Genomic DNA, 71,445 nt, shown 5'->3' on the forward strand with positions numbered 1-71,445 from the left:
GTGAGGGTGAAGGAGGAGGAGGAGAGAAGAGAGATAGTTAGATAATTATGAAAGAGGTGCTATTGTTAGAGGAGGAGGAAGAGGAGAGAAGAGGGGTAGTTAGAGGGAGGTATTGTTAGAGTGGGATGATGAAAGAAGAGATACGGGTACTTGGAGGAGGGAGAGGGAGGGAGGAAGGGGCATTTTTATTGGAGGAGTAAGAGGGGGAGGAGGAAGTAAAAGATGATGATGAGGAAGAGGAAGGTAAATATCGCCCAAGCGTTGACCTCAGCAGAGGACAGACGGGGCTGAGCAGCGGCGGAGAGCCAGCCAGCCGCGCCTTGGGCAGGAAAGGAGGGACGCCATCGACCTCGCCCCCTCCCCCAAACCTTAGAATCATCCCCTTACACGTTTTTTGTCCTCATATTCTCTATCTTATTTTGTTGTTCTTGATGTTTATAGGCGTTTGCGATACTGCGATGCGATGTGTATTACGTTTGCATAATAACATCGCTTATCGTCCCCCTTACATTTTTTTTTCTCCTCGTATTCTTTATCTTTTTGTTGTTGTTGTTGTCTATAGGCGTTTACGATACTGTGAAGCGATGTGTATAACGTTTGCATAATAATTGTATGACTCGCTTATCGTCCCCCTTACATATTTTTTTATCCTCGTATACATACTTTTTGAACAGTATAGATTATAGACATTTATGATGCTGTGATGTGTATAACGTTTTCACAATATTATGTTAATGGTATGACTTCCTTATAATAGTATCCTTCATATTAGTCACACAGGGATTGATCAGTTTTTATTAACACTGGATCTGCTTATTAAATGATGCAAGATATGATGTGATGGGAAGATTTTTTTTAATTTTTTTTTATTGCTTTATCATGATGAAAGGCCAAAAAGAATATACCTCCCTAATTAAATAATGCAATGTTGGCAGAAGCTATCATGGACATCATCAACTAGTATTCCCCCAAGCCAAGCACTTCGCCCGTCCCTCTGCCCTCCTAGTATGGTAAAAGTGTACAGGCAGTCTTCTAGGGTGAGTGTGGTTCAGGGGTGTCAGGTGACCATACTTAACCCGGTAGCAGCGACGGGCCAAATTTATGCCATGATATAAACCCCCCAAAATAAATGATGCATAATCTGATCACAAATGCTTTGATATATATTATGAAATTGTTTGTGTGAGGGGTGATTTTTTCTCATTTTTCTCGCTTAGAGGAACCATTAAGAAACATGATCCCCGCTGCTACCGGGTTAAGTTAGGAATACTTCTGAAGCATGAGATTACTGCCACCATTTTTTTTTCCTGGTGATGATGAGTCATGAGCAGAGTTCCATTTGTTGTCTTTTCTTTTTATATCTTATTTTATCATCTTCCATTCTGATCCGAAATATTTGTTCTTAAATTTCTAACATTAACTAAGTGGACAGTTGAAAATGTGCCTATTCTTTTATTAATTCAACTAAAGCATAAATTAGATACCCATTAGGAACTCAGCATTTACCTTTTAATATTAAAGTAGTACTATGAATTATGTTACAGGATGAGTGATAGAATAATGATCTCATTAAATTCTGCAAGTGACAAAGTGCACCTTGAGGGAGCTCTGAAGAGATGATAATAGTAAGCCATTCACTTGTCCAACTATTACAGACTAATGTCCTTACTTGACATTCTCAGTGGAGGCATTTGCAAAGGTTATATGTAACAAATATACTTTATTTTTTATCACGTATAATCAACCATTCAGGAACCGACAACATTATCACATGATCCCATAAATTTGGTGCAACTGAATTCACTATTTATTTTTGGATAAAGTTCTCTGCTTCTCTGCAAACTCCACAATCTTTTCATCAATGGCAAGACCTTTCCTCTTCCTCACCGCGTTGATATATTTCCGTGCGATGTTGGCACTGTCGGACTTCTCCCCCCAGTGCATGAGCTCCTCAGTGGTCTGTGGCTCCCAGAAGGGATCAATGTCCAGCACCTCCCAATGTGAGAACACCAGCTGGGGCATGGCCTCTCCTGACGTCTGTGGAAGAAAAAGTCTGAGCATGAGTCTGAGGATGTATGATGTATATGTACTCATTGGTCAAGTCCTCCAGAGCTGAGAAGTGATGTTAAGAAGGAACACAGCCTAAAACTAAAGCTGCCAAATGGAAAATAAACTATGTGATGCTGGTGCATAAAATATAAGGCAAACAATGTTGGTGACAATTAGGAGCTAATCTAACACCAACAGGACATACCTCATCCTAGCAATAATAAGTGCATGTACTTCCACTGAGAATGAATCAATTGAGTATCATAAAAATCAAGCCTCACAAAGATTTAACTTGCCCGAGGAACACATTACTTACAGACTTTCTCAGTTCGTTGGCAAAGTTCATGCTCTCCACCACAGGGAGGTAGGCGGTGACATTCCAGGAGGTGGAGCCCTCAGTGATGTCCCCGTCCACCACCCGGCCCTGCCTCTTACCAATGACGCTGTACATCTTGCCCACCACCTCGGAGGTGACGCTGATGACACACGAGTACATGGCACACATCAGGCGCTGGCACTGCTGCTCAAAGGCCTTTCTGAGTGTGTCCTTGGAGAGGGAGATGACCTGCCCCGAGGAAATATTTTGCACCCTGGCTTGTTCTTCACCAGGATCTGTGTTGGTGCTGGGGGCCAGACTCCAGTCCTCCACCACAAAGCACACCCCCATCAAGGGCTCCTCACACAGCGGCCCCGCCTTGGTGGCCATCTGGAACCCTGTGACAAAGCTTGTGTCGTAAAGGGCCAGTGGAGTGTCCAGAGTTGTGGACTTTTCCCAAACTGAGTGTCTTGGGTATGTTGGGATGCGGTTCAGCAGGATGTTGGGGCCACATCCTCCAGGACCAAAACTCCAAATTTCGTTAATGGCATTTTTCCACTCATCTCCAGCCTCCTTGAATGCCTTGCCAAGGAGGGCCTTCAGCTTGGCTATGGCTACCACAGCTTCCCGGTTCAGCTTCTCCCTGTCCTCCAAGGCAGTGACAAGTTCCTGCAAATGGAGGGCCTCTGCCTTCTCTCCGTCCATCCTGGAGGAGGAGAGGTCCTGCAGGTCTGAGGTGTCTGCTGTCTTGACCCCTCCTGCCAGGGACACCAGCCTCAGCACCTCCTCATGCTCCTGCAGGACCTGGGTGACAGGGCCTGGCAGGGGCACTGCTCGGACCCTTAGTCTCCCAAGCCGGCCATTTACCTCTACCACTCCCATAGGGTCACTGTTGTCTGTCTGTACAAACAATGAGAGGATGAAGAATTATTAAAACTCAGTTATTTGCATTGTCACATAATCATCACAAAACCTGCTGCCAAGCTTACAAACTATTTGAAATCAATCCACTTGTGTCTATACTGCATTCACATCACATCATCATTAACACCATTTCTCACATTGCAAGAGAAACAGAAGGATAAAAAGAAACAATAATTGTGTCATTAATAACAAGAGGGAGCATAAGACCAGCAAGAAAATCACCAACACCACCATCATCACAACTGAGGGAAAGACTCACTAACCTTCCTGGTGTTGACATTCTCGCCCTCAATGGCCTCGTTGAGCCTGTCCACGGTGGGCCGAGGAATGATAGTCTCCCTGAAGGGCACTATGGGGTCGGAGCTCCGGATGGGCACGCCGGCGTACCTCTCCTGAAGGTCATCAAGGCAGCGCTGGAGGTGGATCTCCCCGGCCGTCACAATCACATACTCGCCGGTGCTTTGTAGAGCCACCTGGAAAAGAGAAAAGTCAAGTGTAAGAGGATTACTGTAAGTTCAAGAATGCTAACCTTTTTACCCCTAGTGTTATAAAAAATTCAATGTTCAAGAACACTAATAATTTCAAATGAAAGTTAATATTCAAAAGCCCTCTGCAAATGGAAGAGAAAATACTTCTGAAGACTGTGGAAAAATAATAATAAACCAAAATACAACACATTCAGAAACAAACAAATCTGATGTGGCAATAAGATATCTGGGGCAATGTTGATACCCACCTGGACACAAGGATCAGCCTGGTTAAGCAGCCTGAGGCCAGCACGCAGCTTAGGCAAGTCCCGGGGATCATGGGGCTCCACCGCCACCCTGAGGATGGGTGTGGCTCCCAGAGTGAGCTCAGTGAAGGCCGGCATGGCTGGGGTGGAGGACAGGGTGGCACTCTTGATGACGCAGTCCTCCAGCCCTGTGATGCCCACCACCGTGCCCGCCGCCGCACACTCCAGGCTCTCCAGTTCCCTCCCCAGCATGAGGTACAGGCCCGACACCTACAGGGACAAAGTGAACAATGGAATGGGCACAGAAAATTCATATAGCATCATAAGGTGGAGTATAAAAATAAAGGCAGACTAAATAAGACTACGAGTAACCCTTAAATACACAATCCACGGACTCTTCATTAATTACTGCTGCGCATGTGTCAAAATACTAAAATTATCAAACATTAGTGGCAGTGCTGAGACCCTGTAATGTTCATACACCTGACCAGGCTGCTGCATCATCTAGTACTAACCTCACAGGTGTGGATGTGCTTGAAGTTTGTGAGCTCTTCTTCGTGAATCTCCTTGTTGTTACTCAGCAGACCCAGGACGGTGCTGGGGTCATGCTTGGGGCCCAGGACATACACCTGCACACACACAAAAGAGGCAGATCAAGCAGGGAAGTGACAAGGTTTCATAATTGGTGAACATGATGTCTGTTGAGGTGGTTTAGTGGTTGAGAAAAGGATAAAAAGTTGTTGATGGCCAAAAGTAAAACCACACACCAAGGATGAGAAAACATACTGAACACCATAAAAAGAATGTGCTGCCTCTCCTACCCACCTTCTGCCCTACTGTTAAGGTGCCGCTAAACACCCGAGCGAAGGCCACAAACACCTCCTCCTCCAGCCACTTCTGCTTCTCCTCCTCAGCTTTCCTCTTCTCCTGCATAAGTTCCTCGTGCTTCCTCTTCATCTCGGCCACCTCCTCCTCAGACAGTTGAAGTTCTGCGTCATTATTTCCTTGATTGCTGGCCTCCTCCTTCCTCCGTCGTATCTCCTCCCTGCGAGCGGCCAGGTCCTGATCTGTCATCAGTCCTTGACCTCCACCCCCTGTGAACCCTGTCCGTCCTGATCGATCTTCCGGTAAATTTTTCCTCTGAACACCAAACATCTTTGACACGTACACAATGAGAGGCGCCGATTCACTCCTGCTGCAGTTGATGAATGCCTGCTTCAGCTCCTGGGTCTGTGGGGGCAGCGCGTCAAACCTGTGGGTCGCGGAACACATGAGCTTCACTGCACGCTCCTCAGAGATGTTTGAGGCAGTTGGGAGGTGATCTACCACCATCTCCAACACCGCAGAGGCGAGGGGCAGCCACCCACTCATCAGGCAGTTGAGCTTCTGTCGCAGGTCTGTTGACTTGGACACGGCGACCGGCATCTTGACTCCCAAAGCCTCAGACAACTTCTCTATTTCTGTCTTGTCCTTCTGGACCATGACTGTGTTGTAGACCTTGTACAGGTTCTCCAGGATGAGGGTGACAAACAGAGGGCTCTTACGCTTGTCCCTTGCACCACTCATGATCCTCTTCTGCCCAGCCTTGGTGGTGATGTAGTTGTCGCCCCACAAGGTCTTGTTCAGCACCTCTTTGTTCATCCCCAGCTTGGTGGAGAACTGGCTGGCAAAATGGTGGATGCTGGAAGGGAACAAGATATCAAATAAAACATGGATCCTTCCTAGCAACTCAAATCGTGCTGGTTACAAAAATTTCTTGAAATAATACTAATGGTGAGGAAATATTGATGCAAAGTGCAATCTCCACACACTCACAGTCTAGTGAAACAAAAACAACATTGCCACTGTATCCGCTATCTGGTGAACAAGTCACCTCAATAAGTCAGTGATCAAAAAAAGAATTATATGTACAGTGAAATTTAGATTGCCCAAAATTTTGCCCAGGAAATCAGAAATCAGAGTCCAGGAAATTAAGGATCTACTCAGTTATTCCAATCATTTTTTTAAATCTTACCATCACATTTCAACCTTGACAAGCAATAATGAGTGAGAGACTGTGACCCACCTGAAGCCCCAGCCATCATAGGCGCTGGCCATCACCACGTTGCCTCGCTCCGGGGAGAAGTAGAGGTCAGAGTCATCAACCGTCTCTATCCCCCAGTCAGCAAAGTTGACCTGAGTCTCCGTCGTCATGGATTCAGACACCCGCCGCTCCCTCTCAGACACCCGCCTCTCCCTATCCACCTGCTTCTGTCTCTCCATTTCCTCCGCACTCTTTCCCAGCAGTGTTGTGTTGTACAGCTCACCCATGTAAGCATTGACCTGGAAAATGTAAAGTGATGGGAAAGGAATGGAAAATTGGTCAACAACTGCAGGAAGACAGTAGTGACTAACCCATAAGCTACAACAGTCTCCCATGGGGTCATTCCTGAGTGACTGACATACACCCACATATAGCTCAGACCTGCTACCCAAAGTGGGTCAGATTGTAGATCAGGGCATCCCTTGACAACCCCTTCTCACCATCTCTTAAGTCAGACATATGGCAGTTAAGATGGAGGCTAGAAAGTTGAGTTTTGATGGGAAAGACACACAGGAAAATAAGAGTTTGGAAAAAAAGTCACACTCAGAGGGTTAAAAGGAATGAAAGATTGGTGAACAGTACCATCAAAGAAGAGTCATCACTTATATTGCACCAGAACAGAACGAGGTGGCAACTGACCTGCTCCAGAACCTGTGCAATGTGATAGTAGCAGTCAAGGGGACTCAGTTTGGTCTCCAGGATGAGGCGGTCTATCTTGTTGAGCACCAAGACAGGACGAATATCCTCAAGCCACGCCTGCCTCAGCACCACCTGCAGCACCATCACAGGATTCAAGTAATTATATTATGTCTCCTACTAAGTGAGCATCATGACTGAACATATGTTAAGTTTACTATGTTTCACCAGTGCATGATTTATTGACAGGTACTATATGTTTACTATCAATTGAGCACCATTACTTGAGAGGTTTACCATATTTTTCTCTAGCATTACTGGGTATATATCAACTCATCACCCCAAGATATATATTGACAGGGTATATGTTCACCAATACTTGGTCACCATTACTGGTCATTCATTAGTTTACTCTATGTTTTGTTCAGCCCTACTGGAAATATGTCTACTCTCTGCCACCAAAGAAAACAGCAGCCCTAATAACTGCTAGCCATTTATATAAGTAAATGGAGCTATTTATCTCACCTTGGTCTGGGCACACACACCCTCCACCACATCCACCACAACAATGGCACCATCGCACAGCCGCACTGCAGTCGACACCTCAGAGGAGAAATCCACATGGCCCGGGGAGTCAATGAGGTTTATGAGGTAGTCATTGTCTGAGCGGCTGTAGGCCAAGGATACGCAGGAGCTCTTCATGGTGATACCACGCTCTATCTCTTCCTTGCGGCTGTGGGGACGAGTTTCTTTTAATATTGGCCAAGAAGAGTAGACGAGTACTGGTCAATAGACTGGACGAGTATTGGAAAGGGATTGAGCGTACTGAGAGGAAATGCTGGAACGGGGAGAGTTGGAGTATAATGACCAGATAAACTCTGAAAAGAGTACAAATAAATATGAGCAAGTTTCCTTCCATAAGTATGAAAATACAAAAGCCCTGCCACGCCCACCTGTCCATGTATCTGATGCGCCCGGCCAGCCGCTGGTTGATCAGACCATTTGAGGCCACAAGAGCGTCAGCCAGCGAGGTCTTGCCGTGGTCCACGTGTGCCATGATGCACAGGTTGCGGATGTTGGCCGGGTTGCCCATGAGCCGGGGCACCTTCTGGGCACCACCGGCACCGTCTCTGCCCACCACCATACTGCCAAGAAAACAGCAACACACCCAAGACATGAGAGTATTCATGAGTGGTGCCACCTTCACACACCACTGTTCCATCACCAGACAGACAGAACGCCAGCTAGCACATTGGACCCTGAAGACCTTTTTGTTAAGAAAAAGACCTGCCTAATTATAATCTATATTTGGAAGATCCTTGATGGGCTAGTACTAAATATGGGCTTGGTAATACTTTATAAGAAGTCCGACTCCCCCTTCGCCACTCCAGCCCCCCCTACCCCCCAAGACAAGCCTGGGGAACCGGGGTTTCGGGGGGGGGGGAGCCAAACTCACTGAAAAATGGGCTTCCAAAATTTCCCTAGAAAAATCCCTAAATGAAGGAAAATTCCCTAGTCTCGAGAGTAAGCAAAGTCCCAACTTTATAACCTAACAGCCCCCCTCGCCCCCCTGCTAACAAAGGGGGGTTGGACCCCCTTACATGTATGATGCGCCGGAAAATCATGTTTTTTTTCTGGGTGGGAGCATATTTAAACTACTCTAACCAAACTTTACGACCCCCCTCCTAACCAAGGGGGCTGCGCCGATCTCCCCCCCCCCCTGCTTCCAAAATTTCCCTAGAAAAATCCCTAAATTAAGGAAAATTCCCTACATGGGGGGGCCCAGCCCCCCTTGGTTAGGAGGGGGGTCGAGGGGGGCGAAGCCCCCTTGTTAGCAGGTCATAAAGTTCGGTTGGAGTAGTTTAAATATGCTCCTCACCAAAAAAAAAAAAAAAAAATTCCGGCGCATCATACATGTGGGGGGTCCAGAGGGGGGCACAGCCCCCCTTGGTTAGCAGGGGGGCGAGAGGGGCTGTTAGGTTATAAAGTTAGTACTTTCCTTACTTTTGAGACTAGGGAATTTTCCTTCATTTAGGGATTTTTCTAGAGAAATTTTGGAACCCCATTTATTAGTGATTTTGGCATCCCCCCCAAACCCCAGTTCCCCACAGTTCCCCAGGCTTGTCTTGGGGGGTAGGGGGGGCTAGAGTGGCGAAGGGGGAGGCGGACTTCTTATAAAGTATTACCGTGGGCTTAAAGGAAAACAAGAGCCTCAGACAAAGTAGACTGAGCAACACGCAAAGGACACAGGCCTCGTCACAAGCCCTGGCAACTACATATAATTCATCAGAGCTTTACCCAAAACAGTGTGTATTTCTTCAACTGCATCCCATGATACTCAGAAGACATTACAAACACTACAAATTGCTTACCTAGTGATTTCTTAAAAGGCAAGGGAGCTTGTGCTCATAAAAAGGTGCCTCTTCTCCAGGTATTCAACATGCTGGTCATAATTACTTTTGAGAGTTAATGCTGGTACTATTGATGACCCCTTCCGGCAGATTATTCCAGGGGTTCACAACTCTTGAGAAAAACATCTGGATAAGTGGCTCCTTGACCTACCACACCACCCACTAAAACCAAATTACAGGGCTCCCAAGCACAACATACTGCCCCCAGTCACCCAGGAAGACAGAAAAGAGGAAATACCAGTAATAAAGCTAGCGGAGGCCCACCTTACCTCTAATACTAACATGAAATTCATGACAGGTGTGGCACGGGACTTTCACGTGCTAATTATATATTACACTTAAATACCTGAACTCTGCTGTCTCTGTATACTTCTAAGAGGGGCACAGTTGCCTTTTCTTTCATTTAATGCACCTCAATGTTCCTAAAATCATCAGTAACGCGTTTAATACCTGTCTTTCCCGTCCTCCGGCGTGGTTGCGGCCCCGTAAAAACAACGTGACGCAATTTTATGTTGTGAGAGAGTTCGGCTTCGGCCCTCTCTCTCTCTCTCTCTCTCTCTCTCTCTCTGAATGTAGCTATAGTGTTTTGATTGCCTGTTTGTCTGTTTTAATAATACAAGTAACCTCAGACAATTTATTATAATAGGATAATGAAGAAAACCTCTTTTTGTCTGGATCTGGATCTGGATCTGGATCTGAATAATGCGCAGGGCACCCATACGGTGCATAACACGCATATTTGTAATACTTTTTGCAACAATAAACTTCAATCAATCAATCAATCAACTCAGCACGTGTCAATTTATCATGAATTTTTCTTGTAGTGGATGTGGTACATAGTTATCTATTATGTTTGTATAAATAATGCAAGATTGATTGATAGTTTATTGTTGCAGGTAAACAACAAGGGAGAACAGTCAGACAGTTCATAGTTGGATAATGGAGAAAACTTACAGTAGCACCTTGAATTTTATAGGTAGAGTGAACATTGTAATCTTTTATTTATTCATTTATGTTATGGTGGTGGTAGTTATGTATTTTATGTATTCTTTTAATAATGCACGAGAAGAAAAGCTGTAGGCACGTGTTATGTACCGTACTTTAAAACTAATTTCTGATGATTTTATGGCTACATCGAACATTGCAGCTTCATTTTTATATTTCTGTTGTGAGTGTGGTAGTCATTTATATTTTGTTACCGTTTTTCTGAGTAAACTTCATATGTGGACAAAAACGAGAACAAAACACGTCATAAACAATAGAGGGGAACAGGTGCCATGTATTGTTATTTGACACTTGACACTCTGGGGCCTTAACTAGACATGTGAGGGACTAAATATCTCTTTAATCAACCCATAGCACATAATAACACCCATTTTGCCCTTCAAACCGACCCCAAGTGCCGTGTGTAAAGCCATATGGAGTCAACTGTCAATCTCACCATACACAATAGAGGAGAACAGGTGCCATGTATTGTTATTCGAGCCTGGCATTGACACTGATCTGGGGCTTTAAAAGAGACACGTAAGGACAAAATCTCTCTCCATAGCACATAATAACACCCATTTTTACCCTTCAAACAGACCCCAAGTGCCGTGTGTAAAGCCATATGGGGTCAACTGTCAATCTCACCATTTGGATCATCAAGGAATATAGTGACGTTGCATGACTCGTGTTTGTGTGGAGAATATAATGAAGGGGTAATGAAGGGGTGAAGGAGGGCTTCTGAGGAGGTGTATTTTAGGGTTGTTTAGTGTAGTGCCTCGTCCCCTGCAGCCGCCAATGTCTCCTATATCACGTGTGGAGGTGAGTGACCCTGACCCAGTTCATGTGACGTGCAACAGGTCAAGACTTTTCCTTCCTGCAGTTTCTCTCTCTCTCTCTCTCTCTCTCTCTCTCTCTCTCTCTCTCTCTCTCTCTCTCTCTCTCTCTCTCTTCTTATGCCCCCATCTCTCTCTCTCCTTCCTCCCTCTCTTCTTATGCCCCCATCTCTCTCTCTCTCTCTCTCTCTCTCTCTCTCTCTCTCTCTCTCTCTCTCTCTCTCTCTCTCTCTGTGACCTCGCTTCCTGCCATGTTTTGTCCCTTGTGACCACACCTCACTGCTGCTTCCTTCCTTCCTTCCTTGATGAGGTGCCAGACTCTCTCCAGGGTGTGCCTTAGTGTTCCCTTGGTCTTGTGTGGTGTGTGTGTCTGTCTGTCATTGGAGCTAAATTTTAGGGTGGGACATGAACATTATTTGCTGTTAGTCTATCTCTTGAGTAATGCCTGTGATAGAGACTGGTTTTATTATTTACAGTATGTATTATTTATGGACAATACCTTTTTTCTGATAGGTTTTGGCAGTGGTAGGCACGGCTCCGCTTACAGCTGATTAGCGAAACTAACTTTTTAGTTAGCTGATTAGCATTTTTGCTAACTCTGGAAACAGTTAGCGGACCAATTGCCTTCTGCTAAATGTAGTTCTTCCTCCGCTAACTTTAAGTCTACTAAAAAATTCATACAGGTTTGTTGTTGCCCGTTGTGGGCAGACACAGCACCAGTTGAGCCACATGGCACAATAATTCCAGGGCTTCCACTTCTGGGTAAATTACGCCATAACCCTTCACTCCAGCAACGCCAACGTCAGCGTCCGCCGGCATCACCATATGGAAAGGGTTAGTCCTCTTCTAAACCTCTTAATCCTCTTCCATTTCCTCTTAATCCTCTTTTAAACCTCTTAAGAGGAAATGGAAGAGGAATTGAGAGGTTTAGAAGAGGATTAATCCTCTTCCATTTCCTTTTGACCCTTTCCATATTGTGACGCCGACGTCTGATGGAAAGGGTTAAAGTAGGGTAATTGGACAATTATTAGGGAAACTTCGGTATTTTGCGGTAATGCATCTTCCATTTCCAACACTTTGAACCCGGGATTTAATAACAAGAATTTGATATTTTTCACCTAACAGGAAATAAACATAAAATAATAAAGATAAAAGTGTCATTTATGGAAATAAGAAAAATGCGTAAATTTGCGGGAAATCTTGGGTAAAATATATGGATTTAGGATAAACTGGAGGCTTTTTGTTTTCTTTTCTTCTAATTTTGATTTGTTTATTTGTGTAAACCTTTATCATCATCTGATTTTGACATGCTATACCTTTCTGGAAAGCTCTATGTCTAAGCTACAACATTTTGAAATTTCAGGTTTCCAGATCTGTTTTTAAAGGGTTTTGAGCCAAAATACCAAACCGAAGCTAAATCCATATAAAAAGTTAGCGGTTAGCGTTAACTTCCACTGATTTCTTTTACTTTTAATTTAGTGGATTACCAGTTAGTGAAGCTATCTTTTCGGCTAGCGGTGCCCACCACTGGGTTTTGGTATGTGTCTTGAATATTATAATTATTATTATTATGTTAATATTGAATTATTCTTGTGATAGACTGGTTTCTGGATAATTATTTTTCTGATAGGTTTTGATGTGCTTTTAATTAATCTGACATGATTTCCAAGATAAACCTACTTATTAAGTTATTAACAATTTTTAAACCAACCAAGACTGCCTTCCTATTTTGATCTGCTGAGGGATAGCAACCTATTGCCGTTAAATTAGTAACACATTGCCGTTGAGCTTATAACTTATTTCTGCCAAATTAATATTCTATCTACTAAATTTTTAACATCACTGCTGCATTTGTAACTTTACCCCACCAATTTTACGGGTTTGGCTTGAATTGACTCAGCACAGTGATGGCTGCCTGCCCGTAAACCTATTTTTCATAATCATCCATAGGAAATATGATGCCTCTTAAGTGATAAAGAAATATTAGAATTGCATCCAGTAGTAATGAAGGTGGTGAATGAAGAGGGTTTCATTCATTAGTGATAGTTGAATTGAAAACAGAATATTAAAACGAGTGCACTCTAAGTAACAATAATATCCTTGATAATGATGAAGATGGTCAAACAGTCTAGTTTTTCATGGTAAAAGCATATAATTTTACAGATGTTTCCAATTTATTGATGTATCCATTCTCTCTCTCTCTCTCTCTCTCTCTCTCTCTCTCTCTCTCTCTCTCTCTCTCTCTCTCTCTTTTTTTTTTTTTTTGCCGTGTCCATTTACTTATAGCAGTCATGTCCTGTTCCTCCAATCCCTTCAGTGTCAAATTTTCTTTCTTGCAATCTATCTATCTCCTTAACCTTCCGCTGTTCCTTCTCATTGTATAACCTCAGTCTAACACTCTTCTGCCGATGTAGTCCTCATTTCTCCTCATCACATGTCTTTAACACTGCCCTCTCTCCTTCTGGATCTTTCTTTACACTTCTTACCACCTGAACTGTTCCCCTGATCCATTTTTCTCTGATTCTGTCCAATTTTGCCATTCAATAATTTTTAACTGAACAGTAAAATAAAGCTTTGTGCAGATTGATGTTAACTGCTGTCGGAGTGTTATTGCGTTAATGAATGAGTGGAGCGAGGTGTCTGTTGGTGTTATCTATTTGGCACAGAACTTGTTGTCTTGAGGAACTGATAATAATCATAGACAAATATCCTGTCCCAAGTGGTCTGGAGATATGCAAATACGTATAATATAAAGTTAATATATATATATGACTTCCTTTATGTATTATTCAGCCAGGAAATTTATCCAAAAGTACCCATCATGACTGAATAAGAGGTTAAATATTTTCTTAGTACAGATTCTTGTGTAAATTGGTATAGCTTTTTCTATAAATTTATTGTTCAGTAGTTTACATCTTAGTCAGGATATATATGACCAAATGTAGCTACGGTATCATGATTTTAGTTCTAGGTAAGTGATTATTTGTGGGTCAAGCCAGCCCAGCTAAGAGCCATTCCCAAGCCAGGATAGATGAGGAGAGTTGCCAGTCAGGAATGGCATCCAAGGCAATAAAACTACTGCTCCAACAAAAGTGATGACAAGAAAAATCTTTGATCATCTAACCTCTTAAAAAGGGAACAGTTAACATAAAATATTAAAATGATGATATGAGTTAAATTCCTAAGATATCCTCTATGTGCTTATGGGTGTGGGTGTAACTGCAGGTATAGATGTGGGTGTATGTGTAGCCCTGGATGTTGGGTGTGTGTGGGTATGGATAAGGATGTAGTATATCAGTGTAGGTATGGAGATGGATGGTGCTTGTTGATCTGGGTATAGATGTAAATATGGGTGCTGAATGCATGGATCTGGTTTATGGGAGCAAGTCGATAGATCCTGCCGGGAGGTACTCGGGTTGGGAAGGGGGCCTGCATGGAGACTCCCCCGGAGAGACCCCCGGGCATGGCGTCGTAGGGTGGGCGAGGCGACGCGCCCCCCGACGTATGCCCCCTTTGATTGACTGATGGCACATTACTTCCTCCCTCCCCTTCCAGTGCTTTAAAACCAATACAGACGTAGCATTATGGTTTAATATATTTCAAAGGCGCTCCTTTGTGATCTCTTCTTGAAAAAAAAATGGTGAGTGCGTTTGCTACTGGTGTGGGGTCAACGACCCCTCCGTCTCTTCCCATTGTACACTGTATTTTCTTCTTCATTGCAAAAATAAAGCTGGGAGCATACGCTACAGCTACGCGTGGCAGCGGTGCTCATCTCCGTACCTTTGGCCCTTTGAACCTGTGGAGGGAAGAACCCATTAACCTGACACGGGGCCACTGTAACAGCCAGGTTACCACAGTTCACATTCCCCATGTTTCCCCAAGTACCCATTTATCGATCATCCCGTAAGGAAGGATGAATGGATTCGTAGTTAGGGAGTGAGAACACTATTTTTTCCTGGGATAAAAATCTAGTTTGTCATTTATTATAAATGGAGAAGACCGTATTCACGTGTACGCATGCTTTGATATGCTGATTACACGTGATGAACGGTAGGTTTCTTCGTCAGTAACCCAAACATCAATGAGCTGTGTAACGCAGTAACGCAGAACATTGAATGCGTACATGCAACAGTGAATGAAGTAAAGCAACACAGCGTGAGAACACTGGTCCTTGGCGGGGCTGAACTGCTGACCCCGTAAGTGCGTCTTCTCAACAAGTAACGCATTACGGCCACTCAGTCTGTCGTCACACCGTCCCAATGCGAACACACGATTTTTTTTCCATGACGTCTCATTGTGAAGAAAGCAATACTGATTCAGACACTAACACAAGCAAACGGGTCGTTCTGTGATGTACAGCGTAGGAAGCTCGAGCAGTGAATTAAGTTAATAATAATTATTATAACTATAATACTGGGAACGATTACGACGGCGAAGACGCTTTAGTCTCAGAGCTGAAAAGATTACAGGGAACATATTTGTGTATTAGACTAAAAAATCGTATTGTGATGAAGGATAGTCACTGCAGGGATGGTGTTGTTGTGTTATATTTACTTGAGAAACGCCTGATAGTTAGGTTAGGTTACAATGATAAAATGGGTCGTGACAAGGATTATAATGAAGGTGACCACGAGACCAGGAGATGGTGAAACAAATAGAACATAATTACAAAGCTTCTGACGGGGTTTCTAATGTGAAGCTATCTGCTTCAGTGACACTTTCGTTTGAAGATGCTATATAGTGCACAAAATATGCTGATTAAACGAACATGAAAAAGTTCATCGGCCATTTTATATATTTAAATGAAACTGGACGGTGCAGAAACCCTCCAATATATCCATGCCTTGCGCTTCTTACGTTAAAGATAAATAGCACGGAACTATTAATATCCAATAACGCTTTACAAAGACAACTATTATAAGACTGCACTGTGCCATCTCAAGGCCTTCTAGAAGCTTGAAGGTCTTGACTATACTGTACCCAGGATGTCGTATGGTCGAATGGATCCTGACTGTCCCGTATAATGATTTCCCCTATATGACGCTCAGTGAATCAATAACCATGGGTGCAGGTAGGTATAGATGTGGGCGTCTGCATGGCTGTGGACGTAGGTAAGGCTTGGTGTGGGTGTAGTGGTGTAGGTAAGGGTGTGGTTGTGGTAAGCGTGACATGCACCGGTTAACGAATTCCTGCTTGGTCATTTGAGAAGAATAGAGAGAGTCCTTGCAGGTCTCGCGTCATGCGCTGGGCGGGGACAGAAAACGGATGTAAAGACGTCATGGGGTACAGAGTGGAAAAGGAAAATGTTGCGGCTCTTCACCGGGATTCGAACCGTGGCTGTGTAGAGTAAAGAAAGCTGGCAGTCTGTGAAGTATTTTGGTGCAGCCTCACATCGTCTGGCTGTCTAGCTGAGGCGCCGAAGGGATGGAGGGAGAGGAATTAAAGGAGAGGGGAGCTGAAGAAGATTGAAACGCCTTGCCATTATTCGATCAAGAAGCAGAAGGAACTATCTAGAAGTCTCATTATGCACAGATGGAAGGCATTATACAAGTCTTTAGGAGTGGGTAGAGATCGGGTGTTAGATTTCTTTATACATTTATCTGTTAATCTTTCCGCCTGTTGAATTGATGAGGCAAACACTCGTGGCATACTTTCGTGTAGTTAGAAATTCCGTTAATCCAGCAATTAAAAATATTCCAATTAAAGTTTTTACTGATGCATGCTGCTGCCGTCGCCGTCAAGCGTTGCACACGGCACGCTCGTTTATTCTTCGGCTGGCTTAGAAGAGGCGACGTGTGAACAATCCTGATAAATTCCAATCCTTGACCCCTTGCATCACCCCCTCAAAAATTACCACTGAAATATCTATCTACCGGCATTTTTCTGTACATTGCGGGTGATTTCAGTAGATTAAATGAAGCGAGAGTCTTAAAAAGTTAAATCTGGTCAGTGTGCTAGTGTGGCAGCAGCGGTGCACACGGCCCGCTAGTGAGGCAAGAAGGTCCCCGCCGCGGCCGCCTCGCCTGCTGTTGCCGTCCACTGCTGTCTCACGCTCAACCGCCGCCGTTTTCTTCGAGGTCCTCCGTAGTTCCCCATCCCCGATACTCTCGTTTTCTCTCCGCGAATACGAGTTTTGAAGGAGGAACCTGTGTATTTGTAAGTAGCTTATTCTTTGGTTTTCCCTCCTTTATAATAGTAAGTAGCATAGTTTTTCCTCTCCCCGAACACAATCGAAAAGAGGAACTTGTGTATTTATTTGTAAGTAGCACATTTTTCCCCCTCGCCGAAGTAGCATAATCATTTTCCTTGCGCTCACCTCATGTTTCATCGCCTTATGTCTTGTTCTTTGAAGCTTGGACTCGTTTTGTATATATATTTTCGGTGACTGGATATTTAGCCTTTTAGCTTCGTGTCATCACTAGAAAGGGAAATAGATGCGAGCGATTGTATTTCTATGAAGACCAAAGTGAAAATACCTTCCAGTTTTCACACACACACACACACACACACACACACACACACACACACACACTATTCATCCACTAGCACATATCGCAATAACAGTACATACTTTTAACCAACCAAAGATAGCCATTTAGTAGTTAGTATTCCTAATTATAATCATTCCACCAGATGGGTATGAAATGCACGTATACTAGCTCTTACCTCCTAACTTTCAAGATCACGGTTATCACACGTAACTAATAATCTGCTCCTGCTCACAGATAACTGCTGATACGTGGGTATGAGGAGGTCCTTAACGTGATATGGGCTATTACACTACTGCTTGACAGATTGGGTAGTTGAGAGAGAGAGAGAGAGAGAGAGAGAGAGATTACATACATATATACATCATATTTTTTTGAGTTTGCCTCTAAACTAAAAACTGGTTGTATGTATATTTTTTTAATCATCCTGTCTAAGGCTGTCTTGTATAGGATCAGTGTGTGGTGAGCATTTATTTATTGTTTTCCTTCTTCTATGTTGTCTTAGGTAGCTACTTGGTCTCCCTCCTCCCATAAAACATACATATCACATACATTCATACATACACTTGCACATGCATACGAATAACACATGCAAATTGATCTCCAAGTAGCTACACCCTTCCCCATTCATACACTAGAACTAACAAATGTATAATATCCTTGAGCCTTATCAGTTATCTGTCATTGTTTAGTCTTGTCACGGGAGAGTTAATAATATGACCAAAATAAGTCTGTTACGTACGACCTTTCTTTGCTCTTTACTGATCTTTTGTCACCCCTGCCCTCTCTTTAGGATGCATGGTTTTCTCATTCTCTCTCTCTCTCTCTCTCTCTCTCTCTCTCTCTCTCTCTCTCTCTCTCTCTCTCTCTCTCTCTCTCTCTCTCTCTCTCTTGTATTTCCTGTAGTTATTGTGCCCTCGTCTATTCCAAGATTTTCCTGATATTTATCTTATTACTACTTTACCACTACTACTACTACTACTACTACTACTACTACTACTACTACTACTACTACTACTATACATATCCCAAGAATGCCGTGGTCAGTAAATTAATTGCAGAGGCTAATAGGATAATGAAACACACACACACCCACACACACACGAGTTTAGGTTCACATGTCCTTTGTGTGTGTGCGTGTGTATGACTGTGTGCACTCAGCATCATGTGAACTGGGACATTGATATCATGGCCGTTAACGCCTATATAAGCTGGTGGTGATTGTGTGCAGTTTATTGGGTGAATATCGTATCATAAAACGTAAAAGGAAGCTTCGTTACGTACTCTTAAGCTGTTTTCTTAAGAACGGTAACACACACACACACACACACACACACACACACACACTTGGGCATTATAGATGTGGCCACGTTTTATCCTATACTGAACCGTGAAGTCATGCCTGTTGAATACGTATATGCTTAGGAATATTTGTGTGGTACAATCGCTTCAATAGACGAGGCATAAGGACCGTGTATGCTATTAACCACGTAAATTAGGTATAACTTTCTTTCGGTAATAGATAAGTTGCTTTCGGTAACAGGTTTTATGTACTCTTGCTTATCTTTCGCTTATCATGTATTTGCTTCTTACCTTGCCGCCCTCGCTCTTTAATCACACCCTGTTGTCATGGTAGCAGTGGTCCCAGCTTTCCATTAATACTGCGAGCTTATACTGTGCAGGCGTAGGAGGCGGCTTGGAAAAATGTTACAGGCAAGATCCACAACCCAACAGAGCACCATTGTAACCACCCAAACCTAACCATGTTCTAAATAATCATCAGCATTTCTATTCTTCACACGATTCTAAAAAAAGATTTCCTATATGGTTTTCCCGAATTCCTTACTTTCCAAACGAACACTAAGCACTATAGAAGGAACATTTGTGTTTTGTGTTTAGTTTGTGATCTTACTAAGCCATCAAGAACTGTGGAACTGGCCTTATATATTAGCCTACTTCTGTTTAATTCTTTTTTAGCCTAGCCTCCTTCACTCATCTCTTAAGGTTATCAGTGGCCCCAGCTTGCTATTAACACTGCAAGCTTATCCTGTACAGGCGTAAGAAGAGGCCCGGGGAAATACGATGCTTAGAGGCGATTAGGACATTCTTTCTTGGTAGTATGACGAAGAGATGGATGAGTCACGAGATGCCCAAATGCGTGATGTTGCAATCCGCCTGTTACGTCTGCACAGTGTCATGTTTGAGTTATGATAAGACGCGTAATATATAAAAGATTGCTCGATTTTTTTTTTTTTTTTCGTGGTCATTTAAGGACTGTGTGTGATGTTGCTTTTTTTTTCTTTTTATTGCATTTTGATCCTTTTGGTTGTCTAGATTTCGTAAAATGGTTATGCTTCATTTTTCTTCATTCTTCTTCTTCGGGTTTCGTAATAGCCTTCTTGTGATAGTGACGATGTTCTTTGCGTGATAAGTAATTCTTTGTTTGTTTTTAATCTCATTGCCAGAATATTCTCATGAACATCCTCCTTCCTTCAATCCTTCCTTCTTTGTCTTCGATTTTTGTATCACATTGCCAGAACCTCTTGCTCACTCCCCCTTCCTTCCCTTCCTCCTATCCTTCCTTATTTGTCTTCGTTTTTTATCATAGTGCCAGAACCTCCTCGATCTTGCTTGCCCCTCCCTCTCTCTCCCTTCCTTCCCTCCCTCCTTCTATCCTTTATTCTTTGTCGTCGTTTTTTCATCACATTGCCAGATCCTCCTCGATCGATCTTCCTTCCATCTCCTTTTCTCCCCCTTCCTTCCCACCCTCCTTCTATCCTTCCTTATTTGTCTTCGTTTTTTATCATAGTGCCAGAACCTCCTCGATCGATCTTCCTTCCATCTCCTTCTCTCCCCCTTCCTTCCCTTCCTCCTTCTATCCTTTATTCTTTGTCTTCGTTTTTATCACAATGCCAGAACCTCCTCGATCATTCTTGCCCCACCTTCTCTCCTTCCTTCCCTCCCTCCTTCTATCCTTCCTTATTTGTCTTCGTTTTTATCATAGTGCCAGAACCTCCTCGATCTTGCTTGCCCCCCCTCCTCTCCCCCTTCTATCTTTTATTCGTCGTTTTTTCATCACTGCCAGAACCTCCTCGATCATTCCTGCCCCACCTTCTCTCCCTCCTTCCCTCCCTCTTTCTGTCCTTCCTCCTCCACCCCCCCACACTCATCCCTCATCCAGACATCTCACGTACTCACTATTTCTGTACGTTCACTAAGACAGATAAGGACAGATACGTGATAATCAGTCTTATCTTCATACTCCTCAGATAGCTTCCCATCTCTTTCTCTTTCCACCCCCGGTCAGTCTACCCGAGCATTCCATCCGGGAGATTTAGATCTGTGGAAGTTTCTGAATGGATTAGCCGATTTTCTGTTCGTTCATTGTGACTCGTCGATCGTGATTCTGAGATAGGTGAGGTAGCTAAGTATATGTGTGTTTTGTTATCAGTTATTATGTCTGTGGTGTCAGCTTTGTTATCGTAATGAAGTGCTGAGCCGGGACTTTTCGTTATGTTTAGTTTTGTGAATGACGGATGAGTACGGTATAGTTAACCTAGGCTATACCTATGAGTAAGGAATGTTTGAAGATTCGTGTGTGTGTGTGTCTGTGTGTGTGTGTGTGGGGGGGGGGGGGGTTCAAGAGGGATCCCTGTATAAGCCTTGCTAAATCTTCTCGTCAGACTTTAACAAACTCTGAATGGTTTCATAAGACCAGCGAAGGAGAAATGGGGTTGGCCAGCTCGGGTGTGGGACCGTATACTTGTTGATGTGTTAGCTTTTGTGTGTGTGTGTGAGGTAGAATGAAATCATATTTGCGTGGAATTAGTATTTTTTGTATTGCTGAAATCGTGGTTGCATTACTGTTGTTGGTTGCTGTTGCTTTTGTTATATTGTTATTATTTTTATCTTTCTTATTATCATTATTTTCAGCGTTTGAATATGTGATTATTCCTAGAACGATAGCAAAGTAGATTTATTCATTGTAGCCATCGTGAAAGTTAACCAGAAGAGGAAGAAACGTCTACGTAAATTCTACCTTGCGTGTAACCTTGCATGAACCCCCTTCCAGTCACCTAGTGCCTCCTCAAGGTCAAGGCGCAATCTTAGCTTAGAGATCAAGGCCAAAGGTTGGTCTGTTACTAGAAGGAACACACACTCACTCCGTTGCTCTATTACACTCACTTATTCTCTTACTGATTTATTTTTACTCTGGTCAGTGCAGATTACAAGCCTACTCGTAACAGTGACGTGTGGAAATATACTTTTTTTCTCTCTGACGTCAAATATAGTTCATTGATTACGCACGTATATTTTGGTTGATAGCCTTCATAATTTTCATTCTTTATCATCATTTCTTCTTTTTCTACTAATACTACTAATACTACCAATACTACTGCTATTACTACAGTGTGTGTGTTTGTGGCGATTAGTAATGGAACACTTGAGGACAGATTGATATGGAGATTTATTTGGCGTCCCTCTCTCTCTCTCTCTCTCTCTCTCTCTCATATTCGTTCATCAAGGTCATCCAGCATAATAACAAACGGTCATTTTAATAAGACGTAGAATGAAGTGCCCAGAAAATCTCCAGTACGAAGCTAGCTACAGGTGGCGGGTGGACCTGCATGTGCTATTTGGGCTGACAGACAGACAGACAGACGGAGGTGCAGTCACATGTGGATGCAGGGCTGTCAGTCTTGTTGTCTTGTTGGTGTACGTGTCATTGTTCGCTTCAAAATGTGTGTACGATATGCTTCACTAGTGGATGTGAAATGTATTGAGCTTCTCTTAGCGAAACGAGTGAAAATAATACAATCCGCCGTCATTTGCGTCACCATGGGAAAAGAGGGGAGTTTATACACATACTACCCTAAAACACGGTTATATTATTTGCGTCACCACTGAAATAGGGGTTCATATACTTATTGTTTTAGATGCTACGTGGTGTAGTGATTAGCACGTTTAGCTACGAATTCAAGTTCGAATCCATCGCTTCATCCTCCCTTTCGGGCAGTGTGTATGTCCAAAACTTTACATTTAAAAAGGTAAACATCTGTTTGGGGTTAAGTGCCTCCGTCGCGTGCTGAACTAACACCTGGGGGCCGTGTACCCGCACCTGTTCCTTTGTAGCCCTCAACACCTGTCGCCCCTGCCAGCTGTGTACGCCTGTCACATTTAGTGGCAATAACTCAGTGCGGCGCAGGGGTGGGAGGCAATAAGTACCCATGTTTGCAAGCTTTGCTGTAGAGCTTCGTCTGGTGAAACGAAAAAAAAAGTCATGGGTAAGAGGGCTGGGAAAAGTAGGTTGTAGTTACCACGTGTGTGTGTGTGTGTGTGTGCACGCGCAAAAGATTATCAACATGTAAGTCATGTACAGAAACTTGAGCTGCATTCATGTCTTATTAACTTTGTTTATGATGTGCTGTTTTCTTTTTACTTGTTTATGAATGTAAAATATGAAATTAACACTAAATTCTGAAGCAGACAAATACATATTTCTGTAGCCTTCCTTTAGATATGAAGTATTCTTGCCATGAGTTGGATTTGATATCTATTTGGCATTTGCATCACCATAGGGAAGACCACATCCTCCCTTAATAATGCACAGCACTTTACAGAAACCAACTACATCTTGGTTGAGTAGTTTTCCTCTATAACTGTTATTTAATACTTGATTTCATTCTTATTTCTCCATACTTAGACAGCTTAGCAATCTCTTTCTTTATGGGCAGCAGGAGGTGTTTGTAAGTCTATCAGAAGTGGCTGTTGGGACAGAACAACTTTTTGTACCATTTCTTATTATGTATGATGGAGTTTGTCATATACCTCTCCCTAATGAGACATTTAAGTAATCTTCAACCCATTTACAGGTAGTAGGTGTTGGTAGACCATCAGGAAGTGTTTATAGAGTAAGCAGCAGAGAAGAGAACAGTCTCCCCTGCACTGCCATTACCCAACACGACCACCACCACCACTAGCAGCTGATGCCCCTGGGGAGTGCCAGGCCTGGATGATGAGTTGCCTCCCACTGCACCCACCTGGATAGAGACACTTGAAATGCTTATCTTGCTGTCTCTTGCCTCCTAGTGACAGATAGTGATGTGCTTCATCCTCCGGAGACAATCCATTCATCCTTGGGCAAAGCAGTGACCCAACAGTGCTTTCAGAAATACAGTTAATCAATACACAGTCAAAATGGCAAGTGTTACCTCTGTTATCAGCATTGAGGGCATGACATGCCAGTCATGCGTCAAGAACATTGAAGGGGTCATAGTCACCTTGCCGGGGGTACATTCCGTCAAGGTGGACCTGGAGGGCAAGTGCGGCACAGTGATCCACAACCCCAAAGTGGTCCTCGGGGCACAGCTAGCAGACAGGATCGACGATATGGGGTTCGAGGCGAGGTTACGGGAGCAGAGCGAGACCCACGTGGAGGTTGAGGGGAGTGGTGGTCTTCCCAATGGCGAAGTAAGGGTGGAAAACCTGTTGGGAGAGTCCGTCAACTGTGCCTGTGGAGACCAGCTGGTGCAGATCTCAGTGAAAGGTGAGGCTGAGGCTGTGTGTCCTTGGGAAAGAGAGATTGGTGCGATTGGAAGTTGGGAGACAAGGGTAAATGTTTGAAAGTGGGAGTAAGAAGAGAGGAGGAGGAGAAGAAGGAAGAGAAAGAAGGATGGTATTTGGAAAGGAACAGAAGTAGTAAAGCAAAAAAAAAAGAGGTATAATGAGCTAGAGAAAATATATTAGAAAGAAAAAAATGAAAGAAAAACAGATATAGCATAAAAAAAGTGTTTAAAAAGGAAAAACAACTCAACTATTCCAGGTATGACGTGCAACTCATGCGTGAGGAACATTGAGGGGAACATTGGCCAGAAGACGGGTGTGCGCTCCATCCGGGTGTCTCTCAAGGACGAGCTGGCCACCCTCATCATCACCCCAACAGAGGTCACTCCAGAGGCTGTCAGGTATGGGCCATCCTCCCTCAGACCAGGCGTAGTATTATTGTCTGTGAGCAATATAAGTTCTTTGTTTTATAGCGCACTTCTGTCGTCACTGCAATACCAGATAATATTTTGTCATCACTGAAGCTGTACCTCAATGTAATATGATAAAGACTACGCCAAATGTTACATGAACAGAGTAGAAGCTTTCTGGTAAAGGTAAAGTTCTGGTGCTGCTTCCCTGCATAAGAGGAGCTGTTGTATGGATGTGTAGTGTTACCTCATCCCTGCCACTGAATTCATGCTTCTCTATTTGGTACATTACACCATTCATGAGTCACTAATCTCAACAGAGGTATTAGAATATATTTTTTCCTAAAGAACAATTTCCTTCCAGAACCATGATAGATGACATGGGCTTTGAGGCAGCATTATTGCAGAACAACTCTACGACAGTGACGGTCGGCATCGAGGGCATGACCTGTATGTCCTGTGTCAAGAATATCGAGTCTACAGTGGGAGAGAAACCTGGTGTTTTTATGATTAAGGTAACATTGAAAGGTCACTGTAATCCATCAGCATCTCTTCAGTGTGTTCATTAGGTACCAGAAAACTAATTGTCCTGCCTGTTTTTGTCATGTATGAGGATTGATTGTACACTAGTTTGCCATAACAATCCAGTGTCCTGATGTTTTACCTGTACAGGTTAACTTGGAGGAGAAGAAAGGAGTGGTGTCCATAGACCCCAAACTGACCACCCCAGGGCAGGTGCGGGACCACATAGATGACATGGGCTTTGAGGCGACGCTGCTTCAGGGGGACGCAGGCCAAGCTGTGGAGACCTGTGTTGTGTCCATCAAGGGGATGACCTGCAACTCTTGCGTGAAGAACATTGAAGGCGCTGTGGGAGGGAAGCCAGGGATTGTCAGCATAAAAGTGAGTGCCAGGTAGTGTGAAACGATATCTGAATGCTTGTTACAGAAGTCATTGATTCACAGTCTTGAATTTAAGTGTTTCATGTCTCATCCTTCGAATAATAAAATTGTAACATGCTCCTTAATGTCCAATCTTGTGTTATTCATTTTTTTATACTTCACTTGAAAAATCACTGTGTAAAAGTACTGTCTTTTATTTACTGCATTTATAATAATAGATATTTTTATCAGAACAAAGGTGAATGAGACCATCACCTCAATAACTGAAAATAATGGAAAATACCACAATTTCTCTTGGTAATAAGCAATGCTGGAGCTAAACATCAGAAATCCACAGGTCAGTTTGGAGAATGAGGAAGGCACAGTGGAGTTTCAGCCGTCTGTAGTGAGTGCTGGAGCTGTGGCAGAAATGATAGATGATATGGGGTTTGAGGCAGCTCTCAAGAACACAGCATCCACACCGAGCAAAAAAAGTAAGTATTGGATCACTTTCTTCCCAACTAAATCTGTCTAAGTTAAGCCATTTCTCACACACACACACACACAAAAAAAAAAAAAAATAATAATAATAATAATAAAAATTGGATAAGAGTGGATATGGAGACGGGACAGTGCGAGTGTATCTCTTTTCTCATATGTCACAATTAGGTAAATACACACACACATCGCTTTGTGGTGCAGTGGATAATGTACTCCCCTGTCACCCAACATGCTAAGGTAACCCTTTGTACAACCCAAAATGTTTTACACTGGCACATGTGGTTACTGTTCCCTCTTGAGCAAGGGGATGGGGTTTTATGGTGTATGAGGTCCCAGCTATACCCATAAAACTGTCATATGACCTCAAAAAAATTTACATGATGGTACTGGCTGGCAATCATATGTCCAGCATGTGATCAGACCGTGGGTAAATGAAAACACGCACACACACACATACACTTATTATTATTTCTTGTGTGCAGACTATGTTGTGCCTGGAGACTGTCTTGAAGGCACTATAGGTTGGATATTTTTTTATATTGATTCCAATGTTTCTCTTCTAATCACCCTTTCTCACCATCTTTCTCCTCCCTCCAGAGAAGAAAAAATCACCCCACGCTTATCACCCTTTCTTACCATCTTTCCCCTCCCTCCAGAGAAGAAAAAATCACCCCACAACGGCAGCGTCACCAGCTCGTGGCAGGAGAATGAAGCCTTTGAGGGGGAGGACGCTGACCTTGAGAAGTGTTTCTTGCGTATCACGGGCATGACCTGCGCCTCCTGCGTGGCTGCCATTGAGAAACACACCAGGAAGATAAGCGGTAGGATTTCTTACCTCGTTACTCTTGTCTAGTGATGGATGGAAGTTGTACACCGTGTTGTTGAATTTACAATGTCATTTTTTCAAGTTTATACCACAAGTTTTGTTTTGAAGTATTGTGTTGCTCAGAATCACTTTAAATTATCACTGTTTTGATTTATAGCTTCTTAGTATAAGAGATACTTATTTACTGTTCAAGAGTTATGACTGTGTGGGTCAGCAAGCAGGTCTTGGTGTCCTCCATTTGTTCAGATACAGTCCTAGGCAGCTCTTTGTTGTCATGCACTGTAATGTTCTAGTAATACCAGATATCTAGTACGTACCAGTAAAAGTATTAATTTTTTCATAATGCCTTACATGCAGTATAATTGAATGAAGTTATGGCCAGTCATCTTTAGGAGGCTACAATGCCCTTTAGTGAGCAGCCATCCATATTAAGAATACCTTTCCCCTCCCACAGGTGTTCACAGCATCCTGGTGGCCCTGATGGCAGCCAAGGCGGAGGTGCGCTACGACCCGTCGATGGTGCTGCCGGAGCAGGTCGCCGCCAGCATATCAGAGCTTGGCTTCCCCACCTCAGTCATGGAGGAGTCGGGCGCTGGCCAAGGAGAGGTGGACCTAGAGGTAAGAGGTCCAGCAGGGGGCTAACATATGTTCTGGTTTACATTCCTCTTCTTGTGTTGAGCTACATTGGGAAAGTTTCATCCTAGTGCTTGATGTTATATTTGATTTTCTTTCTTTTACATTGTTTGTCTGTGTTGCTGTTCTGTTTAAGTAAGGTACACAGCTGATGCGTAGGCTGTTTGTAATTCTGAAGCCTTTTTTATATATCAGTGATGCTATTATGTCCTATTTCCAGCAGACTTTTTGTAGTATCTTGTTTTGTCCTTGAGCAGGATTGATGCCACTTAATCCTTCAAGTTCATTTTGTTGTTCAGGTTGTTGTCTGCACTTACAATGATGGGATAGACAAACACTGAATAAATTAAAGTTCGTATATTCTATGGAAAGCAATAGGACACGAACGTATGCATGCGGGCGCTGTACAAGACGGTTGTTTCCCTCCACACAGATCGGCGGCATGACCTGTTCGTCGTGTGTGTTTGCCATTGAGTCCAACGTGATGAAGATGAAGGGCCTCAAATCAGCTGTTGTGGCCCTGGCGACGGAGAGAGGGAAGTTCCGCTTTGACCCCGCCATCACTGGACCCAGGGATATCATAGAGTGCATCAATGTGAGCCATCTACTTTGTTTTATTCCTTTACTTTTGTTACCTTTGCATCATAGAACTCTGTTCAAGTAGCCACAAGTAAGATCTCTATATACACTTTATCCTTTGCAAAGTCCAGCTTTCTCACTTGTCACATTGTCAATATAAAATCATTGTCCAAAGTAGCTTGAAATACCATCTTTTTGCATGCTTTGATATGCTTGTTAAACTTATGCTCTTTCAATAGAAAACAAAAAATATCATCACCAGTGTCAAAGATGATAGGGAAAGGCTACTTTAGACCTCCTTTGCAGGGCCTCGGTTTCTCTGCGACGCTGTACACTCGGGACACCTCTAAGGGCAACTACCTCGACCACAAGAAAGAAATTCAGAAATGGAGGAATTCCTTCATTGTTTCTCTTCTTTTTGGTATGTTTGTGTATTTTGGAGTTTTATTATTATCATTTCCCGACAGAGTACACATACCCTAAGTTACAGAGGTGGGAACCACAATTTAAAGTCTCTATTGTGTAATTTAAAGACCTTATCCATTTATTACACAGGTTTTGAAGAAGATATTTTACATGTGAAAGTGAAGCATTACCAAAGCTCACTCCTAATGCATTTTTTGTTTGTTTACAGGCGTGCCGGCCATGCTGGTGATGGTTTACTTTATGGCCATGATGGAGCACATGACCCACGAGGAGATGTGTTGTGTGCTGCCAGGCCTGTCCCTCGAGAACCTGCTCCTCTTCCTGCTGGCTACCCCTGTGCAGGTATTCAACTCTTTCAGCCTTTCCTTTGTTGTATCCTTGCTTTCAGAGAGAGGAGGATTGAAACATACTGTAAGTCACACACCATTCAAACCATCATCCCAGACCCTGAAGCTGCCCTACCGTCAGTATCACCAGCATTATATTTCTTCCTATTCTTAAACTTTGAAATAACTTCAGTAAAATTATAGTTATTGAAAGAACAGAAAGGAAACAACCATCTTTCATAATCAGAAATTTAGGCATGATTAGAAATTGCCTATCCTTTTTTATCTTTATGTGTCTGAATCATGCAAATGTGAGATTTAGAAATAAGAATGACATTAATTTTTTTCAGTTTGTTGGTGGGCGTCACTTCTACATCCAAGCCTTCAAAGCGCTGCGGCACAAGACAGCTAACATGGACGTGCTGATCATGCTGGCCACCACCATCTCCTACGTGTACTCCCTGGGCGTGGTGGTGGCCGCCATGGTGCTGCAGCAGACCGCCAGCCCCATGACCTTCTTCGACACGCCCCCCATGCTGCTGGTCTTTGTGTCCCTCGGTCGCTGGCTGGAACACATTGCCAAGGTGAGCATAGCGGCAGGTTTTATTGAGTAGGTCATTTGTTTGAATAATAATCCCTTGTGTTAATTAGTTTTCTTGTAGCTAAGGTTAACATGACAAGTTCAATTTTTCAATGTTTTGTATGCCACAGTGGAGAAGGGAGGGTGAAAAGTGAACATAAATAAAACCAAAATGGTGGTGATTAGCAAGAAGGTTTAAGAAAATGTACAGATGGAAAGATAACCCTGTGAGGTCTGCAGTAGTGGAGTGTGGGTTTATTCTACCCTGTGGATTGTGTGTGACAGATGGTGCCACAAGAGGTGCTCAGAGCTGAAGTTCACCCATGCACTCATTGTACCAGGCAGCTTTAATGCTACTACTTGCACTGAACATCTGCATACTCTTCCCCCTCACAGGGCAAGACTTCAGAGGCCCTGGCCAAGCTGATGTCACTGCAGGCAACGGAGGCTACCCTCGTAACACTTGACGAGAACAGTCAGGCCATCGCAGAGAAGGTCATTGATGTGCAGCTCATCCAGAGGGGTGACATACTCAAGGTAAGTAATATCAGTCTGCCAGGGCTTACCATCCTCTTGTATGTATATATCACTATTAACACCTACATCCATTTATTGTCGTAAGCAGTCAAAATTTGTCATAAACTCCATGATTTCTCATCATGATAAGGCTATTTATGGCTATGTATACTATATGGTAAGCATAGAGGTAAGAACATGTTACAGTTTGGTTTTAATTGAAGATGTTTGATTCCATTATGTGTCATTAATGAGTTCAAGAAACCTTAAAAATCTCCATGATCTCCCATTTGCTGTTTAACTTTTGAACCTTAACACCTGATAATCCTAAAAACCTGAATACCTGAAAGACACTGACCCAATATTACAGGTGAAGCCCGGAGAGAAGGTCCCCGTGGACGGCCGTGTGGTGTCAGGGGAGAGCATGGCCGACGAGTCCCTCATCACTGGGGAGTCCATGCCGGTGGCCAAGAAGCCCGGCTCACAGGTCATTGGGGGCGCCATCAACCAAAACGGCCTCCTCATGGTCAGGGCCACACACATCGGCAGTGACACAACCCTCTCGCAGGTACAGACCATTGCTTGTGGAGCCATTTATGACCCCAGCTTGAACATCACCAGAGATACTTTGTGTAAAATTTAGTGTGGGACTAAACTCAGTAGGAACTCGAAGAAAGAGATCAAAGGGAATAGTAGTTTTTCTAAAGTTGCTGCCCTGTACTTGCATCAGTGCTTATATATTTTGATATCTGTTGCCCTTACCTTTAATTTATTTACTTAATGAAAAGAGAGCATCATCAGGAGACATCAAGGGTGGGAGCAGTGGAGGGAAATGAATGAGAGTTTTGAAGAGGTTATTGTATTTGGTAATGTAATTTGTAATGGTGAGAGATACAGGCATGGATGATGTATAAGGAGGATGGAGATTAAAAAAATTATGCCGCCATGGAGTGGAATATTGAACTGTTAGAGGGAGGGTACATGACAAGCTATAATAGAAGTTTTAAAGGAGTAAGAGAAATTAATTTATATTTCCTCTTTATCCTCATACCCTTTGCTTTGCTCCTCCAGATAGTGAAGCTGGTGGAGGAGGCGCAGACCTCCAAGGCTCCCATCCAGCAGCTGGCGGACAAGATCGCCGGCTACTTCGTGCCCATGGTGGTCATCGTGTCCTCCCTCACCCTCATCGCCTGGGTCATCGTCGGCTTCGTCAGCATCGAGTTGGTGGATGCGGATCACGAACAAAAGGTACTCCTTGAAGATTTCATGTTGCCTTGCTTGTCAAATTTTTACTCTGAATTTCTTAACATGAAGAGTGAACAAAAGGTATTTCTTGAAGGTGTAATGAATCCTCACGTGGGATTATCAACTCTGAATTTCCTATTTTGTCTCTCTCTCTCTCTCTCTATATATATATATATATATATATATATATATATATATATATTCTGATTTTTATGTATCTCAGATAATATGAGTGAATAGACATGACTGTTCTTTTTCCTTACAATAGTGAAAAAGAATTGATCTTCTGACTGCTGTTCAGTCATTTAGAACTAGAAATAGGAAAATGTATGGGACTGATACCTTCACTCTCCATTGATATTCATTACAGTACTGACTTCATAACTGTACTGTTCAACCAAAAAGAGAAAACCTCCAAAATGTTGAAACTCTGCTGTACTTTCAGGAGAAGGAAGGGTTCACGAGGATAGAAATCATCTTGGAGTTTGCCTTCCGGTGTGCCATCACGGTGCTGGCCATCGCCTGCCCCTGTGCCCTGGGCCTGGCCACACCCACGGCCGTCATGGTGGGCACAGGTGTCGGGGCGACCAATGGCATCCTCATCAAGGGTGCAGAGCCTTTGGAGAACTCCCACAAGGTACGTGAAGTTTTACAATTCTCTGTTTATTTGAAAGTAATCTGTAAATAGAATAGGAATTACATCTTGCTACTTATCTTTTTGCTTATTCTGTCTTATAATATTTTCATCCGCACTCCCTCACTAGGATAGCCATTGCATATATCTTCATCAGCTCCCCTCAGTATACTTGTTTTCCTTTGCATGCACCATTGAGTTTATATGTCCTCAATCACAAACACCTGCAATGCACTCCCCTCCCCCCAGGTGAAGAGTATCGTGTTTGACAAGACCGGCACCATCACACGAGGCACTCCCACCCTCACCCGAATCTCCCTCTACGTGGACGAGTCTATCTGCTCCTTGGCTCAGTTCCTGGTGGTGGTGGGCGTGGCAGAGAACAACAGTGAACACCCCATTGCCACAGGTACTGCACTGTGGAGAAGCCTTCTTGTTGGTGCCAGTAGACCAGTTCACTGTTTATAATTAGTTTGTTGTTTAATATTTAGTGGTTAAGTGGTGGCAGTATGTCATGTGGAAGCACCAGTGGATGTCTTAGTAATTGCTCCATCTCTAAACAGTTACTGCTCTCACCTTGCTGTCTTTCTTTTGTCCTTGTATTATTCTCCATTCCTGATGCCTACTTCTCTTAACATGTCTTCTTACTGGTGCTATCAAATCAGATCAAGAGTTTAGGATTACTTTATTGTGTTGTAGTATCTTAAGCATAGTGTAGCAAGTGTTTGAGTTAGAGAGTGTTTTAGTGTTTGGTTTCTTATTCAGGATGCAAACACAAAGTCAATTGTTATCATCTCCTGTAATAATGTGACCTGGTTCCCTCAGCCATCTCCAAGTTCTGCAAGCAAGCTCTGGGTAACCTGAACTCTCAGTGTGAGGGCTTCAAGGCAGTGTCTGGGTTTGGCCTGGAGTGCGTCGTCTCAGGCACGGAACACCTCATGCAAGCTGCCCAGTCCTCCGAGATGCTCCTCAATGTTAAAAATCTCACCATCACTTACATCAACGAGTATGGGTGAGTGGGAACCTCTTTGGGTGTTCATTCTTATAAGTTTTCCCCTCTCATCCCCATTCGTCCCCTCTCATCCCCTCTCATCCCCTCTCGTCCCCTGTCATCCTCTCTCCTCCCCTCTTGTCCCCTCTCCTCCCCTCTTGTCCCCTGTCATCCTCTCTCCTCCCCTCTCCTCCCCTCTCCTACCCTCTGTCCCCTCTCCTCCCCTCTCGTCCCCTCTCTTCCCCTCTCCTCCCCTCTCATCCCCTCTCCTCCCCTCTCGTCCCTTCTTGTCCACTCTCCTCTCCTCTCCTCTCCTCCCCTCTCGTCCGCTCTCCTCTCCTCTCCTCCCCTCCCCTCTCCTCTCCTCCCCTCTCCTCCCCTCTCGTCCCCTCTTGTCCCCTCGATCAAGTAGACAAGGTTTTCTGTCGTAATTCTTGGTTGTTTTTAGTGAGAGAAATTTCAGGTCTTCTTATATTATGTTTTATGAATAATTGTTGGCAATGACTCTTCTCTTAATTTCTCGTGTTTATATAACCTGCAGAGGATTGTGGATGAAGCTGAAATTATGTATAAGAGAAGAAACTTGAGAGTAATTGTTGGCAAAAGTAAGATAATTATATTTGAGAGAGCAAGACGGCATACTATTGATTTTGCAAAGCTATACAGAGTCATGGGAGAGAGCATAACGGAGTGTATGAATGAGGATGATATTGTGAGAAGAGTGTGAGAACAGGATCAATGGAGGGGGTGTCAGAGGGAGACCGCCAGGTAAATAGAAAACAAGAGTCGGTGAGTATTGAAGAGAGAGTTGCTAGATAAAGGATTGAATGTTCTGAGAGGGGGTGCCAGGACAGGGAAACCTACCGTGAGGGGATAGGGTACCAGAGATATACTAATGTAACTGTGTCTGTACAGGAACCAAATAGATACTGTACACATAGACCTCATACCTCACTACTCAGGACACATCTCCTCCCGAAATTGACCTATCTTTTGGCCACTCCTCTAACTCTTTTTAGGAGCAGTGAGTAGCGGGCTTTTTTTTTTTTTTTTTTTTTTTTATTTTTTTTTATGCCCTTGAACTGACTCCTTTGCTGTAAGATAAAAAAAATATAAAAAATCTACTCTAGGCTGACGGACGTGCTGGACCAGTCACCCCAGGAGCGAGAAGACATGTTCCTTGTGGGGGATGTGTTGATAGACTACTCCCACCAGCCCGGCAGGTCTGGCGCGGACAACATTGGCAGCTCCCTCATATCTCCGGACGACAACACTGCCGTCAAGGAGCCCTACAAGGTGATAGTCGTGGCAGTGTTAGATGATGCATACAGTACTAAGGTGTTGGTGTTGTGTTTTATCAGTCTCTAAACAGCTATTGCCATTTACCCTGCTCGCTCACTTTCTCTCATCCTTGTATTTTCCCCATCTCTTACTTTACTTCTCAAACTTATTTTCCTCCCACCATTATTCTCATTGTGTTGGTGTTGTGTTTTATCAGTCTCTAAACAGCTATTGCCATTTACCCTGCTCTCTCACTCTCTCTCATCCTTGTATTTTCCCCATCTCTTGCTTTACTTCTGCTCAAACTTATTCTCCTCCCACCATTATTCTCATTGTTTTTGGTGTTGTGTTTTATCAATCTCTAAACAGTTATTGCCATTTACCCTGCTCGCTCACTTTCTCTCATCCTTGTATTTTCCCCATCTCTTACTTTACTTCTCAAACTTATTCTCCTCCCACCATTATTCTCATTGTTTTTGGTGTTGTGTTTTATCAGTCTCTTAACAGCTGGTGTCCTACTCTCTCTTTCATCCTTGTGTTTTCCCTGATTCCTACTTCTGCTCAAACTATATTCCTGCTCTCACCATTATTTTCATTATTTTGGTATTGTGTTTTATTAATCTCTAAACAGTTGCTGCTTTCACCTTGCTGTCTTAGTCTCTCGTCCTTGTGTTTTCTCCATCCCTGATTCCTACTTCTGCTCAAACTGTATCCCTATTTTTACCATTTTTCACTTTGTTTGGGTTTTCTGTTTTATCAATGTCTAAATAATTATTGCTCTTACCTTGCTGTCTTTTTTTCGTCCTTGTATTATTTTCCATCCCTGATTCCTACTTCTGCTTACACCTGTTCTCTTACTCACACCACTGTTCTCATTGGTGCTCTATCCCTGCAGGTGTTGATTGGTAACCGGGAGTGGATGAAACAGAACTCAGTGGCGGTGCCCAAGAATGTGGATATCCAAATGGGGGAGCAGGAGGAGCTTGGCCGCACCGCTGTCCTTGCTGCCATCAACGGTGAGTCTTGAAATCTATAGTAGACGTAAATCGCACCCATGGCACGAAGCTGGCTGTAATGTTCACACTACCACATCTTGCTTTTCTTAGGCATTCCTGTGCATAAGAAAGAAGGTGGAAGGAAGAATGAAGATAGGATTTAGGAATAAGTAAAATTGAAAACAGGCAAGGCAATAGTAAAATATGAATGAGCCATGGAGATAAAGATTTGTTTAGAGACCAATTCATGGAAGAGGAAATGTGTGAAAAGACGTTTTTTTTCCCACTCAGGTAATGTGTTAGATCAAGTCTCGGTAAGCACAAAATGAGCCATTACTAAATTTTTATTATATGTTCATCTTTTCAATGCACAATAACACTTCTCCCCCTCCTCCTCCTCCTCTCCAGGGCAGCTGATAGGGATGATGGCTGTGGCGGACACCATCAAACCCGAGGCAGCGCTGACGGTCTACTCCCTCAAGAAGCGCGGCCTCAACGTCATCCTGCTCACCGGGGACAACCAGAAGACCGCCACCGCCATCGCCAAGCAGGTCGGCATCACCAAGGTGTTTGCTGAGGTCCTGCCATCACACAAGGTAAGTAGCATGGAGGTACAAGGGAGGGACACTGACTTTCACCATCTTATGTGTCATCTGATATTATATTCTAATGGTCAATAAGTAGAGGATGAAATAATTATAATTGAATGGTGTGTTAATGTGATTTAGCCTATTGGACTGGGAGACTTTTCCTCTTCTTACTGAGCATCGCACTTGTCTAGATTTCTCTTGGTTCCTCTTTTTCTTCCCTGCAAGAAATTGGAGTTTTAGTGATGACAATGCATATAATATTTATGCAGAGTAACTTTAATCTTTCTATGATTGGATGTAAGTCATTTTTCTGCAGCTTTCTCCAAGTGACAGTGTTTTATGGAGCAATCATAATTTCTTTTCAGGTGAAGAAGGTGAAGCAGCTCCAGGAGATGGGGCACAAGGTGGCCATGGTGGGCGATGGTGTGAATGACTCGCCGGCCCTGGCACAGGCGGACGTGGGCATCGCCATTTCCTCAGGAACAGATGTGGCGGTGGAGGCAGCAGATGTGGTTCTCATTAGAGTGAGTGAAATGTTCCCTGCTTTGTTTGCGTGTGTCACGAGGATTGTAGTGTAGCACAACTGGATTAAGACCATTCATCATATTTGTGTAAGAATATTGTAGTATTAATTAAAGTAAAATTTTGTCTACTTTTCACTTAGGGAGGAGTAACCCATTATAAAAGTGCTTAGTAGAGTAAAAGAAAACTTACCATTGTGTTTATGAAATATATGATTGTAGGTACACTTATATATTGGTCATTTTAATTATATTACATTAGACTTGTATTTTTTCCTTTATATTTTAAATTTAGCTCTTCACAGTGACATAATAAATCTAGACTAGGGACATATATCAGAGCACAAAACATTAGACTCAACACTTAACTGATGCTTCACAGGATGACTTGGTGGACGTTGTGGCTTGCCTCGACCTTTCCAAAAAGACTGTTCGGAGGATCCATCTCAACTTCATCTTCGCCTCCATCTACAACATCGTGGGCATCCCCGTGGCCGCTGGGGTGTTCAGGCCGCTGGGCTTTGTGCTGCAGGTGGGTCTTGGGGAGCAGCACCTGGAATGAAGGATACTCTCATGACTTTTGAAGAGTTGCCTTACTAGGGACTTGAGTAGCCAAGTTCTTGCCGTTTGTGTCAGTATCATCTGAGCTTCTAAACAAATGACACAATAAATGTAGAAAGGTTATGCTTTTGCTCCCCAGTACTAAAAGCAAGTTTACATTAGGATTGTTAAGTTCATACATAGCTTTGTGTTTTAATTGTGCAAAATTCTATCTCTCTATCAGTGTTGGAGATATAGATAGATAGATAGAATTGTGCAAATGTAAATTAGTTTAATAGAGAAGGGGATAAGTTAGTAAGATGGGTTGTGGCCAAACTGTACCCACTGAATCTCTTCTGATGTTCCTCACCAGCCGTGGATGGGGTCGGCAGCCATGGCCATGAGCTCAGTGTCTGTCGTGGTGTCTTCTCTCATGCTGAAACTGTAAGTAAATCCCTTGGTAAAATCAGGATGAAAGCATAAAGTTTACTAAAATGGATAGGAATATACCTTGCAAAGTATTTTTCTTCGAAGATTTAACTCGTCTCAGATATATCAAATGACATTAGTAATGAGTCGTATAAATGTTAAGTATAAAACAGTAAAAATTGCTTAAGGGAACCTCACTCAGAATCAACCAAGTCTGTATTTATGTGTAATGCAATCCTTTCTTCTTCTTATGGCTTCTTCGTATGGCTCATTTTAACCCGGTAGCTGCGGGGATCATGTTTCTTAAAGGCCCCTCTAAGTGAGAATAATGAGAAAAAATCATCACTCACGCAAACCATTTCATAATACATATCAACGCATTTGTGATCAGTTTATACATCATCTGTTTTGGGGGGTTTATATCATGGCAAAAATTTGGCCCGTCGCTGGTAAAGCCACAAATTTGGCCCATTGCTGCTACCAGGTTAACCCAACACTTAGAACCTTGAACACTCCTCTCCCTCACAGGTACAGGAAACCCACGCGGAAAACACTCTCCACGCTGGACTACCACAAGGAGCAGGAGACGCGCTTTGGGGGCCAGTTCGATGACAACATCTCAGTGCATCGCGGCCTGGACGACATCCCGGCTCCCCCCAGCCCATCCTCAGCCCTCTCCAGGTATGGCCAGGGAGAGAAGATAGATAGAGAATACATTAGCTTTTTGATTATATAGAGAGAGAAAGGAAGATGTGTAGTTTTTACATTGAAGATGCATAGATATTCTAGGATTTGTGATATAAGGAGTTTTGATAGGTATTATTAGACTGTTATATGAAGAGAGAATGGGTTTTGTTAGCTGAGGAAGGTATTATCAGATGGTTGTAGGAAGAGATTGGGTTTTGCTGTTAGTTTTGTGTCATAGATAGATTATAAGAAAAGGGGATAAAGGCTCACATTAGTACAAAAGATTTAGAATAAGGTCCCTCTAATATTAAAGACAATGAATCATTTGTTTAAGCTATAGCAAAGTAAACTGCTCTAAAATATTAAGGCATTTTTGCTTTTTTTCTTGCTTATATTTGACTTCCTCAAGTTTGAGTAGTATTTTTATATTTATGTTTAATTTGAGTAGATTTCTAAACTTTTTAGTTTTCCAGCACTTGTAACCTTAACTAGAACTTTGTTTGAATGCTTGTTAGATATATTTCTTTAAACAGCTTAGAGTTCCTTTTGATGATGACCATTCCCACAGTCTTGTAGTTACAGTTGATGACACTGACCCACACAGCCTTCATTGCTATAGATTTTCAGACCATGCTGCCCCATTACACATGTCCAGCATTCTTCTTTTTTATTTTATTTTTTATTTTTTTATTTTTTTATTTTTTTTCTATGAAGTTAAATAAGTTTTGCATGCATGGTGCCCAGTGCTGAGTCCCTATGTAGTTATCACCGCAGCTTGCCTCATCCTAGCAGCTCTCTAGTCACTGCCACACTGTCACTCCACATTCTATACTCCCCACTGTGAAACTTGTTTGGGAGGTGCTAGTACACTGTAAACTTATACATAGCAAACTCAAGCTTCACACCAGGCAAAACTTGGTAATTTTGTGACATGCCATCATCATCTGCACACCATTACCCCACCTGTACCCCATTTTCCCCTCTGTACCCTATTTCCCACATCCGACATGGTAAATAGGACACTGTAAATAATAAACTGAAGCTTCACAATAGAGAATGCTTCCATCGCCTACTACTTTTGCAGCATACCATTGTCATTGCCATCATCCTTACCGCATTCACCATACTAGACAGAGTAGGGAATCCAGACTTCAGAAAGAAAGGTAGCATTTACAATAAGATGAGGAAAGATCTAGTGCTGTGAGCCACTTTGAAATTTTATACATCACGCAGCTGCCTCACACACCTTATAAGTACACATTCCCTCTAAGCAACCCCTCAGACATCTATGCTTGTCTAGACTTGGACTCTGGACAGACAAAGGAACTATTTATCAGAATCCATGACCAGTTTTTAAGTTAGAAATTAGGAGAAGAGGATATCACCAGCCAAAGCTCATGTCTCCTGTAATATAAAAGTTGCACGAGACGGCTGACACCACAGAAATATTAAGTGATTGATGCATATAACTCATAATGATAATATTTATGAAGTTCTCATTGGCTGGAACACTATATATTATCATAGATTTGCTTTGTAATGTATCCAGTGTAAGTTGTTAGTACTACTACTTGTTGAAGATAGTCAGTTTACTCCATTCATATTAGTAGCTCAGTCTCATGCCTTCCATTTTTTAGCACCGGTTGTAGCAGTAGTTGTAGTCAATTAGTAAAGTAGTTGTGTAGATATTATGCATGATAAGTAGAGGGAAGTCTTGCTTGCTTGCATGAGAGGTAATGATTTTGTCGTTGTGGATTATTTGTGAACATAAACAGTTTTCAGTTTTGTTGCATGATTTTGTTGATTTCTGAGTCATTTGAGTTTGTGCATGATTTACACATCTTCAGTTTAGTTGACATAGCATGAAGTGCAATCACATCCTCATTGGAAAGAATATGGCATGAGCATGAATGCCTCAGTAAAGGTACAGTACTGGTCTTTGATTTTGTTCTCTTATATTTATTTGTTAGTGAAGAGAGAAGCATAGTCTCCACTTAGTAAAGGTTAGCAGGAAGCCAGCACTTGGGTATGTACATTGTGCACTTGTTAGTAGCATTAGTTTGATGTTCCAGGGTCAGCATTAGGCAGAGGAACTGTGAAACCGAGATCTGACAATTAAGTTTTAGGTTAGCGTAATGGACAGCTCTTGTTGGGTGAAAAGTTGAGGTTTGGTAAGCTGGATTGTACCCACCAGTTTGTACCATTATTTGTTACAAGGAAGTAGTGCAGAGTTTTATTCATTAAATCACCAATGAGCTAGATGCTTCATGTTAGAAGATAAAGGATGGTCTTTGGAATATGTTGATTATGTGATACAAGTAATAAGTTTTGGTACCTTCATCGTAATGTGGATCCATGGTGTTCGCTGCTTCATGGGTTGTTCTAAAGTCCTGTGATCATGTCTGTAGTCATCAGCAAAGGTTAAGTCAACACTCAGGTCATGGCCTTGTCCTCTCCAGTCATAGACTCCTTCGAGTACCCACATGGTCAGCTGTAGCCTTCATTATGTTGGACAGTGCAAATAGTGGGCAGTAAAACAAAATATTAAGTTTTTGCTGGTTAATGGACAGAGCCTTGACTTAACCTTTGCTTGGGTTTTTGTGATGAAATTTTGTCCATTGGAAACTGTGGGTATATTGTTCTCTGTGTTGCATTTCATTTATGTATGATTTTCTGTGGGGTAGCTTTGGCAGACTTATTAATAGTCTATGTCTTTTGATGTAACACTTAGATTGACATTCAGACCCATCACAAAACACTTATCTGAAATTTTTAACTTATTTCTCTTACATCTCAACACCCCAGCACATTCTTGCCCCAATACTAGTTACACTCAATTATTTTACATACATCCCTATGGTAGCCCATGCTCCTGACTTAATCCCTTCAATATGATGGGCCTATGACACACTATGTAGGTAAGACTTTTTATAATTCTAGTGATTCTGCAGGAGTTTCCTGCTTATGCTGGGCCATAAATGAGTGCAAGTTTAACTTCAATTTTCATAGATAAGAGAAGCAAAAATAGTTTTAAGTATGCAGCTATAGCTTCCTTCCCTTACACCATGAGCCCACACAACTGTTTTTTAATGATTGATGGGCTCAGATTTACTTACCTATCATATTCAATGGGTCAGTCCTACAACTACAACGTATATACTTGATTTAATGACAAGAATTTTTTTTTTTCCTTGCAAAGCCTTTGAAAGAATCTTTAAATGTACTTTCAGAAATTTCCTTGTTAGAGCAACAGACAGCATACATTCCCTTTACTGTTGAGTAGCTGCACACCGCCCTAGAGGTACCAACCCTAACTCAGGCTGCACTCCACTCTCATGTTCCATTCAGCGATTAATTAGCATGCTGTCCATTGTTTAGACTGAAAGAGATTCCTATAAGTGAAAAGCCAGACTGGTATTGCTAAACTAGCAACAGTGTCAACATTTATTCTGGTGCACCTCAGCAGTCTTTTTTGTTTTGTTGGTTTTGTTTAAGTTGTAGTACACCTTTGTCCTTTAGCGTAGATACAGACAGGAATACTTTATCATAGCAGCTATTTACCGAGCAGTGTGTGGTTTTTGTTATGCCATCACTTTATAACAGCAATATGTGTCCTCTTGAACCACTCAAGAGAGTGTTGCTTGTTTCTCTTCTCTTTTCTTCTGGTGTTCTGTGAATTCCACCACCACATCACATACAAGTTCAGTCTTGATGGTGATGCCAGAACTTGTCACAGAACTATATTGAGCTCCACCTGATAAATGAACGGCCTTGTTCCCAAAGAACTTTCATAGGACAACCATCAGAAGTTTAGTCATACCTCTATTATTATTTAATTAACTCGCTGCAATATCACACTTAAATTTTTTCCCTTCATTGCCTTCAGGAAGTAACAGGGCACCTGTTATGGCTTGTTTCTTCACTTCAACATTTGTCACCAGCAACCTTGTTTCTAGCTTTATCCTCCACCTCTCACAACTCTTCTTTCCAACACACACTGGTGGCACACATTTCAATCCTGGCCACTCATCTTGACAAATCTGGGGCTGGTACAGTCTTAACATTTTATCTAGTCACTTTGGACGGGACTGGCGGAATTAACGGATATGCCACATCATCACTGCCACTCTCTCTCCCCCTCATATTGTTAACTATTATCTACTTCTAAATAAGCTCTAAATACTCTGTGTACATTTAATTGTATGATAAGATCATATAATTCTATGAAGGATTCATTTTTTACGACAAAACAATGAGTTTGTATACATCCCTATACATTGTGGCTGCATGGCTTGTATGGCTTTGTCAAGTAGGGTGACAAGGACACCGCGCCAGTCTACCAAACCAAGTCACCTAGACATTTGTCTTGTGGGTGGTGTGGAAAATAAGTAAAAACATGATACTTTATAGTGTAAATTTTTTGGAGAGTGAGCGGGGGATGGAAGAAGAGTGAGTACATAGTGAGTGACAGAGTGAGAGAGAGCGAGTGAGAGAGGGGAGAAGTGGCAACACAGCTGCCAAGGCAGCCATGTCTAAAGTGACTTGATAAAATTGATGGATTATAGTCTTATCAGTCTGCAGGAAGTCATATCTGCTGCCTTCACAAGTTCTTTAGCTTCTCCCTTGCTTCTTCTGACCTTTCTTGCTTAAAACTCCATTCTGCTACCATCTGTTAAACTCTTCATCAGCAGGAATAGTAAAACATAAGCCTGATGGTCAGCAGCTTTCAACAATGCAGCCACCAATTAAGCAACTATCCTCCAAGGTTCCAACCCATGTGAGGGCTGTTGACTCAGGGGTGTGGTGGTTGGCTCGCAACCAAAAGGTCACAGGTTCAATCTCAGCTCACGGTAATGTCTTGGTGAGGGAGGTAGCATTCCCTTGTAACCCTAGCAGAGGTATATGCTCTTAGCTACCCAGTTCAAGGGGATTCTTTAGTCACCTTTAACCAAAAAAATTAAAACAAAACCGACAAAACAAGACTCGAGATGCACCAGAATAAGTGTTGCCAAAATTGTTACCTTAACATCTAGTAAGTCTTAGGAGTTGCATGGAACTCTACAATTGCATGAAGATGTAATGCCAAATGTGCTCCAACACGCACTCCTTTCAAGCATCGTACAGCAACCTTCACTTAGATTGAGCACACAAGACTGCTACAGTAGAAGACTCAGCGATGGACAACCTTTTGCTCCTAGAGCCAACACAGTGGACAGTTATCTTTAAGGCTAAGCCCTAACTACTATAAGGTCTTCACCTTTGGTTCTAAGCTGTGGTTCCTTCCACTGGAAACATGAAAGTGTTCCTTGCCTCCCCAGAGTGAGGAAGAACCTTCAAGGATTATACAGGTCAACCAAACCAGATTGTGAGTGTGCAGGAATGAGGTTTGGGGGAAAGTGTAACTGCAGCTATACCCAGAACCTCAAAGCAAGGTACTTCTTGTGTTCCCTCACGTTGGTCAGTCAGTCAGGGCATAACACATGTGCATTAATTTCATCATTAATAAGGTGTTCCCATGATTTTTGGGTCATGTCAGTAGTTTACAATTGATTAATGTAATGTTTTATAAGTGTTAAGTCTAAAGTTTTTTTGATTACTGCATTTTGTGGTCAAAGTGATTGATTTAATACATAATTAGGTTATTCACTAATGTGCATTTCATGATTTTTGATCTGGAAACTTCTTTTCATGCATCCTCCAGCACCTTGTGATATATAGCAGATAAGCCTTGGTTATAAGCTCCTTCCAGATGACCTGTGGTGATTGGGTTGACTGGTCTTTCAGAAAGTCAAAGATTTGTAGCAAGCATGACAACATTGCAGGTTCAACGCTATGACGGGTGTTCATTTGGGAGGTGAGAGTGACGCAGAGCTGGAGGAACTGTTGCCTAAAGTTGGGATAGTGGAAGGAGGCTTAGGGGAGGTGTATGATGGTGGCAGTGTTGTGGGTGGTGGTGGTGGTGATGGAGCCACACTGGAGCCTTCTGAGTCTCTGGTGATACAGCTCTAGCAAGTAGCACCCATCAGTTTTGTAAGTGCATGCACCGCTTTCCTCTGCTTGTGACCTTCCCTTGCATGTTACATCCCCTTAGTCTTAACAAATAGCACCTAAGCAGCAGCTACCAAGCACCATAAACCCTAACAAGCTTGCCATTTGAGCCTCAGTAACTCATGCATGTAGATGATTTTATCCACATTTCATGTATGCAAAATAAATGATTGCCACTAAGTCTCACTCTTAACTCCAATGCAGCTTTTTGCCAAGCCTTAGGTGGCGCCGAGGCCATAATATTCCTCCTCCCTCAGGATCTTTGGAACGCTGCGCAGCTCATCCTGGCAAGGCCACATGCCCGTCCCCACCGAAGACGAGGAAGGCGAGGTGGAGCTCAAGTTCCTTCCTGGTTAATTGTGAACTTTTATGTAAGAATTAGAAATGTACTCAGTCATGATAAGGTTTGTAAATACTTCCTAAATGGCCACTGTGTGTTCTGTGGCACCACCGCATGAGTCACCCCTCAGAGACTCGTGTTTGTACATTGAGAAGACTCCACGCTCATACCAAGTGCTACTTACAGTACAGTAGGGGAGAGGTGAACACTATACTCAGGCTTCCTTGCACACTGGGTATTGGATCAGGGCAATTTCATTCCATTATTGACAATACTCTTAAGGGCCCAAAGATTTCCCCTCAGTGTTCCTTCAGACTAGAGGGAGACTTGTATATTGAGGATTTACTTGTCCATGCAGGAAGGGGAGCTTGCTAGCAGGCAGAGACTTCCCTTTGACACCATTCCAAGAGAAGCAGAGAGGAGGTCAGGTTAGGGACAGGAAACAACCAGGTACCATTCATTACAGGAAAATTTCATTAGGGCACTGCATTCCTTCCATAGTTCATGAATTACTTCACTGTGCTATAACTAAATTGTGTTAATGAATTTATTTCTTGTGAGTTTTGTGTTGATAGTTGTGTATTTCATGTTGTCGAGGAGAGACATGGTGCTATGGCTGTCTTAAACAAGTGTTGTTGTTGATGTTTGTGTTTAGTAGCTACTACCTGATCCTCTGCAGTGTCCCATGTCAGGATTTAAAGCCCCCCCTCCCCAAGGGTGTTGGTTCATAGAGGTCTTATGTGTACATGTGATATTGTACTTAAGGAAGCTAAAAAGTAGCTATAACCATAATTGAGAACATACTATTCTGTATATCTGTGTGTGTCAGGGGACACTATTTTTGTATCACAAGCCTACATATATGGAGACACTTAACTTGCCTTAGATAGTCAACTTCTCATATTTAATGTAAGCAGATATTTATTATACATGTCACACTTAATGTGGATAGCCACATTTGCCACAGAAGTGTAATGCACTATAAGGCAAACATGCAGAGAGAAAGTGATGGCTGTTTCAATGCTCCAGTCCTGGGATTCAAAGTCACCTGTAAGAGCCAGACATTTTGCTGGATGCCAAACACTTCATGCATGCATTGTAAGGAAATGGGTAAGAAAATATATAAATGGGGATGTTTGCCAGGTTTTGCACACTCACATTTATTCATTTTTATATGTAATGTTTTCCTGTTTAGCTTTTATACTGAAGTCAAATTTCCCACAGTTACTTTTTAGTTTTTACCATATCTGAGTCCAAATTATGATGGTGCATGCTGCCTGGCAAACACCCTGATGATGATGCATGTGCTCATAGGTGAAGTGACTGTGAAGGAAAGGGGGAAGGGCAATTAATGACAGGAACTATGGTGATGAGGAGCTGGTGCATTCATGGCCACTCCTCCCTTCACTCAGGGCTGTTAATGAGGCATCCAGACACACTCATGAGAAGTGTATGGCTCTTTATTTTTTTGATGCGTTGTTCTTTGCTTCCTCCTTAGTGGAAAGTGACATCCCTCTGAATACTTTCCAAAGAAGCAAATTATTACTCAGTCTAAGAGAACATATATGGGATAACATCAACCCATAAGCTACGACATTCCTTCAGTTGTGCCATTCCTGAGTGACATGCATCCATAGAGCCCTCACCTGCTTTCTAAATTTTTTTTTTTTTTTTTTTTTTTTTTTTTTAAGGCGACAGCTCAAGGGCACACAAAAAAGGAAACAATAATAAAAAAAAAAAAGCCCACTACTCGCTGCTCCTAAAAAGAATCCAAATAGATAGTTGATCTGGGTGTCATCTGTCAACCCGTTCTCACCATTTCTTGAGTCAGTCACGGTGGAGGCTTGAGAGTTGGGTTTTGACAGGAAGGAAGTGCAGGGAAATGGATACTTTAAATAAATCCTGCACTCAGTGGGTTATCATTACCACCTAACCATTGGCATATCAAAGGATTCGTATCAAAGTGAGGTTGATTTGAGGAGCATGAGCAACAGGTGTGAAGAGGTGTGCTCACTGAAGAGAGACAATGGATGAATCAGAATGCCTTTGGGGGTCACATGATAACTCAGAACCTTGCACCTCTAGCCTCTGCGCAAACATGAGTAAAAAAATAAAATAAAATAACAACTCAGAAGAAAATCAAACTGCTGTGACACAAAGCAAATGAGCGATATGAAACAAAGAAAAATGAAAGTATCCGTATTGCCTCCTAGCCGTGCAGATGGGCAATTCACCTTTTACTTCGCTCTTTACCATGAAAGAAAAGAAACGTCAGCTGAGCAAAGTCAAATACCGTATATGAATGTTAATTTAAGGTCTGAAATCATACAGGCTTTCTCCTTCAGCCACTATCGATGCTTTCTTTTATAGGAGCAGCGATTAACAGACTTTTTTGGTTCTCATTTATTTTTCCCCTTGAGCTGTTTCCTTTACTGTAAAAAAAGAAGAAGAAGAAGAAGAAGGCGCAGGGAGAGAAGAAAAGCTAACTATAATTCCTACTGAAAGCAAACATGTCAGTATTAGTAAAAATGTTAAATAATGAGCCTCGTGAACAGCTGAGTGGACAGGTTGGTGGTGGAAGGGGGGGCGGGAGGGGAGGAGGAGGGCGAGGCGTCAAGGTGGCTGGGGCCGCTTCCGGTGTTCCTAGTTTACCTGTCTAATCTCGGCACGACCGGAAGCAGACTCCGGTAGTTGCCGCGTCGCGCCGTCCCCCAAACTTTGAAACACCTGCGAGATGGGCCAGACAAGATACTTATTACTGTTACGACTCCCTCTTCATCCCCCTCCCCCTCGTGATCTTGCTCTCATGATGTAGAGAAATGTGTTGGATGTAGTCCCCGATCCTCGTATGTGGTTTATTTTAATAGATCTTAACTTTTGTTTACTTATTTCTTTTGTTATTGCACAGAAATCGAAAAGAAACTATTTATCTATTTTGTTATTGCATAGAATTCAAAAGAAACTAATAATCTATCCTGTAAATCCATAGAAATCATAAGAAACTATACTTCTCATTCATCTAGACTTCACACGCCAACACAGCTTCACACAAACATATAAGAACGAATAGGAAACACAGAAAATCGGGGTATTTATGTATTGTTAACCCAATCACACACACACACACACACACACACACACACACACACACACATACACACACTAGCATAAATGACCAGAAAGAAGAAAAAAAAGTCATTGTTTTGTTATCCCGATCAAAACACTAAGGCTAGGGGTCAGGGAGGAGGCCTATCTATCGTGACGTCATCGAGAGTGCATGACGCCGAGCCCTGCGTCATGACCCACCTGCCGCGGCGTCATGGAAGTCTCCCCTCACACCCTTGACGCACCAATCACACACACGCACGCATTCACGCACATACATCGATCTAGGCTAAAGGGGAAAGCGAGGGAAAATATATCTTGTAATAGTAACAAAAACACACATCGTTCTTTTCTTTTTGTATTTTTATCATCTTTTTCTTCTCTTTTTTTTTCTTCATCCTTATTAACCTCTATAATTTTGAATAACCGTAACAAAAGTATAAATCGTTCTTCTCTTGTTTTATCATTATTTTCTTTTTCTCCTCCTCTTCTTAACCTCCTTGACACGCTTCTTTCTTTTCTTTTTGTTTTATCATTATCATCTTTTTCTTCTCTTCTTCCTTCTCAACCTCTTTAGTTTTGAATAACAGTAACAAAAATACAAATCGTTCTTCTCTTGTTTTATCATTATCTTTTCTCCTCCTCCTCCTCTACCTCCTTAATCTCCATATGCCATAAAAGTAACCAAAATACGAAGCGGTTTTCTCTCTTTTATCAGCATCTTCTTTTTCACCTCCTCATCATCATCATCTTCCTTCTGATCCTTTCTCTTATCCATAGTCGTTCTTTGCTAGTTTTATTATCATCTTTATTTTTTTCTCTTCTTCATCTTCCTTCTTTCTTTTCCCTTATTTAGTTGACTGGAAAATAAGCATCATCATAAGTTCTTTAAGTCTCATTCAGCCAGACAAGTTCATAGGTGAGCACATGAGTGAAACATCGATACTTTAATAAGTTTGTGTGGAAGAGGCAGTGTTTGTGTGGAAGGTGCAAGTGGGTAGTGTTTGTGCGGAAGGGGCAGTGTTTATGTGGAAGGGGTAGTGTTTGTGTGGAAGGGGTAGTGGTTGTGTGGAAGGGGCAGTGTTTGTGTGGAAGGGGCAGTGTTTGTGTGGAAGGGGCAGTGGTTGTGTGGAAGGGGTAGTGTTTGTGTGGAAGGGGCAGTGTTTATGTGGAAAGGGCAGCGTTTGTGTTTGTGGAGGGTGGTAATGTTTGTGAAGGGTGCGAGTAATTTATATATATTTTTTTTAAGTCTCCTTTGATAGTGCTATTTTGGGGTCTATTCAAAGCTCTGGGTCTATTCACGCTCATTTTGATAGCCGCGAGGAATACGATTAGGGAAAGAGTTGTATGTAGGGTGAATGTTGTGTTTTCCCTGGTTATTTTTTTTTTCATAGTCTGCAGTAGAAATAGACTTCTTAAAAATGTGTTCCATAAAATTCACGCGTCCATTCATTCCTCCACGTCTTCTATTTATAGTTGGCCCCTCTCTCTCTCTCTCTCTCTCTCTCTCTCTCTCTCTCTCTCTCTCTCTCTCTCTCTCTCTCTCTCTCTCTAATTCCTCCTATGTGGGTCGGTCGGTAGGTGTTCAAGTTAGAAAAGTGCACACAGGTATTCCTACACACACACACACACACACACACACACACACACACAGACGCTCACGCACTTTCCATTGGTATTTAAATCATTCTCTCTCTCTCTCTCTCTCTCTCTCTCTCTCTCTCTCTCTCTCTCTCTCTCTCTCTCTCTCTCTCTCTCTCTCTCTCTCTCTCTCTCTCTCTCTCTCTCTCTCTCTCTCTCTCTCTCTCTCTCTCTCTCTCATTACCTGCATGGTGCACTATCTTGTTTGTTCAGCACTTCGTTGTCAAAACCATATGCAATTTTACCGAGCTGTTGTTTTTATTTGTTTTTTTCCTTTCTCTTTCATGTATGGTATTTTGGGTTTCATACATTCGTTTCCTTACTAAATGTATGTATGTTTGTTTGTTTATTTGTTTGTTTGTTTATGCTTGTTTAGATAACCTAGTTAGTCGATTTATTTTCCTCTCTCTCTCTCTCTCTCTCTCTCTCTCTCTCTCTCTCTCTCTCTCTCTCTCTCTCTCTCTCTCTCTCTCTCTCTCTCTCTCTCAATTAGCATACTTATCTACTAATCATAAGTTAATTTCATTTACTGCAGACATGGAAGCTTAAATTCCCTTCATTCAATTTTATTATTATTATTATTATTACTATTATCATTCTTCTTCTTCTTCTTCTTCTTCTTATTATTATTATTATTATTATTATTATTATTATTATTATTATTATTGTTGATGATGCTGATGGTGTTGTTATTTACATATTCTAACTTTATAACCGCCTCTTCTCGGCCTCAAAGTAACCGTTAAAACACTGCACTCAACAATATTCAAGATAAAAGATAAAAGAACGCTCATTTTTCACTCCTCTTCGCACACGCCCACAACTTTGCGGTCACATTTGAGTTATAACCAACGGACCAGCGAAGCCATAGCCGTAAATTCGTGTTTCCCAAGAAGATTAATTAAAGGCCCGTACGTGGTCTTGGCGTAAATTCATCTCACCCGCCATGCAACGTAATTACACTGTTATGCAACGAAAGGCGGTTAGCTATGGGATGCAGGCCCTCTCTCTCTCTCTCTCTCTCTCTCTCTCTCTCTCTCTCTCTCTCTCTCTCTCTCTCTCTCTTATACATTCTTTAACTCCTTTCTACTGCACTTCCTCATACTATTTCTATCCTATAATTTTGTTTCTCTACTCTTTTTAACCTTTTATTCTCTCTCTCTCTCTCTCTCTCTCTCTCTCTCTCTCTCTCTCTCTCTCTCTCTCTCTCTCTCTCTCTCTCTCTCTCTCTCTCTCTCTCTCTCTCTCTCTCTCTCTCTCTCTCTCTCATCACCATTATGTCGACAAATTAATAAAAAAATATTTCCAAGTGAATGAATTTTGTTAACTGTAGATTAGTCATCCCCAAAATGGATTCACGAAGCATTCATGCATCTCACAAGAATATTTCCCGTGTTTCGAGGGCGTTTGAGTCACTATAGATAAGCTCGGGTGTGTCTACAGGTAAGGTGACTCATCGTTTAGGCATCCTCATTGAGTCTCCCACTTCCTTCCTTCTCGATCTTCCGGAAATACATTAAGAAATACTTTAATGCCTCGAACTCACTTGATCTCTTATATTCATGCGTTTTTCTTGTTATCTTGGGAACACGAAACCCTCAATTTGCATTCTTTAACTAATCTCTTACTATTATCTCCCTCATATGTTGATTTTACTTTCTTTCTGATCTTCCGGGAAACGCATCAATACCTCAAACTTACTTAATCTTACATTCGTGTGTGCTTCCAGTTAGCATGGGAACACAGACCCCAATTTGTATTCTTTACCTTATCCATTTCTATTATCTCCCTCACGTGTTGATTCTACTTCCTTTTTGCCCTTCCGAGAAATGCAATACCTCAGACTTACTTAATCTTCCATATCCGTGCTATTTCCCAGTTATCTTAGGGACACGGGACCCATAATTGTATCTTTTAGCTAATACCTCTCTATTATCTCCCTCACGTGATGATGATATGGCCCGAAATTATGGTTTAGAGGTAATTTAAAACGTTTGTGACTCATTCGCGCTCTTAAAAAACGTCCGAACTGGTAACTCGGTGAATGCACAATGAAGCTAAGCAAGAAAACAAGACAATAGGACCACACGTTAGTCAAGTACTTCATTAAAACTTTCCTAAAGATCTGCGTAGGAAGGTTATGAGGTAGAAAAGGCGATGGAGTGAGGAAAAAAAGAGGAAAAAAGGCAGGACGAAGGGAAAAGTCTAATTGGCATCTAAGCGGGTGAGGGACTCCATCCACGCCACCAGTCTCAGTCATGTCAGAGCAGTGTGAGGGGAAGGGTCTGTGGTGAACTGCGCTCGCTACCATGTTACTCTGAAATTACTTAGTGGCCAGGATCTGTTAACTCGCAGCAGCCATGGAGCGAATCTTCGGGGCCAACGGTGAGTATGCGGGCGTGTGTGGGTGTTGGAAGGGAGGTTTGAGGGTGGGAAGGGCGGGTGTGTGAACCTCCCGAGTCTCATCGATTTTTGAGCTAAGAGAGAGAACGCTTTAGTTGCTTCAGTCCTGCCTCGATTTTCCTTTCGGCTCCTGCTAGTCTGTTACCCTTGAAGCTTTGATGGTGTGCTCCGGCCTGCATGACGCCTGACAGCCCGCCGAGGGAAGATCAACATAACATAACGATACCTGAATCTGCTTCGAACGTGCCCATTTCTGTTTCAAATTTACGAGCGCTCTAGGAGAATTTAGTTTCCCGTTCCCTCCACACCCATTTTGTCCTGTTTTCCCTTCTCTATTTGGGTTGTGGGTGTAAGGACAGACAGACAGACCAATACCCACATCCACTCACCTGTCCAGTACTTTAATCATGTCCTTTTCTGTTTCACATTTACGAGCGCTCTAGGATAATTTAGTTTCCCGTTCCCTCCACACCCATTTTGTCCTGTTTTCCCTTCTCTTTTTGGGTTGTGGATGTAAGGACAGACAGACAGACCAATACCCACATCCCTGTCCAGTACTTTAATCATGTCCTTTTCTGTTTAAAATTTACGAGCGCTCTAGGATAATTTAGTTTCCCGTTCCCTCCACACCCATTTTGTCCTGTTTTCCCTTCTCTTTTTGGGTTGTGGATGTAAGGACAGACAAACGGACCATTCCGTTATCCATTCACCTGATTCACTACTTTCAACGTGTTCTTATCTTTTTCAAATTTCTGAACGCGCTAATTTAGTTTTCCTCCCCACCCATTTTGTCCTGTTTTCCCTTTTCATTTTGGATTGTAGGTGTAAGGACAGACAGACAGACCAGTACCTATATCCATTCACCTGATTCACTACTTCAAACGTGTTCTTATCTTTTTCAAATTTCCGAACGCTCTGAGATGATTTCGTTTCCCTTTCCCTCCACACCCATTTTGTCCTGTTTTCCCTCCTTCAGTCTTAATTTCGGGTCGTGGTGGGTGTAAGGAGAGACTAACAGAACAATACTTTAATCTGCTTTGAACATGTCCATTTCTGTTTCAAATTTCCGAACGCTCTGAGATGATTTAGTTTCCCTTTCCCTCCACACCTATTTTATCCTGTTTTCCCTCCTTCAGTCTTAATTTCGGGTCGTGGTGGGTGTAAGGAGAGACTAACAGAACAATACTTTAATCAGCTTTGAACATGTCCATTTCTGTTTCAAATTTCCGAACGCTCTGATAATTTTGTTTCCCTCCACACCTATTTTATCCTGTTTTCCCTCCTCCAGTCTTTCTTTTCTGGTTGTGGGTGTAAGAACAGACAATTATAACTATATATACCTAATTCACTGCTTCAAACAAGTCCATTTCTTTATCAAAACTCCGAATTCAGGGACAATCCAGTTTCCCTCACATCCATTTTGTCCTGTTTTCCTTCCTTTCGACTCGTGGGTGTAAGGATAGACAAACAACAATCCCAGACTTAACTTCATTTCCTTTTCAAAACATAAACGCACCTTGACATTAGTTTCCCCTCCACACCCATTTTTAGTCCTGTTATCCCCTCCTACACTCACTCTCGGGTTGTGGGTGTGTTGAGCGTGTGGGAGTGGCTTAAGCACCCCCCCTCCCCTCTCCTCCCCCCCCAGTGAGGGATTCAGTGGGAGTCAAAAGAGGTCAATGGTCAAAGAATTCACAGTTATCAGATGAAATGGTCACTCGTTCCCGCTTACGTCAAATTCGTATTGTTAAAGGATGTTGACCGCATATACCCACCCTCCCACCCACCTATCTACTTACCCACCCTATACCTATCTCTACCCACCCTACCTATCTCCACCTAGCCTACCTAACCTAACTACCTAACCTACCCTCTAACCTATTCAACCTTCCAACATATTTACTTACCTTTCAGTCTATCTACGTACGTACCTTGCCCTTACCTACCATACCTACCTACCTAATCAACCTTACTACCTATTTACTGTACCTATCTGCCTACCTGTCTACCTACCTACCCACCCAATCCACTCAACCTCCCTACCAATTTACCTGCTTATCAATCTATCTACCTCGCCCCATCCCCCAATTTACGAGATGTTTTTATAATAGCCTCTTCTCTGTTTATCCTTTCTTCCACTAGTTCCTTCTTTATCCACGTATATGTTCTACTCCATTCTTCGTTTGCTCTTCTCTTTACCTTTTTCTGCTAGTTCTCTCTTTATTCACGTATCTGTTCTTCCTCTTCCTTCGTTTGCCCTTCTCTTTATATCCTTTCTGCTAGTTCTCTCTTTATTCACGTTATCCATTATTCCCCTTTCTTCATTTGCCCTTCTCTATATCCTTTTTCTTTTAGTTCCTTCTTTATTCACGTATCTATTCTCCCCAGTCTTTATTTATCAACCATTTCCCCGCTTTCCTTTTCTTTTTATCCTTTGTGTGTTCTCTCGGCTTTATCATTGTTGTTTTCAGTGTTTCAAATTGTTTTTCTCTTTGTTTAAATGTCAAGCTCGTGTCAGTGGGTGGGATGGTTAAGAATTATTGATGCCTGACTTAATATTCCCTCTGTTTCATTTCGCGTCACGCAGGATTTATTTCTGACGAGAGAGAGAGAGAGAGAGAGAGAGAGTGAGAGTGACTATAACTGACTATCTCACCCCCATGACCTTGCTTGCATCTGCTCTGTGTATGTGTGTGTGTGTGTGTGTGTGTGTGTTATGGTTGGTAACATCCTGACACGGGCGTAAATTCTGAACTAGGTAACTTTTTATATCCTTTTTTTTTTCGTCCGTCGTTAAAATATATGCGTGTTGCCTTTTAGTCGTCCGGGTTGTATAAATTTGTGGACAGAGAGACTGACTAGGTTTTTACTACTACTACTTCTACTACTACTACTACTACTACTACTACTACTACTACTACTACTATGAATGCGTATATTTTCTACTCTAAATGTTCAAGTATTATGTTTTCATCCCAGGCTATTTTTATCACCAATGAGTTATTTCAATCGTAAAACACAATAAAAAGTAGAAAAGAGAAGTTACGGGCGACATCATTCATTTTTTGTCTGCTTGTGTGTGTGTGTGTGTGTGTGTGTCACTTACTCGCCTGTCCTTGAACATCGTAAAAGAACAAATCAGCTGTTGCCTGTCTGTTTTAAGTATTGACAGCTGGGCGGCGAGTGTCCACTAACGCCCTGTCTGTCTGTCTGTCTCCCACCCTGCCTTTCTGCCTCTCCCTTCCCCCTTCCCTCCCTCTCTGTCCCTTCCCACCCCCCTCTCCCCTTCCCCCCTCCCAGCCTCTCTTCACCCTCCCTTGCCTGTCCCGTTTCCCTCCCCCTCCCAGCCTCTCCCCTTCCCCCCTCTGTCCTCTCCACCTCTCCCTCCCTTCCTCTTCCCTTCTCCCTTCCCCCCTCCCTTGCCTGTCCCCTCTCCTCTCCCTCCCTTCTTACCTACTTCCTGCCTAATTTCTATCTTGTCTACTGCTTCTCTCCCTATTATTATCCTTGCCTGTCTTCTACCTCCTTCTTTCTTCCCTGTTTTCTCTTGTGTTTCGTTTCCTCCCTTCCTATTTATTTATCCTGCTGACCCATCCAATATTCTTGCCTCTCTTATCTATTTTCTCTCGTGTTCATCTTCCTTGTTAATTTATCCTGTTGTGTTATTCAGTATTCTTGTCTGTCTTTTATCTCCTCTGCTTTCTTTTGTGTTTCTTTTCTCCGTGCTGATTTGTGTATTATTATATTTTGCAGAGTTATCCATGTTCCTATTCCGTCTTCTTCCTTGCTCTCTTACGGGTTCCACTTCTCTGCCGATTTATATATCCATCATTCTGGTCTGTGTTTGTCTGCTCACCTCCTTTCTTTCGTGTTCCATTTCCTCTCAGTCATGATTTCTCTCTTGGTTTCTTGCCCTCTTTCCTCCATCCTCCTTTCCTGTCTGTTTCTTTTGTCGCGTTTTTCCTCGTTTCCTTGCTTCACTCCTTCACTGCTGCTAATCCTACTTCCTCTTTCGTTCCTTATTCCATGATTCACTCCCTCTCCTCTTCCTGCCTCTCCCAGCTTGTTTTCTTTCCTCATTCCATGCCAGAATCCTTACGTTATTTCCTCTTTTCCCCTTCCTGTCCTCTCCTTCCTCCTTTCTTTCGTATCTTCATTATTTTTCATGTTTACGTCTCCCTGCTGCCTGCTTTCCTCTCCTTTCCCTTTTCGTCCTCCTTTTCCCATTCTTTCGTATCTTATTTATTTTCTTGTTTTTGTACGTACCTCTTCATTCCTGTTCTCTCCATTTTCTTTCGTATCATCTTGCTTTTCTGTTCACCTCTCCCTGTTCTCTTCTTTCTTACATTATTTCCTCTTTTCCCTCTTCCCGTCCATTCGTTTCTCCTTCCTTTCGTATCTTCTTGCTATCTTGTTCACGTCTCCCTGTTCTCTTCTTTCTTACATTATTTCCTCTTCCTGTCCATTCGTTTCTCCTTCCTTTCGTATCTTCTTTCTTGCCTTTATTTTCTTGTTTATCTCCTCGTTGCCTGCTTTCTTCTCTCTCAGCCTACACCCTTTGCATATTTGCTTCAATGCTACACTACCTCCCTCCCTCCCTCCTCCTGTTCTTGCTTGTCTCGCCTCCGGTAACGGCCGTTCTGGCACCTCACAAGCAGTCAGGTATGCTTATTATCATGCCCCAGGTGACGGGCGCGGCTGTCACACTCAACACCTGGCTCCTCTAACCTTGCCAGTGTGTTGCCCCATGTCCTACCGGCCCACCCGAGATAAAGACAGAGATAAGTCAGCCAATTAGGTGACTTGATCCACCTGTTAGCGGTCACGAAGCCTCTTACCTGCCTGCCTGTCTCCGCCTCTTGGTCTCGGTCTTGTGTTTTTCGGATTAAAGAGTTGGATGTGTTTATTATGGAGACTAGGATCTGAGTGTTTGTTTTCTAGTTTCACGCCGTCTGTCTGTCTATATGTTTCTCTCTCTCTCTCTCTCTCTCTCTCTCTCTCTCTCTCTCTCTCTCTCTCGTAATAATGATAATAATAACGTGGCCTTCAACTTTGGCTATCCATCTGTTATAGGCTCAAAAAAATCCTTGTCAAAGAGAGAGAGAGAGAGAGAGAGAGAGAATCCTATTATTTATGTCTGTCCATATGTTTTGACTGGATGGATATTTTTGAATCGCACTCGACGTAACTCAAAATAACACATAACATGCCTATACATTAAACAACCTTTCGTACGTGTAACTTTAAGCGCACCCGGTGACGTATATAACATCTATTTAATCTATTCTATTAGTTATATATTTATTTCACCTGATTTTACCGCGCACACAAAACAAGATAGCCAGCTCGGTAACTCTGTAATCATGCAGCAAATAACATCTTTTTAATCTCAGCTCTATTCAGTCCTATCGTTCTTACATGGAATTACCTTGATCATTACTTAAAAAAATTACCTGTCGTTCTTACATTGAATTAGCTTGATCATTACTTAAAACATTACCCAGTTAATATTAACAGAGTGTAGCAATCGGTAGGTAGGTAAAACGATATATTAATTGATAGACAAATGAACATAGGTAGATGGTGATGAAAATAGGTAGGTAGATATATAAATAGATAAATTGATGAAAATAGGTAGACAGTTAAAGAAAGAAGAGTAAAAGAAGCAGGCCAACAGTAGAAAAAGAGGTAGACATAGGTAGATAGATTGGTATAGAAATAATTAAAGAAAGGAGAAAAAAAGACAGGCAAACAAAGAAAAGAAAAGTATATACACGTCCATAGAGACATTAATAATAAGTAGACAGGTGAATAGATACATAAATAGATGGATTGATGAAAATAGATCGACAGATAGTTAAAAGAAAGGAGAAAAAGGCAAACAAACAAAAGAAGAGAAAGGTATATATACGTCCATAGAGACAGTCGCAATAAGTAGACAGGTGAATAGATACATAAATAGATTGATGAAAATAGATCGACAGATAGATAAAAAAAAGGAGAAAAAAGACAAACAAAAAAAGGGAAAGTATATACCTAACACGTCTACCTTCCACTCACTCACCTTTCGTCTTTGTTATTCCATTCCTCTCCTCTTAATTAACCAATCCAATTAGCCGCCTTACCTTTGTGTTCTCCTGTCAACGATCGTGGAGCACACCTGAAAAAAAATGAAAAGCGTGTGATTGCCTGTATGTGGGTGAGTCCCGTCAAGGCCGCCCACCTGGAATACCTGGCCCCGCACACCTGCCCGCCCCCTCACCTGCCGGTCGCTCGTCCCTTTAATAAATGACGTTGTGGATGTGTTACCTGGCCTGTGATTTTCGTGTTTGGCGTGTCGCGTCTCTTATGTTTTTGGAAGGGTTATTTTGGACAGGTTTTTCTTCTTTCTATTTATACGTTGTTATTCTTTGTCTTATTTTATGTTTTTGGAAGGGTTATTTTTGACAGGGTTTTCTATTTATACGTTACTCTTTGTCTTCTTTTCTTCGTCGTCTTTTGCTTCGTCTTTTATTCTGGCTATTTCTCTTTTTCTTATTTTTCGTCCGCTTGATCTTTTTCTTCTTGTTCTTGTTCTTCTTTACTTCTTTTCCTTCTTTTCCTTCTTCTTCTTCTTCTTTTTCTTCTTCTTCGTAATTAGTAGTAGTAGTAAATGTAAAACAAGTAGTAACAGTAGGCTATATTTTTATGTAAGGGACTAGGCTAGATGCGTGCCTTTACATATCCACTTGCTTTAAGTCTCCCTTCATTAGTATGTTCTACGGACGATGAAAAATAATCTAAAAACAACATAAAAAGAACATCAACTCTAAGGCCCCACTAATGTCTATAACCCAACCAGCCTTCCAGTATACTCTCAGGCGTGTATAATCAAGCCGTCAGTGAAAGTCATTGAACAAACTTTTTCCCTTTGAAGAGTTTACACCTGAGTGCCCATCAACTGGCCCAGGTAACCGTGTATTTCGTGGCCGTCAGCTTAGATTATCTCACTTTATATAAGCCTCGTTCCGTTACGTAAGTTCATTCAATTCTCGGGTCACATTTCCGTTAACTTTTTTTTTCTATCTTTTGTTAATTCTGTGCGTCATATATTCGCTGGCAAAGTCTTATTTACATGCGTTCTGTCAATTCTGTGCGTCATATATTCGCTGGCAAAGTCTTATTTACATGCGTTCTGTCAATTCTGTGCGCCATATATTGGCTGGCAAAGTCTTATTTACATCCGTTCTGTCAATTCTGTGCGTCATATATTCGCTGGCAAAGTCTTATTTAGTACATCCGTTCTGTCAATTCTTGGATCATATTTTCGTTAGCTATTTTTTTTCTTTATCCGTTCTGTCAATTCTGTGGGTCATATATTCTCTGGCAAAGTCTTATTTACATCGGTTCTGTCAATTCTTGGAGCATGTTTTCGTTAGTTATTTTTTTATTTTCTTTATCCGTTCTGTCAATTCTTGGGCCACATGTTCGCTAGCAAAGTCATTTTTCCTCTTTTTTTAATTTTCTGATTTTTTTATTTTTTTTATTGTAAGAGAAGGTCGATCAAGCGGAAACGAAAACAAGTTAGTCGATTCTTATATAATGTTTTCGTTAGCAAAGTTCATTTTACTCCATCTTTATTTTCATTTATTTACTGATCAATAATTCTTTTTACGGCAAGAGAGGCCGCTCAGCCCGAAGCCAAAATAAATCCATCAATTCTCAGACAGTATTTTCGTTTGCGAAGTCTATATTACTCTTTTTATTTCTTATTGCTGCAAGGGAAAGTCGACCAAGCGGAAATCCGAACAAGCTAATGAATAAATGAATAAAAAAGATAGGCGGTGAAAGGAATGGCTTCAATCTACGGCCCCAATAATGTCATCTGTCAATCAGTTCTCACGCCTCGTTTTCGTCTGTCAAGTCTATTTAGGTATACAAATTTAAACGGTAGGCTGTTATGTCGATTCCTTTTAGTCTCTTTTACATAGTTACGCTTTCATTCTGCAGTGTTCGTTCTCTCAGTCTCTCCTGATATCCCATTCCACTTAGGATCTCACTTTACATTACATAAATACACGAATTACTACGATTGAAGCTGTTTAACATATACTTACGCCTTTATTATTTTCTTTTTCGTGTTGTCAATCATTCCAACATCTCTTAACTGTTTATTATCTCGTGCTATTTGGCGTTTATTCAATTTCCGTTTAGGTCACTCAGTCATACGTTTATTAACTATTCCTGATCTCGAATAATTGTATGGCGCTAATAACTTAACTACCTACAGAAATAATCTTATCTAGTTATATTTTATGTACACACCATTACGAATTAATTTAGTTTAGTTAGCCTTCTTTTCCTTTTGCATTGATTCACGGGGCCATGTGTTAACCTCATTTTCTCTCATTGGTCATTCCTAGAGTTACGAATTACTAAATTTTACTTAGTTTGTCGTATTTTCTCTTTGCATAGATTCAAGAGGCAGTATGTTTATCATATAGCTTCTCTCACTGGACTTGCATTTATTTATGAATTACCATATTTTACTCAGCTATTCTTAATTTCTTTTTACACAGACTTACGAGGCAATGTGTTATCCAAGTTTACGTTCACACAATTACGAGTTACTTTATTTTCCTTAGCTTAATCATGTTTTCCTTTAGCATAGATGAACGAGACAACGTGTTTACCCAGTTTCTCATTGGGGATGCATAAATTTAGGCGTAATTGTGTTAAATGCTCCACTGTCAGCCCCCGCACCACTAGCAACTGTTTTCGTTAGCTTGTCTTCCCCTTGCATGCATTCCAGCGTTATTGTGCTAAACTTTGCAGCTGCGTCCAGGGGTGAATAGGGAAGCAAGGAAGCAGGTGGCGTCACTCCCTCTCTCCCCTGCTGACTGACTGACCTGTGCTCCTGGGCGATATTAAAGGGAGAGAGACAGACAGAGACAAAAGAATAAAAGGTGAAGGAAAGGAGAGGAAAGGAAAGGAAGAAAGTTATAAGATAGAAATAGCCTTGTGTGAGAATGTGAAGGAGAAAGAAGTTATAAGGATGGTAATATAGGTAGTAGAGAAAAAAAAAAGAGATTACAAGGTAAAAAAAAAAAGTAAAAGGAGAGGAACTCACTTTTAAGCTAGAAATAGTGTGAGGACGTGAAAGAGAAAGGATTTTTAAAAGTATATTTACAGGAGAGAGAGAGAGAGAGAAAGGGGGGGGGGGTGACAAAACTAGTGAAGCACATCCGTCCACCTGGTGTGCGTTGAGAGAGGGGAGGAGAGGAGAGGGGAGAGAAGGTTATCAGAGGTGTCACAGGGGCATCCGGCCTTGTTACACACACACACACACACACACACACACACACACACACACACACACACACACACACACCGCTTCTCACCTGTTCACGCCACGCCCTGTTTTACCTGTCTGTCTGTCCACCTGCGTTACCTGTTATTTTTTTAATTTATTTATTATTTTTTATTATTATTATTTTTAGTCATTATGGAGTCACATGATAGTGTATGATTCGATTTTGTTTTTTGTTGTTTTTTGCGTTTTATTTTTCGTGTTAATAATTGTGTATGATCATTTTTTTTTTATGCTTTTTTCTGCCGGGTCTTTCAATGTTGTCTGTTTATGTTTGTTGATATTTGGCATTTTTTTCTACGTGTGTGTTTGTCAGTGTATACCTCTGCACATTCTCAGTTTATGTCTTTGTGTTTATCCTCTCTCTCTCTCTCTCTCTCTCTCTCTCTCTCTCTCTCTCTCTCTCTCTCTCTCTCTCTCTCTCTCTCATCCGCTTATGTCCCTGCGTCTCTCCCGGTGTCTCTACGTCTGTTGGTCTGTCTGTCACGTTGTTTTAATACTCGAGTCTTTTGTTTTCTTTTTGTTTTCTTTTTTTACTCGCCGTCTTTGTTCAATCTTGTTTTTGTTCTTGTTCTTGCTTGCTTCTGTTCTTTCATTGTTGCAGAAGAATAAGAAATAAATATAAGAGAAAAGAAATGTAATGATAGTGATAGTACTAGAGAGAGAGAGAGAGAGAGAGAGAGAGAGAGAGTTCAAACATTACGAATAATTCAAAGCACCTGAAGCAATGTGTGTGTGTGTGTGTGTGTGTGTGTGTATAGATGGGAAGTCATAACAGTCAAGGACACTTTTTGTATGTTTATTTCTATTAGTTTGTGGCAAAAAAAAATAGTTGGGTTTTTGCTGTAATCACGGAGGCAATTCAACCTTATTTTGGAGAGTTTGATGTTAGGTAATGGAGGTCGTTGTCGGGGACACACACACACACACACACACACACACACACACACACACACACACACACACACACACACACTCGTTAACGTGAATAGCCTTAGTTCCTGTGTCCCATGAAACTTTCGGTCAGTCAATCAAACATTCAGGCAGTTAAGCAATCAGTGTCAGTCAGTCGGTCGGTCAGTTAGTCAAGTCAGTCAATCAACAAATAAGTACGAAAGGGTTGAAATTATGAAGAAAGGTTGGAAGAAAGAAAAGAAGTAAAAAGAAACAAAAAGAAGACGGACATTCTTTTAAAATTGAGAGCAAAAACAAATAACTCCACACAAAGAGAGAGAGAGAGAGAGAGAGAGAGAGAGAGAGAGAGAGAGAGAGAGACGAGACGAGATAAAACGAAATGGGAGACAATACGAGAAACTGAAAATAAGAAAGAAGAAAGGAAATAGCTAGCTCGTTTTTCTTCATTCTCATTAATACCCATCACTTAAGAAAAAAAAAAATCCACCGTCCCTGCAAGGAGTCACGGTCAATTTCAGCCCCGCACGTGACAGGACACGGGTACGGAACAAGCGAAGCAGCACCCGTGTGTCCGGAGCTTTGGGTCCACGCACGAGACACAAGAGTCACTAATGAGAGAGAGAGAGAGAGAGAGAGAGAGTATACGTATCTACCCTCAATCATTTTAATACTCGGTCTTTTTCACTCTGCGCCAGAATCGTTGCTTAAATGTGAAACTTGAATCTCTTAAAAGAAACACCGCCAAATCTTGAAATATAAAACACTCACACACTCGCACCACTTTACTGAAACAAATCACCATCAATACACTCATTTAAACATTCACATAACACTCATACACTCCTCACCACCTCACCAAAACAAAACACCATCAGTGCACATTTAAACATTCACAAAACTCTCATACACTCCTCACCACCTCACTAAAACAAAACACTATCAATACACTCATTCAAACATTCACAAAACTCTCATACACTCCTCACCACCTCACTAAAACAAAACACTATCAATACACTTATTTAAACATTCACAAAACTCACATACACTCCTCACCACTTCACTGAAACAAAACACTATCAATACACTTATTTAAACATCCACAAAACTCTCATACACTCCTCACCACTTTACTCAAACAAAACACTATCAATACACTCATTTAAACCGTCACCGACACTCTCATACACTCCTCACCATTTCACTCAAACAAAACACCATCAACACACTCATTTAAACATTCACAAAACTCTCATCCACTCCTCACCACCTCGCCAAAACAAAATACCATCAGTACAATCAGTTAAACCTTCACCAACACTCATACACTCCTCACCATTTCACTAAAACAAAACACCATCAGTACAATCATTTAAACATTCACCAACACTCCATGAAAGCAAACATCATCAATACATTCATTTAAAGCATCATTAACATCCAATTTAAACCAACATCACCGAATTAAAACAATGCAGCATCATTTCACTATTTAAACCTTTATCAACACCCTTTCATCTTCCTTCGCACCTTTAGGAGTTTGCAGGAAGACATTCAGTACTTTATATACAGTTGTCAGCCCCCCTTTGTGGCCTCCTTACCCCTCCCCTCCCCCTTTCAGTGCTGCAGGGAACCGTTGTGGACACGAGGGTTGGTGGGGGGTGGAAGGTCAAGCAAGGGCTGTTTTGTGTTGGTTTGGGGGCATTGCCTCTCCCATCTGGAAACAATTACCGTCTTTTTTTTCCTTCCACTTATTATTACAATTACTTCACTGATAATATCACCACTACTACTTTTATCCTATACTTTTCTTCTTTTACTTCTTCCTGTGCCTCGCCTTTTCTAACATTAAATTTTGTGTAACTATCATTTTTACTACCACAAAAACTATTGAGAAAGGGCTACTACTACTACCACCACTATTACCACTATTGTTACTACTATTACTACTACTACTACTACTACTACTACTTTTACTACTACTACTACTACTACTACTACTACTACTACTACTACTACTTCTATTGCTGCTGCTACTACTACTATTGCTATTGCCACTACTACTACTACTACTACTACTATTACTACTATTACTACTACAACAACAACAACAACAACACTACTATCACCACCATCACCTTTTAGAAATCACCCATCAACAAAACATAAAAAAAAGACAAAAAAGAAACCACAATCAAGATAGAGTATAGCCACACCATCATCATCAGAACACCACTTTAGACTTGAGAACAATGAGAGTACACTTGTGAGAGAAGCCAGGAGAGGAGGATTGAAAGTGAGGAGATTGAGGGAAAAGTAAAGAAGCCAGCAGAGGAGGAAGAGGAGGAAAGAGAAGTAGAGGGTTGATATTCTCACGATGTTTCTGCCTCTCTTCTCACATCAACTAGCCTATTTCCAAAGGACGAGGAGATTTAACGAGTCCTGATGCGTGTTATTATTTCCACGTTCATGGTATACAGATGCTTTGTCAAATTACCACCACCAGGGTCATAAAACTACCCATGGAAACACCCGCAACTCCTTCCAAAGCCATGCAAAAATGTATGTGCTTGGGCATGTTTAAAAATATCGCTCTTATAAGGGCCATATTACTAAACATTTCGTCCCCAAAGTTCACATATCTGACAAGGCTTTCATAGGAGTTTGAGGCATTTCCAGTAGAAGTTTTATGACTCTGGTGGTAGTTTGACCCTTCTGCACCGTGAACCTAAAGAAACACTCAATACAACCCGATTGATCCTCTCTTTGACGTCTAGAAATAGTTGATGTGAGAAGCAAAAGTCTTATAATACCGACCTTATAGTTTCAAATGCGTCTGGATATTCGCCTCTAGAAAGCTTCCAAGTTATAATCAGGAGGGAATCCAAAGTGTGTTACCCGTTGCGGCATTGTCTTGTTCCTATTATCTTTAGCCTGTTGGGAGTAAGAGGAGGAGAAGTCGATGGGTTGTCGTCAAAAATGTATGTGCTTGGGCATGTTTAAAAATATCGCTCTTAGTTTCAAATGCGTCCTGATATTCGCCTCTAGAAAGCTTCCAAGTTATAATCAGGAGGGAATCCAAAGTGTGTTCCCCGTTGCGGCATTGTCTTGTTCCTATTATCTTTAGCCTGTTGGGAGTAAGAGGTGGAGGAGAAGTCGATGGAAGCCGTTTTGTGAGTGCGTGTGGCTTGTAATGATGCCCCGGGGACCCACGGGAGACGGAGACGGCGATGGAGGGAGAGAGAATGGGAAGCGAGGAGATAAAGCCTGTAAAACCTGATGGTGTTTGTGCCGTAATGAAAGTGGAAGCCGAGTGGTTTCATTTTTATTGCTATTATTGTCATCTTCATCATTTGGGGAGTGTTGAGAAAGAGGTAAAAGTAAAGGGAAAGTATAAAGTATAAAAAGAATAAGAATTAATATCAATAGACTGAACGAGAGATTGACCTTTAAAATATAGTGTTTGTGTTGTAATGCAAATGGAAGGGGAGAGAAGTTTTATTCGTATTGTTATTTTCATCATCATCATAATTTGGGACTATAGTGTTGAATATAAAAAGTAAAAAAAAAAAAGGTAAGGAAAGTAGAACGTAAAGAAAGAAAAGTAAAGATAGCCTGTTGGGTAGACTAATTGACAGCTTTTGAATTTAGCGCGAATATTATTACCGAGTTAACAAAGACGTAGGCGTTTAAATATTACAACGTCAAGTCGAGTTCAGTGATGAGAATAATAGCGTTTTCTGACAGGGAGTGGAAGTTAAAGATATGATAAAAACGAGTACATCCAGTTGGTCAAAAGGATGCAGAGGTCAAGTTGGTAAAAGATCACTGACAAGAACACAAAAAGAACATCAAACCTAATTGGTATATCATTAAAACTTTTGTCGAGATGGTGGTTCATCGTTATTGTTTTGTTTTTTCACAGGCATTATGAGAGAGAGAGAGAGAGAGAGTAATGGGGTTTTTCAATGTTGTTTCGTCATCATAGTAATCAAAGTAGAGCACATAAGAGCATCCTGTTTACGAGAGAGAGAGAGAGAGAAATTAATTCGTGTTAATATTAACTACTTACGTACAATATTTTAATGAACCTATTTACATTTTAATGGCCAAACACCCTTGCATACCATAAAGTAACTCACGGGTAAGCAATCAATAGGTAATTTGCACCAGGAACACGTGCCCTTGCGTGAGGTTGAGTACAATTTAATAACTACTTTATAATTTATCTCATTAATAGTTTACGTAAATCATCATAGCAACAGCAACAGCATTCTATTCGGTTGTTATCCATTTCCATTAACATCTTTCTTTCGTTCTTGTCTCATTCTTTCTTTCTTTCTTTATTTTTATTTATTTATTTAGTAGGCAGGCATACACGCAATATATTATAAGCCAACTTCATTAAATCATTCATAAATTCATTAGCCAGAGATCAGTTGTGTTTGTTAAGCAGTTAAGTGGTAGCGTGTTACATAACATTCACCAGCTGGGTAGTACTCTCTCTCTCTCTCTCTCTCTCTCTCTCTCTCTCTCTCTCTCTCTCTCTCTCTCTCTCTCTCTCTCTCGTGGTGCAATATTGAAGGATTCCTCTTGCCTCCTGTACTAACATTTTTCTTTTCTTTTGCCTCCTTCTCCTCCTCCTCCTCCTTCCTTCCCTCTTCCTTACAATGTTGTGGTAAGGATGTTGTGTTTTGAGGAGTGTTGCTTCCGGCCAGACGAGGAGGAGGAGGGAGAGGAAGAGGAAGAGAAGGAGGAGGAAGAAGCAGGAACAGGGACGTCGTGTGGTTAGGTTACTTTTGTATTGAGATGTTGTTTTTTATTGTTTATTTTCTCCATCTTCTCACTCTTCTTTTGTTAACATACTTATTCATGCACAAACAAACTTTTTCCATCTTCCCTCTTTGCTCTTCAATATACACAGACATACATTCATTCATTCATATACATACATACACACAAATGGAAGACCCTAAGCAAAATATTAGGTAGTTTTAGCAAATTTAAGTCTTTTCTTATCTTAATAGAGAATAAAACTTAAACTGAAGCAACTTAGAGCTTTCATAACTTAAGTGCATTATCACCGAAGTTATTATTACCAAGTTTGTATTATTTTGGTGTGTGTGTGTGTGTGTGTGTGTGTGTGTGTGTGTGTGTGTGTGTGAGTGAATGGAATGCACAGGAAATCGTTTTAAAAGTCGTTCCTCTCTCTCTCTCTCTCTCTCTCTCTCTCTCTCTCTCTCTCTCTCTCTCTCTCTCTCTCTCTCTCTCTCTCTCTTAATCAGTTCTAAGAGAGTGAGCAGAAGTAACGATGAGTGAGAGATTATGATAATGACGACGAGGAAGAAAGGGCGAAAGAGGAAGAAGGGGACAAGAAGAGGAAGGAAGAAGGAGGGAAAGGAGGCGAAAAGTGAGTGACAGAAAGGGAGAAGAGGGAGGAAGGGGGAGGAGATGAAGGGGAAGAGGGAGAGATATTAAGTAACCCAGCGGAGGAGAGAGAGAGAGAGAGAGTTGTGTATGTGGAAGTTATTAAAAGTTTAAGTTAGGAATTTTTTTATAGTTGAAGGAAATGCAGTGTAATTATGTTGCAGTTTCTTACGATAAAGTTGTTGTTTACGATGCCTGTGAACTTAGAGAGAGAGAGAGAGACGGGGGGTCCATATAAAGCAGACGGCATACTAAAAGCCTTGTTGTGATCTAAGTAACATTCCTGAGAGAGAGAGAGAGAGAGAGAGAGAGAGACTAGAACCATTACGTGGGGTCTGTTCTCTTTGTTCTCTCCACGAGCCAAAAGAACTATAGTGTCAAATAATGCAAGGATGGTCGTGGTGGGGGAGAGTTTTTGCTTGCTTATATTTTTAATGCCATCTCTACTCTTGTTTTCTTGTGTATACAGTTCAATAGTCTCTCTCTCTCTCTCTCTCTCTCTCTCTCTCTCTCTCTCTCTCTCTCTCTCTCTCTCAGTAGGGGTTTGTAATGGGTGGTCGTGTGAGTGAATGTGTGTGTGTGTGTGTGTGTGTGTGTGTGTGTGTGTGTGTTAACGTTCCCACACTTCACTCTACTCTTGTTTTGGTGTCCCTTTCTCTCTATTAAAAGTTAAGGGGGACGATGACTGTTTGTGTATCTCCAAACAAACACATTTACGGTCTGTTTGTCTGTGTATGTGTCTGTGTGTGTGTGTGTGTGTGTGTAACTCTCTCTCTCTCTCTCTCTCTCTCTCTCTCTCTCTCTCTCTCTCTCTCGGGCGGGGGATGAAGGGAGTGAAGAGGGCAACGGTGGCGTCCTTTTAGCAATAATCGGCGGGTCGCGTCCTTTGTCTGGTGGTGGCGGCGCGCACGTGGCCATCCCAGCTGATCGTTCGCCTCCCTCCCGTCCTCTCTCTCTCTCTCTCTCTCTGCCATTTCCTCTTTACTGTCCTTTTCTATCTCCTCCTGCTCTTCATTTTCCGTCCTTCCATACCGTTTTTCATCTTATTGCCTCCCTTTTTTCACTTTTTTGCATCTTACTTGCCGTTTCTCATTCTCTTCCTCCTCTTCGCTTCTTTTCCTTTTCTTCCTTGTCTCTCTTTCTTCCTATCTCCTCCTGTCATCTCCCCTTCTGTCTGTCTTTTCCTATTCCCCCTCTTTATTGCATTTTCTTCCTTGCTCACTCTTCTCTTCCTCCTCCTCATTGCATTTGCTCTATTAGTGTGTCTTTACTCCTCCTTTTTTTTAATTTTCTCACTTTTTCTCCTTTTTACTTTTCTATCATATCGGTTCTACTCCTCTTTCTCTTTATCTCTTCATTTTCTCCTTTTTCCTCTCCCTCCGTTCTATATTACCATGTTTCTCCTTTTTCTCCTTTCATCTCTTTCCCTTGTAATTTCTTCCTTTCGTCTCCTTTTTCTCTCTTTTCTGTTGTCTCGCCTTTTTTTCTTTTTATTTATCTTTTCCCTTTAGACCAGTAGTTCCTTTTTCTTTCTCTTTCCTCCTATCCAAATATTTTCTTTTCTATTGTCTTGCCCTTTTTCTTTTTCTTTCTTTTCCCTTAAGACCAGTAGCTCCTTTTTTCTTCTCGTCTTTCTCCAGTCCAATAATTTTCTCCTTTTGGCTTCTTTTATCTCGTGCTATTTTCTCTTTCTTATGTTTTTCCTTCGTGCAGAATTATTTGTGTATAAAACATTTTCTTCTTATTTCTTATTCTTTCGATTTTCCGCATCGTTATCATAATTGCGAGTCGTTATCTGTTTTTTCTTGTATTTTTTGCAGCGTTTTCTCGGTCTATTTATTCTTTGTTTCGTTTTTCTTCTTTTGCTGAATTGTTTTGCTTTCACGGTATTGTTCTGTCTTATCTTCAGCTATTCGTTCCGGGGTATAATTTTTTTTTTATTTTTTTATAATGGGTTTGTTTTTCCCGCTTTTTCGTTTTCTGATTTCCCCACTTCGTCATTTTCGTCTTATTTCTTTTTCTTTTCCACTCTTTTTCCTCCTTCCCTTCCTCCTCTTTTTCGTTTCCCCTTTTTCTTCTTCCCTCTTCCCCCTCTTTCCCCTTTCTTTTCCCCTTTTTTCTTTTCCCCTTTTTCCTCCTCTTTCTCCCCTCTTTCCCCTCCTTCCGTTCCTCCTCTTTTTCGTTTCCCCTTTTTCTTCTTCCCTCTTCCCCCTCTTTCCCCTTTCTTTTCCCCTTTTTTCTTTTCCCCTTTTTCCTCCTCTTTCTCCCCTCTTTCCCCTCCTTCCGTTCCTCCTCTTTTCTCTGCCTTTATTCGTATATTTTTTTCCCTCGTTTCTCTCGTTAGTCATAGGTGTTGTTGTTTCCATATTTTACGTTGTTTTCGTTTTGTTTTATGATTTCTTTTTCCCTCTTTTTTCCTCCTTCCGTTCCTCCTCTTTGCATTTATTCGTATATTTTTTCCCTCCTCGTTGCTCTCGTTAGTCATACGTGTTGTTATTTCCATATTTTTCGTTGTTTTCGTCTTGTTTATTTTATTTTCCCCCTCATCCCGTTTTCTTTCTGTCCTCTTTTCCATTATATTCTATTTCACCTTCGTTCGTTCGTCTGATCGTAGGTTGTGTGACGTATTTCCTTTTCTTATTTTCTTTCTTTAGTCTTTTCCTTTTTCCCTTTATTTTTTTATCTACACTTCCTTTCCTCCATTCCTTCTTTTCCTTCTTTCCGTCTTTCTCTCCCTCTCTGGTTAGGTCTCTTCCTCTTCTTCAGTCCTCTTCCTTTCTTCCCTCCCTCCTTCCTTACTTCCTTTCTTTCCTTCTTCCATCTTTCCTTCTATTTTTTTCTACTTAACGGTCTTCCTCCTTTTACTCGCTCTTGCAGTCTTCCTTCCTCTCTGCTTCACTTCCTCTCTCCTCCCATCCCTTCCTCCTTCCTTCCTTTCGTCCTTTACATTTTTCCAACATTTTCTTCTTTAATTTATCCCTCCCTGCTGCTTTTCTTCCCTCCTGCATTAACTTCCTGTCTCCCCTTTCCCTCCTTCCTTCCTTTTCTCTCCTTTCTCCGTTATCTCCTTCTCTTCTTTCTCCTTGGTGCATTCCTTCCCCTTCTGCATTCTTATATATTTTCTTCCTTTCATCCTTCTTTTCTTTCCTCCGTTTCTTCTTTTCCTTCCCTCCGTCCTTCTCTCCCTCTCTGGTTAGCTTTCTTCCTTCCCTTCCTTCTTCCTTCCTCTCATTTCCTTTATTTTTCCTCTCCTTCTACCCTTCTTTCTCTTCTCTCCGTCTTCTCACTTCTTAGCTTTCTTCCTCTTCTTCATTCCTCTTCTTCTCCCTCCTTCCTTACTTCCTGTCTTTCACTCCCTTCTTTTCCTCCTCTCCCTCTCTGCTTAGCTTCTCTTCTGCATTCCTCTTCCTCGTCAATGCAACGATTCTTCCTCCCTTCCTCCTCCCTCCTTGCAAATCTTCTTCCCTTCCAATATCTTTACGGCTCATGATCCCTCTCCCTCCCTCCCTCCCTCCCCCTCCTTCCTTCCCTCTCTCCCTCGTTCGTTCCCAGTTCGATAACCGTGCATTCCTTTCCTCCTTTCTCTCTCCCATGCGCCTGGCTTCTCTTTTTCCCTCCTCCTTCCTCCTCATTGCATTCCTCCTCTTCCTCCTTCTCCTATTTCCCGTCCTATTACCTTCTAGTCTGCTGTTTAATCTTCCTTCTCCCTCCATCTTCCTCTTAATCCTAGTAATTTTCCCTTCTTTGCTTCACTTTCCTCCCCTCTCTCCCTCCCTTCCTTCCTTCCTTCTCCTCCTCCTTCGTTCCTTGTACTCTATCTCTCTTTTTTCAATATCTCCCCTTTTCGTTTATCTCCTGACATAACCTCCTATCTCTCCTCTTCCTCTGTATCTCCCCTCTTCTTTTTCCTCTTTCTATATATCTTTACTCTTTCCCTTCCCATCTCCTCTTCCTCTATATCTCCCATCTTCTTTTTCCTCTTTCTATATATCTTTACTCTTTCCCTTCCCATCTCCTCTTCCTCTATATCTCCCATCTTCTTTTTCCTCTTTCTATATATCTTTACTCTTTCCCTTCCCATCTCCTCTTCCTCCATATCTCCCATCTTCTTTTTCCTCTTTCTATATATCTTTACTCTTTCCCTTTCCACCGCTCTCCCTCTTCCCCCCACTTTTTCCCCTCCCCATCTTCCCCCTCTTCCTTTTAACTCTTCACAACCTCCTTTCCCTTCTCCCATTTTCCTCTCCCCGTTTCTCCTCCCCTCCCTCCACTCCTTTTCACTTCAACCTTTTTTCCCTCCCCTCCCTTTCTCCCCTTCCTTCCTTCTCTCCCTCACACCCTCACTCTCTCCCACACCCACAAATAGTCTACACAGCTGTTCATTTGAGATTTATCATGAGTGACGTAGGGGTGGGTGGGGGTAGGCGAGGGGCATGATTAGGGGTAAGGGGGTGGGCGGGGGGCATGATTAGGGTTAAGGGGGTGGGTTGGGTGACGTGGGTTGTCTACTGGTGTTGTCATTATGGAAGGGGAGAAGAGCAGGGAGAGAAGAGGGAAGGCAGATTGAGGTGGGAGAAAGGGAAGAGAGATTGAGGAGGACAC

At 42.0% G+C, this 71,445-nt stretch overlaps 3 protein-coding genes across 12 annotated transcripts in view; 2 read left to right on the forward strand and 1 right to left on the reverse strand.

Moving 5' to 3' along the window:
• Positions 1-1,489: 1,489 nt before the first annotated feature.
• Positions 1,490-9,695, reverse strand: LOC126998035 (elongation factor-like GTPase 1). The gene is made up of 11 exons (XM_050859333.1): positions 9,603-9,695; positions 7,695-7,886; positions 7,267-7,474; positions 6,745-6,876; positions 6,088-6,344; positions 4,848-5,703; positions 4,538-4,651; positions 4,026-4,292; positions 3,553-3,762; positions 2,366-3,265; positions 1,490-2,037 (listed from the first exon to the last, which is right to left on the reverse strand). Exons 2-11 carry the CDS (start codon positions 7,883-7,885, stop codon positions 1,804-1,806), a joined length of 3,369 nt encoding a protein of 1,122 aa, XP_050715290.1. The 5' UTR covers position 7,886; positions 9,603-9,695; the 3' UTR covers positions 1,490-1,803.
• Positions 9,696-10,511: 816 nt separating this feature from the next.
• Positions 10,512-45,012, forward strand: LOC126998034 (copper-transporting ATPase 1-like). Of its 9 annotated transcripts, XM_050859330.1 has the most exons (29): positions 10,684-10,958; positions 11,656-11,806; positions 23,334-24,007; positions 24,284-24,425; positions 24,799-24,949; positions 25,107-25,337; positions 25,674-25,809; positions 26,473-26,637; positions 27,097-27,260; positions 27,709-27,870; positions 28,161-28,275; positions 28,489-28,622; positions 28,957-29,190; positions 29,583-29,723; positions 30,073-30,270; positions 30,774-30,950; positions 31,393-31,584; positions 31,831-31,990; positions 32,407-32,593; positions 33,703-33,868; positions 34,749-34,869; positions 35,257-35,444; positions 35,804-35,962; positions 36,342-36,491; positions 36,873-36,943; positions 37,457-37,609; positions 42,934-43,047; positions 43,438-43,645; positions 43,921-45,012. In XM_050859330.1, exons 3-28 carry the CDS (start codon positions 23,659-23,661, stop codon positions 43,622-43,624), a joined length of 4,347 nt encoding a protein of 1,448 aa, XP_050715287.1. In that variant the 5' UTR covers positions 10,684-10,958; positions 11,656-11,806; positions 23,334-23,658; the 3' UTR covers positions 43,625-43,645; positions 43,921-45,012. The 9 variants fall into 9 exon arrangements, with proteins under 9 accessions (XP_050715285.1, XP_050715287.1, XP_050715282.1 ...); XM_050859328.1 differs by lacking the exons at positions 10,684-10,958; positions 11,656-11,806 and adding an exon at positions 10,512-10,676; XM_050859325.1 differs by lacking the exon at positions 11,656-11,806.
• A 5,972-nt stretch (positions 45,013-50,984) lies between these two features.
• Positions 50,985-71,445, forward strand: part of LOC126998036 (unconventional myosin-X-like) — a 114,110-nt gene continuing 93,649 nt past the window's right edge. For both annotated transcript variants that reach the window (XM_050859334.1, XM_050859335.1), the window contains exon 1: positions 50,985-51,134. In XM_050859334.1, the coding sequence (XP_050715291.1) occupies positions 51,110-51,134 (25 nt within the window). In that variant the 5' untranslated portion in view covers positions 50,985-51,109. The remainder of the gene's footprint in view (positions 51,135-71,445) is intronic.

This window comes from Eriocheir sinensis, chromosome 13 (genome assembly GCF_024679095.1).
Source record: "Eriocheir sinensis breed Jianghai 21 chromosome 13, ASM2467909v1, whole genome shotgun sequence".
NCBI classification, from domain to species: domain Eukaryota; kingdom Metazoa; phylum Arthropoda; class Malacostraca; order Decapoda; family Varunidae; genus Eriocheir; species Eriocheir sinensis.

What these genes read in the sequence shown, in the direction of transcription:
- LOC126998035 (XM_050859333.1), bottom strand. Translation starts at nt 7,885, where the DNA reads ATGGTGGTGGGCAGAGACGGTGCCGGTGGTGCCCAGAAGGTGCCCCGG. An exon ending in TATGATGGCTGGGGCTTCAG is followed by an intron (nt 5,704 to 6,087) that starts GTGGGTCACAGT and finishes GTTCCCTTCCAG; the next exon opens with CATCCACCATTTTGCCAGCC. An exon ending in CCAACGAACTGAGAAAGTCT is followed by an intron (nt 2,038 to 2,365) that starts GTAAGTAATGTG and finishes TTTCTTCCACAG; the next exon opens with ACGTCAGGAGAGGCCATGCC.
- LOC126998034 (XM_050859328.1), top strand. Translation starts at nt 23,659, where the DNA reads ATGGCAAGTGTTACCTCTGTTATCAGCATTGAGGGCATGACATGCCAG. An exon ending in GTCACTCCAGAGGCTGTCAG is followed by an intron (nt 24,426 to 24,798) that starts GTATGGGCCATC and finishes ATTTCCTTCCAG; the next exon opens with AACCATGATAGATGACATGG. An exon ending in TGCTGGCTACCCCTGTGCAG is followed by an intron (nt 28,623 to 28,956) that starts GTATTCAACTCT and finishes AATTTTTTTCAG; the next exon opens with TTTGTTGGTGGGCGTCACTT.